This window comes from Papaver somniferum, chromosome 7, assembly GCF_003573695.1.
Source record: "Papaver somniferum cultivar HN1 chromosome 7, ASM357369v1, whole genome shotgun sequence".
Lineage (NCBI taxonomy): Eukaryota > Viridiplantae > Streptophyta > Magnoliopsida > Ranunculales > Papaveraceae > Papaver > Papaver somniferum.
In genome coordinates, this window is record NC_039364.1 from 83059624 (window position 1) to 83131712 (window position 72089).

The 72089-nt window shown below is 35.5% G+C and overlaps 1 pseudogene; it reads right to left on the minus strand.

Moving 5' to 3' along the window:
• Positions 1-10649: 10649 nt before the first annotated feature.
• Positions 10650-15862, minus strand: LOC113294839 (annotated as a pseudogene).
• Positions 15863-72089: the final 56227 nt, after the last annotated feature.

The window sequence follows — 72089 nt, forward strand, 5'->3', positions numbered from 1 at the left end:
CAACGGCTGAAGTAACTTAAGATAGTGGAATCTATCTTAGGATTCACGTGTGCTGGTCATATTGGTTATAGTCGTAGGGATACTGAGGAAACTAGGTAACTAGGGGTAGTTTACTTGGTCTCAACTATGCGAAGTTGGTAGTGGTCTTTGTATAACGACTTAATTCTAAGAATATTCAAAACCAGACTAGGTCTCCCCCCCCCTTTTATGCATTATATTTTGTTTAAGATATAATTAAAGTAATTGCACTTGTACGTTAATACCAAACACTTAGGTTGATCCCTATAGTTGTGTTCGGTTTCGAACCAATACTATATACCAAATGTAAACCTTGTGGTTTTCTATCTTCTTGACAGTCTCTGTTTATATTAGATCACGCAAGGTATCAGACTTATAGGTTGATATCGAATAGATTGTGGTATACTTGTGTATTTACCTAAAATCGTTGAGAGGCTAAAAGTGAGATTCTAGGGTTTCTGAAAGTGAGTTACGGGAGGTTGAGCACGAATAGTATTCGCTTAAACCACACACAGTGGCCGTTCAAAGGATGCTTCAGTTACAGGGATAGAGGCTTAGGGTCGGCCTTACGGAGGGAAGCAGATGAAGAGAGACATCAGGGAATTTTAGGGTTTGAAGTAGAATTACTCTGAGAGTTATGAGAAAGTTGTTGATAGCTTGGAGAAATAGAGGACCTATTTATATCTGAATTCTCTAATCAGGTCGGTGAAGATAGGGATTGCTTGCCTTGTGGATCACTTCTCCCGTCTCTCCAGGAATAGATAGAGATAAACTAGATTGGGTTTATCTCATTATTACACTGCCTTTACTCTCTTTTGCGGTGAGAAATAGACCGGGTACTTCTCACACGTGTCGTAGACCGCAAGACCAAAACACTTATTGTTATCCCCTCATTTGTGTGAAGCTGAGTCAGCCTTTATGATGATGTGTCGAGAAACAAAAATATTCTCTTTAGCCGAGTTGGCCAAGATAGAGAGATATTCTCTGATCTGCGAGAATGAATAGGATGAGTCAACGCAAAAAAGCATGGAATGCCTCAAAAATCGTGTGTAGAGTGTGAGAGGAGATGAAGTTGAGCTCTTAATCTCAATGGCTGGTCACATATGTCACATGGAAACCGTATTATTGCTTGTGGGTATGATGAGTTGAATAGTTTGGATGTGTCCCACTCTTTAAAGACTCTTGCATTGATTGTTTCCATATATGTTATCTAAGAATTGGATGTCTAGGTCACCTCATGTTGGTTATGCAGATGTGTGACGCACAGTTCTTCGTTAGTCCCCAGTGACTCGGGAAGCTTGGAAAATGAAGTAAGACCCTTGTAGCGTACGAAATTGAGTATTCAGTGATGAGGTATGTCTCTGCTAGGTGTCTTGACCGAGACTTCTGTTGCAAATTCTATGTTGAGATCTATCCTTCTTATGAAGATGCTCAACCGAACTTGAGAGTAATAGACACCTTTTGGGACTGAGGGAGATGTAAGTGGTCTTCATATCTCGTCCTCCTGTTATCAAGCCTGACTCTGACATATGGGGGCAGCTTGTTGAGCAGATTTTCGATAGAAGAGGCTTTGACTGCGGGAACTGCTAGGAGTGTCTGGATGAGTAGCTTATGCCTGATTGATGAAGAGTTACGGTATTGGATCCTTCCCTTATTTACTTCAGTGACAATATCTGGTTGTGATTGTAATTCGAGTAGTGGGCTCTTTATCTGAAAATCTGACCTCACGAGTATCAATACAGATTAATTTTCCGTTGATAGGTTCGGCTGCTAAGATATTCTCCTTTTCCATCTTGTGTGCACTGAGGTCCCATCGGAAAATGATACTGGATAATCAATGGTGCAGCTGAGATGGAGGCTCATCGAGACTTGGTCGTACAATTGCTAGGACGCATCTTTTTTCTGACGGGATGAGTGTTGAGATAGCATATCGACCGACAGCTTTGCATCTTCGGATAAGTATGAGCCATGGTCGAGCGTTGTCCTGGAAGCTAGTCTCATCTTATACTTTTTCGCATTCTGGTCATGATCCTCTGAAGCAGAACGAACGACAAGATGTATCTTGGATGGTGATTTATGATCCCATGTGGATCCACAATGCTATTGACTATATCACGAATTTTTTGGAGCCTTTCCAAGTTTTCATTTAGTTTATCCTGTAGATGACGAAAAGCCAAATCCGACGGAAACAGAACTAGGTCAATCGGATACAGAATGAAAGAGTTATAAGTAAAATAGTAAAGTGAGGTAAACTTCCCGAGTCCCCTGTGATCAGGTTGAGGGCCCTTGACCTTTTGGACTAAATATTCGTCAGTATTTCCAAGTCTAGAGCGTCATATGGTCCTTGAGAGCGGTAAGGTCGGCTGGATGGTTGCTCCTTTGCTCTGTCGCGTTCGTAACGAGCTTCATCTTCTCCGGTGAGGTTGATTGCAGACATACTGGATCCCGTCCGTGCTATTCTCAGCAGTTTTAGTACTCCTTCTTTAGGAAACCTGTACTCGATCTAGATTTGTTGGATCTATCCCTACTGGTAACTCTAAGGCGTTTTCAGATAAGTCTGGATATCCATCTGAGATTTTGTAAGATTCTGTTGAGTCCCTATGAGCTCTCCTTGGTCCTTACCCAACGTTTTCAAGGATTAGCAGTAGAGTTTCGTGAAAATAGGTTATTAAGGCGTTCTGTTATGCATGAATAGATTCAGGCGATCTAGAACGTCATTAACATATTCATTAAGGTCAAAAATTAGTCTGAGATGGAAAACTGCTGGTAGTGATATCTCTCTCGACTAAGTCTGTAATGGATTTACATAGACTGAATCAATGGAACAATTTGTGTTTGGATTAGTGGAAGCAACTTCCTTCATAAGAGACCATGATTGAGATCTGTAACTGAGTGAAAAACCTCCCACTATGGTCGCCAAAATGTAGTTACCTAAAATCGGTGAAAGGCTAAAAGTGAGATTCTAGGGTTTCCGAAAGTGAGTTACGGGAGGTTGAGCATGAACAGTCTTCACCTAAACCACGCACAATGGACGTTCAAAGGCTGTTTCAGTCATAAGGATGGAGGTTTAGGGTCGATCTTAGGGAGGGAAGGAGATGAAGAGAGAGAGAGAGAGATCATAGAATTCTAAGGTTTCAAGAAGAATTACTCTAAGAGTTATGAGAAAGTTGTTGATAGCTTGAAGAAATAGAGGACCTATTTATATCAGAATTCTCTAATCTCAGGTCGGTGAAGATATATAGGGATAGCTTGCCGTGTGGAGCACTTCTCCCGTCTCTTCAAGAATGGATAAAGATAAACTAGATTGGGTTTATCTCATTATTCTACCGCATTTACTCTCTTTTGCATTGAGAAATATTTCTCACACGTGTCGTAGACCGCCATACCAAAACCCTAATTGTTATCCCCCCATTTGTGTGAAGCTGAGTCATCCTTTGTGATGATGTGTCGAGAGACAGAAATATTCTCTTTAGCGGAGTTGTCTAAGATAGAGAGATATTTTCTGATTTGTGAGAATGAATAGGATGAGTCAACATGAAAAAACATGGAATGCCTCGGAAATCGTGTGTAGAGTGTGAGAGGAGCTGAGGTTGAGCTCTAACTCTCAATGGCCGGTCACATATGTCACATGAAAACCGTATTATTGCTTGTGGGTCTCTTTGTTGAGTATGCAGAGCTCAAGGGAGCTTATCCACATTTTTGGATAGACATGTACAGTTCAGGCCCAATTTACTAGCCGTGAGTGTGTTTGAGACGCTGAAAAATAGGCTTGAGCCCTAGGTGAGGCTTGTGCCTGAGTTTTATGCATGTATAAAACTCTTCAGATGAGATGGCTCAGTTCGGATGAGGCCATATGAGGTTTGGACGACGCAGCTGGGGATGTATGAGATTTGGACGACGCGTCTAGAGATGTCTGAAATTTGGCCGACGCTTCTGGAGCTGTATGAGATTTGGGTGATGCGTCTGGAGCCGTCTGAGAGTTTGATGACGCGATGGATCTTGTTTGAGACTTGGCCAACGCGATAAAATCACCGCGAAATCAGCCGGGACATGTTTTTGGAGAGAAAATAAGGCTTGCATGCATGATAATGTCTCTACGAGACTTCGACTCACTTGTCTTTGACCAACGTATCTTGCAAAGATGTGCTAGGAGTCAATTGTGTCCATATTTATTGGTCCGACATGACCATTGTATCTCAGAAGGATGTTTTAGGAGTCCGTCGAAAGGGCCCAGAGGCAGAATACCCAGCGTATCTCGCGGGGATGTCCTAGGAATTATTCTGAAGCCTCGGTAAGTCGAGTCGGAGCCTAGAGTAGACATGACTAGTGTATCTCGCGATGATGTACTAGGAATCAGTCCTTGATCTCAAATAGAGTGAGTCGTTCTTACAGGAGACATGTATGTCTCTGCTATGGCTCATAAGTCCGCCGAGGACGTTTTTACGCATCTACAGAGACTACATGACCAACAGTATCTCGCGGGGATGTATACTAGGAATCATGACATCACAATCAGCTGCGTCTCGTGAAGACATGCTGGAATTGTGGTTGTTCTGGTTCATAAGTTTGACGGGGACGTTCTACACTCTACAGAACCTACGTGACCAACAGTATCTCGTCGAGGATGTGCAGTAGGAATCACGACATCACGACCAGTAGTGTCTCGCGGGACGTATACTAGAAATCGTGGCTATGGGTTCCTTGAGGATCAAGGGTTTAATATCTTCCGTAAGAGTTGAGTTTTGTCTATGGTCTTGAAATGAAACTTTTGCCTCTTATCTAAATTTCACCATCTACAACTTGGTACCCTCGTCATTGTAATATTGATTAAATGGAAGAACTTTTATACTCAACTATTTCTATGATCAAGTTGGTTGATTTCTGAGATCGATAGAGCGGTTACTGAAACAGATTAGTCATTTAATTTTCCGGATCACGATCCAAAGGAGTTGAGTTTCTGATGTCTTCAGAGGAGGATGAAGCGACTTATTAAGATAGTGGAATCTATCTTGAGATTCACGTGCGCAGACCAGATTGGTTGTAGGCGCAGGGATACTGAAGGAACTGAATAACTTGGAGTTATATTACTTGATCTCAACTATACGAAGTTGTAGTAGTCTTTGTATATCGGCTTAATTCCGAGAGTATTCAAAACCGGACCAGGTCCTGCGGTTTTTCTGCCATGCAGTTTTTCTCGTTAACAAAATTATTGTGTTTGTGTGCTTTTACTATTTTCGCATTAAAATTATTTAATTATAAAAGCATTATTCCTATTTGTATGCTTGAAGTTCATTGGATTCGAAAGATTGGTGGTGTACTTGGTACCCTCATCTTTTCAAGTACGCAACCGCTGATGATTGTTTAACTGTATTTATCTTTTATGTTAAGAGAGTTAATGAAAATCCGAACTAGTCCAAAAAAGTCGGTCATAGTCTAGTGACTCAACTTAAAGAATTTGGTGTTGCTTCTGGACAACTTATAAGCCTAAGTAAGTCATGGGTCTTTTTTATCTCAAAAACATATCCAAACATTATCAAACGCGGACAAGGTGATCCTATTTCACCTTTCTTATTTCCGTTAGTGGGAATCTTTGACATTTATAATTTGAAAAGCTCAGGAACGAGGTATTTTATCTTGTTTTCAAGTCAAGTTTGATAGTCTGGATATCCGTCATCTGCAATTTGCAGATGATACTCTAATATTTCTTGATGATGATGTTGATCAAGTAAAAAATCTCAGACTAGGTCTTCCCTTTTTGAGATGCTAACTGGCCTTAAAAATTAATTTTGCTAAAAGTTAATTTTTTAGTGTTGGATTTGATGGTGACTTGTCTCTTCTTCTATTTTGGGTTATTATAGTCGTCCTACTACTTGATTGGGTATGCCTTTATGAGAAAAATATGGAGGTGTTTTCAAATGGGACAAGGTTAAAAATAGGTTTATTGCTAAGCTTTTCGTTTGGAAAAAGACTCTTCCTACCCGAGCTAGTAAATTTACTTTAATTGATAGTATCCTTGCTAGTCCCCTTATCTATTATATGTGAAAAGGAGAGGGTACTAAGTATACCACCAAATTTTTCGTTCGGCAACCTGTATGGAAAAAACCTAACACAAATAAAAGTAAACCAACTTAATGATCCTTGACAATATATATGTAGAGTTTATATCTCGATCTTTTCTCAATCAGAACTTATAGACTATGGAATCCATGAACCTGATTGTTAAGAAGAGTACTTGGAAGATCTCAAAAATCAATATCCAAGATACATCTACTAGTATCAAAATAATCCAATCAGAGTTCTGCCAAGTAATAAACTTGTTATCTATCTTTCAAGATACGAATTCTACAAGAAACGAGTCTCGTAATCGACTATAATTATATGGACATATCTAATAAGATTAAATACGTACTACTTGTGTAAATCCAATTATAAAATAAACAATATAATGCGGAAAGGGAAAAACAAAAGACACCCGAAGTTTTGTTAACGAGGAAACCGCAATAGCAGAAAAACCCCGGGAACTCGTCAAGATTTGAACACCAAACTGTATTAAGATGCTACAGACATTAACCTACTATCAGACTTCGGACCGGAATGTAGTTGAGACAGAATCCACCCTCCAAGTGATTCAGTTACAGTCGTGCTCCTTACGTATATTGAACCTCGCAAGTCTCTATGCAATTGATTCCAATTAGCTGATGTCCTTTACAACCTAAAAGTTGCCTCAATCTAAGTGAAGACTTTTGATACCAATCTTCCTCTAACAGACAAGCCTATTTGATTTTCCTTTAGATCAAAGATCAAAGCTTGGAAATCTGTTTGCAATAGACAAAGCTAGCAAACCTTACAAATGCGAAGCACTTACACTCACTTAGATGAGAAGCCTGGATTCTTTATCACCTTTCAAGAATAATCTTCAACTTATCAATTAAGAATATTTTTCAGATATCTATCTTGAAGAATCACAAAGTCTGAGACGTAGCGAAATTTATGATTTATATATATCTTATCTGAAAAAATTGCGAGATCCTAGATAATAGAATATCAAGATCTGGATACACGAACTACCAAGATAAAGATAGTCAGACCTGGCTTCACGAATCTCTAAAGCGAAGTCTTTTAGCCGTTGACCTAATTATGTTTCTCAAAGGAAGCCTAGGTTAATAGAGGACGACTCTAGCTATCAATTAGGATAAAAAGTTTCAGGGATTAATTTTCCCAGTTGAAAGAGCATCTCTGTTTATAGTTTTTCAAGACTGAGCGTTGCTTAGAATTCAACCTAAGATAACTTGAGAATCAAGAAAACACTTTCTCTATTTAGATGATACTATAATTAGGGTTTCAAGTGAGCATGCGAGAATTTGTCTTGAATCACATTAGAAGAATATACACAGTGGGTTACCGAACCGTGTATAATGACCGTTCTTTGGCAAATATGCCTTAAGAACTATAAGCAATTTGATGTTCATTTAAACACTTAAGAATTTAACCTTGATACATATACACATGTGTTTTAATGATCAATGATGTCTTATAGGTGTTTAACAGAGTCATAGTAATGCTACATATTTAAAAAATAAGTCTTTGAGCATCTGCTAAATTCTACTAGGACCGTTGGTGGAACGGTTCGTGAACTGTAAGGCAATAGTTCGCGAGTAAGAGTGCTACGGTTCGTGAACCGGGTTCCCCAACCCTTCTCGTCTCGAGAACCCAGATGGACTCGGTTCGTGAACCGGGTTCGCCAACTGCTCTCTTTTACACCGACTTGAAAGATTCAGATCACCACGGTTCGTGAACTGCCCCAACTTACGGTTTATGAACTAATTCGCCAAGCTCCCTTGTATTTCAGAAACTCAGATATATATCGTTTGCAAGTGATTCGCCAACCTACCCTGAGCCGAAATATCAGAAGTTTTGAATTTATCTCTTTTGATGTCTGAAATATTCCCAAATGATAAAATCATTTGTATGGACAATTTTCAATTGATCCACAAATTAATTCTTGAACAATAAATTGTTTCGAACTAATATTGTTAAGGACCGAACGTCTATGCTTGAATCATATTTCAAGATGTTTAGCTTGACTTGAATTTTCTTCTTTGCGATAAATATACTGTAGTCATACGACATAGTCTCATCCGTATATAATGGTGTATACTGAGTAAAATATGATGGTTCAGTCTTCACATACCCAAATAATGAAGTTCTCCAAATGTCTTTGTCGATCTACGGTCTTCGAATGTGATTTATGATACTCAACTACCAAATTCTAACCTAGTCCAAGACTTGACTTAGTAGACTAAAATCAATATATAATTTTTATCAACTAACATAGACAACAAGCTTGAGATAGAAAAACTAGTGGGTTCAACCGAGCATTGGTCTAACAATATGTTTCCATATGAAACACATATTTCAGTTGTAAAGAAACTTGAAAGAATTATGAGGTTTTCTCTGGAATGACACTAAAGGTAGATAAAAATTGCATCTGGTGAAATGGAATGGTTTTTGTAGGAGAAAAAGATTTGGTGAAGATAAAGGGGGCCACCCTCACGATCCCAGGTAGTGCTGTTCACTCTTGAGGATGTTTTACTCTCAAATGGTGCAGTGTTCACTTTCATCTGGAAGTTAAAATGCGCTCCTAAAATTGGTTTCTGTTTTGTGGCTTATTGCTCATGGTAGGCTTCGCACAAGGGATATTCAAAAAAGAGGAACAATTGTGGTGTCAGAAGGATGCTTGTTTTGTAGTGAATCTGAATCAACTTCCCATTTACTTTTGCATTGTGTCTTTGCCAGACAGGTTTTGGAGGAGCGTACTTGCAAGTTGAAGTGGTTTTTGCTATGCTTATTGATGTTGTTTCTGTTTTACAAGCCATGGGGCTAACTCAATTTAGTAAGGCTAGCACTGCAATTAGGAATTTGAATCCTGTTGCTATTATGTGGAGTCTATGGAAGGAAATAAATGCTAAAATGTTTTTTTGACAAGAGGAATAATGTTAAGGCTGTTACAAATGCAGTTATCCACTAGGTTTTTTCTTGGACTTTAACTTTTAAAGATTTTGATGTTGTTAGGTCTTCAAAAGCGACAAATAATGATTGGCGTGAGATATATTTCGATTCTCATTAAGTGCTGATAGTCAGTTATCAATACTTTCTTTTTGTTGTTCTCTTGGTGAGGGTGATATGATCTTGCTATACCTTCTATTTTGTAATCTATAAAAAAAAGTAGAAACTACCATTTAGTTTTAGAAATAATATAATAGAGTTAGTTTGGTCATGTTGACCTAGTCAACTGTCTGTTTGGTCCTTTTTAAAAATATATATTGATGTTTGGTCCTAGGGTGAACAATACCCACGCGAGATGATGTCATGGATGATGTAATTGTCTTTTGGTAGTGGCAGAAATATCCTTTTGGGACCATATATGTACTCAATTATTAAGAGAGAAGGGAATCATTTTTAGATTTGTTTTCTCTCTCCTCTCTTTTCAGATCTACTTTCTATGTTTCTTTTTCTTTTTGCTTATGAAGATGATGAAGAAGACGATGATGATGATGAAGACGACGGCGATGATGAAAATAATCCTTTTTCTTTCGTTTTTTTCTAGGTTTTTGATGATGAAGACGATGATGAACGATGGAGATTTTTTGTGTTGTTCTTCTCTGCTAGTGTTATTGTTGTTAAAGATGATGAAGATAATGAAGATTTAAAGAATGAACTCTATTTTTAGATCTTTTTATTAGGTGTTCATTCGAAAAAATGAACTCTGATTTTTGTTGTGTGTTCATGTTAAAGTATGAACTCTGTTTTAGATCTTGAATTATTAAGTGTTCATTCAAAAGAATGAATTCTGTTTTTTTATGGATTTTTTTTGTGTGTTCATGTTAAAGAATGAACTCTGTTTTATATCTTGAATATTAGGTGTTCATTTTAAAGAATGAACTCTGTTCTAGGTTTGAACTATTTTGTTTTGATAAGTGTTTATTTTGACGAATGAACTCTGATTTTTGTTCATAATAATGAACTTTGATTAGGTGTTCATTTGAAAGAATGAACTCTGGTTTTAGTTGATAACAATGAGCTTTGATTGGGTGTTCATTTGAAAGAATGAATTCTGTTTTCAGACTTGATTTAGTGGATTTGATTAGGTGTTCATTCGAAAAATGAACTCTGATTTTTGTTCATAATAACAAATATTTTGTTGTGTGTTCATTTTTAAGAATGAACTCGAATCTATAAAAAACATTACCAAATACCTGATAGCTCATCAAACATAATGTACTCCTACAAGAAAATAAGCAAGAAGTTCAAAGTTCATTATAGAGCATGAACTCAAATAATTACGGAAGTAGAAAAGTTACGGAAGTTAATGCTAAAATAATACGGATGGATATTTTTGTCCATTTTATATTTTCAAATAATTATGGACCACACAGGAATGCCTTTTCCTCCTAGACCAAGTAGTCTTGGGACCACCTAAAAATATAAAAATAAAAATAAAAATTTGCTATAAGCACCCTATCTAACACGAAGAAGAGAAACTTTCAATGAGAAACTAAGCAGTGATTTAAAAGTTGTATGTCCGAAAAATGGCAAAACAGAAGAAAAAAAATCTTTGGAGGTTAAAGGTACATGTGATAGAAAGGATATCTTTTTCTTTTCTTTTTTAATTATCCAACTGAAAATCTGAAAATCTGTGGCATTGAAAAGTATTACGTATAGAAAGTAAATCTCTACTATAATTTATGGGATGTGAATATACCAAAACCACGCGCCGGTGAAACTGTACTAATGCTCGGAGATCCAATATTTACTCTAACTCTGTTATCTTCTTGTTTGATTATTTACTGTCACTTTTTTCTTTATTTGATTACCAGTTACCACATTAACATGCACACACTTGAAAGTTTGCATAGAATTCTGAGGAAACTTGCGTATTTCACTTGAAGGGGTCGAGTTGTTTTCTAACTATCGACTTCTTTATTTGGTTCACCCAACCATCATTCTTGAACTTCTTCTCTAAGATCAGTTTTAGCAGTATAAGATCTTCCTGAATCATCATGGAATTGGCATCCATGAAGCTCTCGATACAATAATTGGCTTACTCATCTTTATGTTCGTCATAGTTGAAAGGGAGAGGTACGGTTGTAAATGCACGAAACTTGCCAACGTTATTGTGGTGTTCATTCTCGATCCTAAAATAGTCAACCAAAACCGTATCAGCATTAGGGACTACAAGTTAAGAAGTAACAATTAAGCTCAGTTGGCAATAACCGAGTCCGGACCGTGCAATAAGCAAAAAATAAAGTTAAAATCACAATAGTTAGCTGCTGATATTTAAAAACGCTGAAGACATATACCTGAAGAAATTCCATACACCACGACGAAATTTTTTTAAGCATGCAATAACATCAACCATAGCTTCTTTATGCAAGAATGAAACTTGAATGTTCAATAAGGTTTGTAGCCAAGCAAACCTCAGCAACACGTCCAATACCTACCATCGAAATGAAACAAAAAATGACACCTTTTCACATGATAAATATGAACATCCAAAATCTAAAGGATCTGTCTTAAGAATCAAATTTTATCTCCATAGACATTTTAATTACCATTACTCCAAAGTAAACACTTTTATGTGATATAACAAGCTTGTCTCTCAACCAAGGGTTCTTCGAGTTCCGTCGCAGGAGTCCCCAGTCAAAAACGAGATCCCAATATATAGCAACAGCAGCTGAAATGATTGCGCTGATCCAAGCCATTACCCACACAGTGCTGTTGTGTTGTGCTTACCGTAAGCAGTTTTCATGCTGACAGCTAGAACAATACTCAAGTATTTGAACCCGTTAATTCCTTGCATTCCATCTTTTTCTTCAAAGTATCGCCGAAAGCACTACCAGAAAGACAAAAAAAGACACTACCATTATTGGATTTTTTTTATCATGATTTTTTGATTGATCATTAGAACCCTGGAAAACCCCCAACCCCTTGAAGATACAAGGGTTTCTAAGGGAGGCTCAGATAGTCTCTAGTACTTAAAGTAGATTCTTTACATGATACAAATATTAGTTTAGCACCATAACTTGATGAGAAAAGTTAACAAACCTGTAATGCGCGTAACCAAAATGGGAATGCAGCTAAAGCAATATAGAAAGAGTTGTAAACTATGTCTGACTTGCAAGTGGTCTTCCTCATTCTGTAGTCTCCGGAAGAATAGTAACAAATGTAGAATGCAACACTTCTAAGAGCTTGGCCCTGGTTAGAAAAACAAGGGATAATCCTGGTTAAATGGTTGTTTCAAACAAATAATGACATAAATAAATATTCGCACTCGCTCTCAAACAAGATAGATGAACTACACGAGAAACGAACCTGACTACTCATCTGATCCGCCAACATAAAATCCGATAGAGTGACCTACTCAGCGGAAAAGAAATAGAAGATAATAAGGTAGGCACCAATTTTTTTTACTGAGCGACATATTTAATAGTAAAACATCTAATTGTGTTTTAGTTTTACTAAAGAAAAATATTTATATAATTACCTTGTAAAGTGGAGCGCTGATAGCGCGAAGTGCAGTTCGCAGTAGGAAAATTCGACTAGATCGGTATACAATGTTAAATGGACAAACTGTTATGAGAAGTATAGCCTGCACATCAGATAAGAAATTAATACTAGCTAGCTAAGAAAACGGCATCCTAACATAAATGCAATGGGTTGTAATATAATTTCTTACAGAAACTAGACCAAGAGGAAGTAGTTCCGTTATCGCTTTGTACTTCTAGGTCGTTCTATCCATTTCCATGTTTATATTAGCAAGTACACATGCAAGTGCAACTGTTGCAAGAACTGTACTCAATAAAAAGACTTCTCTGTATCCTAACTCTGTCCCTTGTTTGAAACCAAATATAAAAGGATAGTTGATTCGATAACGTTTCCAAAAGTATATGTTCGCTGCATACAGGAGCATATGTAGGACAAGAAATCCGAATAAACTGCATGGAAATTCAAACAATATATGAGTTGTTAAACTCGAAACTTTATTCCTTTAAGCTAGTTAGATATGATAACTTTGGCAGTTCGCAGTAAGTTACCTATACAGAATAAACATGGTCTCCATGTACCGACTGAAGCCGTCCTTTTTAACAACTTGTCTAATATTTATGACCAAAATAAGGCATACTATAAGAGATATTACGCAGCCAGAAAAAAACCCTGCAATAGAGAAAATTTAGCCAAGAAAAGAAGAAGATGTAACCAAGGAATTCCAATTTGATAGCAACTAGCTAGATTGTTGTTGTGAATCGCGTTTACCGGAGGAAAATGTTGTAACATGTCTTTCTTTCTTCTTTTTCGATCTCAAGATGTTCATGCCTTCACTACGATTGGACTTGGTAAAGTGTTTGATGAATGAGGCCTCCACTCTATCCATGAGCCTAGTTACCTGTAATTTAATTTCAGAAACAACTTGAGTTTATTACATTTCATTTACGATTTTGAGAATTTTATTTCTACTGCAGAAGAGAGAGTTTACATCGTCGGAGCTGCCGATGTAAGAGTTATCCACCATGTGCAAGTATATCTTTGATGCATGTCTTGAAGTTATCTGCGATGTAATGACTTAATCGATTACAAATGTTTCAATTTTATCATAGAAGAAAGACTCTTATTTGCTTTAACAATTAAGAAAGTTATTAGTATACCTTGTCGTATTTCTTCATGGTCTTGGAAAATGCTAAGAGATTCAGATAACTAAAACTTTTAAGAAGTTGAAGTTTGTGATAGAAATGAACAAATGCATACTTTAGTTGTTCTTCAGCTCTCTTTAAATTTTTCCTATTGAAACTCAGTTCTCCATTCTTTCCATTCTTTTTGAGAATGCCTTTGATAGTTGAACGAGGAGTCCCTGATGCTTTATTGATCTTAACATTATTCAGGATCTCCAAATGAGCTGGTATTATGATCTTCAATGGCTTCTCTTCGTTTTCTTCTTCATCTTCTTCTTTAAGATCATCAGTTAAGTAGCTTCCCTTGTTGCTCATATCATGTTCCCCTGCATAGCTTCCACGGGTACTTGATTCTTCCCCTGAATAACTTCCACGGGTACTTGATTCATTACTTTCTTCAATCGCTTCCATGTGCCGCCCCCTTGCTGCACATTAATTTGTTATGTCAGGCCAAAAGTATATGGCAATTCCTGTTACAAAACATCGAAAATAGTTCCGCATATATGCACGACCGGAGTTTAGCTAATGTAGTGTATATCAAACTTATACTACACAGTAATACCTTTCATGCTAAAGTTCTTAGGAATTAGATTTTAGAGTTAAGAAACTTGCCTATGTATACGATCTAACAAAAATTAATGGAGTCTCCTGTATTACGCAATGACGGAATGTCTAGTCCTTCTTGGCTGCATGCTAGCACTGGAGAACTCATATTTTCATCACGTTATCTTTAATTATAGGAAGGAAAAGAACAATACTTTAGATGGATATAGATGCGAGTTGGCCAGGGATGATAAGGACCAGTTGCTGTGACAATGAAACACAAGTATGGACCAGAACATCCTCTGCCTCCGTGGAGTTAGATAGGCCTTCCATTTCTTTTGAGTATCATAATGTCTTGGACTTGGTGTCCTTATCCTGATAATTGGGTAAAAGTTTTGTGTTGTTTGCTCAGGGCAGCTTGGATATAATCATGGAAAGAAAAGGAAGAATTTTGTGGATGTTTACCCCCTTGATTGAAATTAGTATTCGTGCTATTATTTGGCAAATTAATTAAGACTACACTACTACACTACTGACTATACAATGCCCTGACTCTCCCCAACATAACATAATTTTATTTTTAGCCTCTCAGATTGTTGTTTCTTGTTTTATGAGAACTCATAAAGCTGCCCTTTTTTGAGTGTTGGTAACTATGACCTGAGTTCGTAACTTGAAGAAAATAAATCTTGTAAGAATACAGTTAGCAATTACGGATACTCAAATGTTTTGACCAATCAATCGCTTGGTTGTTGTGGTCTGTACGGCAAAGTTCCGTCACTAGTCCTTGGAGCTAGTTATGAGATGCGAAATGAAAAGTAATTAAAGTGATCAATAATAATGGTAGCGCTAGAAATGAAGAACTACTTACCGGAAGTCTCGGTACTACTGGAGGTTGGTGAAGTGACAGAAAACGCAGAAGCAGATTTAGCAATATCTCTACAGAGTTGTTCAAACTTTCCTTGATCAGGATGCTCAACTTTAACTCTAAAAGCAACCAATGCATCCATTTGTTTAGTCAAAACAGCAGCTTCATTCATAACTTGATCAGCTTTATCTTTGTAAAACTTGTTAACTTTGTTGAACTCCTCATCAAGTCTCTTGAAGAATTCCACTTCATATGCTCCTCCTTCTTCACTTGACAATAGGAACTTCGTCTCATATATTTCATGATGATGAACATTATCTTGATTCATAGGTACTGATCCATGTTCTATGTCATGACCACGCATTGATTGAACCAATATGACCGGATCCTCCTCATGATGAAATACACCATGATGATTATGGTGATTATTATGATGAGGATGAGGATGATGATGATGATGGCCATTACTAGAACTAGTACTAGTACCGTTGATACTTTTAGAGGTGGTGATACTAGGAACGCTACGCGCAACCACTAGACCACTAAAGCTTCTATATAGAGTAGAAATACCACCACCACCATGATTATGATGATGTTGATGAGCATGGGAATGGTGTTGGGGGGTCTTGAATTTAAATCGTTTAACATCTTCAAGTATGATTTTGAGAGATGTGTAATCCATATAAGCTCCTTGCCATTCTGGCACCATTTTTTACCTCAACTCTTTCTCAAACTTCATCTTTCTCTCTATCAGTACCCACCCTGCTGCAGTAGACAGGTTATGGGTTGCTTTGATGAGTACAAACGGAAATGTAGAGATGATATTTTATGGTGTGCCACAACTCTTGGTTCTACAGGTAAACAGAGCAGGAACATTTGTGATATTTATAGCAGTGGATGGAAGTTAGCTTCTAGTGGACTCATAACTCGTTTCCGAGAAACAACAACTGATTGAAATCTTAAGGCTCTAAGCACTTACGTGTTTGGTCCCCACGCATTGCAGGTTCGCCTTTTTCTCATGTTTTTTTGTTATCATTATTTCCTTTCTAGTCATGTTTGGTGTCTCAATTCATAAGGCATATTTTGGTCCGATCATACCAAATTAGGATTGTAAGAAGTTCTTGCTTTTCGTATTAAAAACAAGTCCATTTCGTTGAAAATGAAAATTGACGCAACTAAAGTTGTCATCGTAGTCAGATTCAAAATGTGGAATAGTTTCTTGCTTATTAAAAACAAACATGCTAGTTTCTTCATTTTTGTTAATCAGTATACCAACCGATTAATGTTTCAAACATAATGTTTATGTCGAAACTCGTCTAGTTGTTTGAACATGATGTACTCGCGATGAACTAAAACCGATTTCTTTTTGTGGGTCGGGTTCTCCCCAAACCTTAGACGGAAGTTTATTTACAGTACTCCTTGCACTTCATAAACAAACATAAAAAATTAAGTAGCACTCCAGTTGAGATTACAACTTTGCTTTTTTCAGCTAGAACGGGTCTTGTGGTCAACAATAGCAAGAGTAGCATTTAAAATTTTGAAAAAATGCCTCGTTCTATTATAAGACATGTGTGAGCCCACATATGAGAAAAAAACAAATACACCCTTTAGAATTTAGGGTTCATGTTTCAAAATTCAAGATTTAGGGTTTAGGATTCATGGTTTGAGGTTCAGGTGGTGGAGGCGGCGGTTTTGGTAGTGGTTCTGGTAGCGATGGTGTCCTTACACATGTGACTTAAGTGGGTTGGATGGCAATGCCAATGTTAACGGAAAGGAACATTTTTCCAACAATTTTTAGTGTTGGCGCAGATTTCCAACATTGAACCCCGTATTGGGGCATCTTCCCAAGTTTGCCTGGATTTTACTACTTTTTTATGGAATAAGGACCACGATGGGCTTCAGAGTGGGTTGTCTTCCTGTCTTGTCAAATACCTTGACCTCCCACTGCTCTCAACCAGATTCTCTCATGCAGATTGTACCTCCTTCATTGATCATGTTTTTGCTAGAATTAAGTCGTGGAAAGCCAGAGCTCTCTCCTTTGTTGGGAGATGCCTCCTCATTAAGGTTGTTCTGAGTAGCATGCTTATTTTTGGGATTTCTTGTGTTGTAATTTCTAAAAAGACTTTTAACATTCCTAAGTCCAAATTTAGGAGGTTGGACAGGGATTGACCTCACCTACAAGCAACCCTCTGTTATAGGAATTCAGTTTGTCTTCCTCAAAGATAAGGGGGGCTTGGGGATTAGATGTATCCTGAGTCCTGACAACAAATACTGCCTCAAGTCTCAGGCATATCTGGGACATCGTGAGCAACAAGGACACTATATGGGTAAATGGGTTTGAAACAAACTTATAAAGAACAAAGACTTTCGGCTTCCCAAGACACCTGTCGACGCCTCTTGGTGCTGGAGGAGAATTCCATACCATAGAGATATGGCTTCTAAGTTCATTCTCCATCTAATAGGTAATGGTAGAACCACCAAGCTTTGGAAAGATAAGTGGCTTCCTTAAGGAAGCCTCCTAGATCTTTTTTATTCTCAAATGTATTACGATTCTGTCCATCATATCGATGCAATGGTCAACAACTGCTTGGAAAATGGACATTGTGATATATCTCATAACATATCCAATGTTCTTGGCGCCACCATTTTGTACATCACTAGTGTTAGGGCATATCCTCTTTTGGAAGACATAATTGTTTGGGCTGCTGGCAGTTCTGGTGAGTACACTCTTAAGGAAACTTAAAATGCTCCGGAGAAGCATATTCCGTATAAACAATGGCAGTCTCTATCTTGGTTCCCTCACTGCATTCCTAAGCATTGATTTATTGCAAGGGTTGCTTTCCACAGAGGCTTGAAGACGAGATTTATGCTGTTGACTTGGAATATGAGTGTAGATCCGGTGCATGTTCTCTACAATTGTATGTTGGAGGATGATTTTCATTTGTTTTTATTAGCACAACTTTTCTTCCTTTAGTTGGGATAAACTTCTGCATCTCATGGGTCTTATAAATGTCAATACAAGTGACTGGGATGCTCAGATAAGATGGTGTATGGGTCATATAAAGGAAGGCAATTATGTTGGTACTATGAGCTTGTGTTTCAAAGAATTATGGAGGAACCGAGACTCAAAATGACAGCCGGCACAATCTCAATTTTTGATAGTAATGAGAATAGGAATATCTCTTCGAATTGGAGAAGTCATGCTAATTTTATTATTGCAGGTCGGATTGCTGTCATCTGGTCTAGACTAAGCAGTGGAGAGATTTTGATGGGTCTTATAGAGAAGATGATGTTGGTTATGGTGCTATTGTAAGAGATAAAAATGACATTCCATTAGAAGAAGTTGCTGGTTCTTATGAACCTAAATATATTACACTTCATGAGTTGCAAAGGGGTGGAGGCTGGTCTTCAACTTGCTAATGTGCATGACTACCCCAAAGTTTCTCTTCGCACCAACTCCTGACTGTTGTGAACTACTTAACAAATCCTTCTAATAAGCCTCCTTGGCTCCGCAGTCATGTTTGGGAGTCTATAAAACGTCTTCATGCTAGTTTTCTAGCTTGCAAGGTGGAAAATATAGTGGCCACCCTGCAAGCCAACACCCGTCCAATTGGTGAGTTTGTACTGATAACTACTAATTCCTTCATGGAAGATATGAAGAAAATTATTATAGAAGACACAATGGGTAAAGTTTATTATATGTAATTTGGCCAGGGTGTGGGAGCTGGTGTCGTGTTGTAGCTCTCTTGTAGTTTATTTTTGTTTGTTTGTTTTCTTCACTTTTTTTTCCTGTTTTTCCTCTTTGTTGGTTGGGGTTTCCTTAAGCCCCTCCTTTTTGCAAAAAATAAATAAATGAACTTTGGGTTTTTATTTCCGACAGCTCTTAAATGCTTATCGAATGAGCACTTTCTTATGCCAAGTGAATTTTTCCAAGATATACTTTTTTATTTCAGATAGTGCTTAACTGCTTATCGAGGGAGCACTTTCTTATGCCAAGTGAATTTTTTCAAGTTGTACAGCCATAGATAGTTTAATAATTCTCACAATCTCCTGCTTATCCACCTTACTTGCATATGCCTTGTTTAATTAGTTTTATATAATAGTTGAAAAATAACCTATAACAAACAACATGCACTTCATCTAGGACAAGAATTTACTTTGGTGATAGGAGTTCTTCCTTCGCATTTACCGAGTCACCCACGAGCGGATAACCAAAACCAGAGACAAAAGTGCAACAATAATATCAATGGGTTGAACCCCTCCTTTCCCAGATTGAGTCTAAATTAACACGAACGGGGTATCAAGTGGACACCCAAGGCATGCAAGAGATGGATTTATCTACATGGACTCGATGACGACGACCATCACAATTTTAGAACAGCCTGTTGGGCTCACTACTGCACTCGTGGATGAAACATGGGCAATGTTAATGGCAACCAGAACGACGACGGATAAACGATGGACCAAAATTTGCTTCGAAACGAACTTGAAAAACCTAATCCGATTTATCATAAATGATACAAAATCAAGCAAAAACTAAGAAGTATATCAACTACTGCAATAGAAAACAACTGTAGAGAAGGCAACCAGGCGGCGAATAAACTGACAAACCATGTTGCGGATGGAAGTCAGATGAGAACATTCTCAACAACTATTTGAGACTATACGGTTTCAATTTTTAAAAAAAATATTATATTACTCAATGGGTACGTCATACCCTCATGTAGTTCCTACTTAGTTTTATAAAATCGTAATTGTGCTTTAGAAAAACAAAAAAAAGTTGGGAGCCTAGTTGCAGAGCTTGAGAGACAAGTCTACATAGATCTTTAGATCAAAGAGTTGGATCCATAGTCAACTTGATAAAAGTATCTCTAAATTAGCAGATTCAGCTGCCATCTAATTTAAGAAATTTCTGAAAAAAATAAATATATAACATAAGTATGTCATTCAACACCGAAGCTTTCTACCTAATAATACCACTTGACGCAACGGGAAAAGGACATTATATTGTCTCACCGGGATTTACTGTAAATTCATGCTACTTACTGGAAATAAAGAACAAGAGACAACAAATTAACAATTGGGAGAAAACAATACAATTTTGTTCCAAAATCAAGAGAGAACAAACAATCAGAGGAAAAATAATACAACCTTTCTTCCATAGTGACTCTGCTGTTATCAAGGTTGCAATAAAATACAACAATAAAAAAGATCAGAAGAGCAATTAGATCATCAACAAATCACTTCCTAATCGATCATTTCACACAACAACCAACATCACCGCATGCACGATGATCTCTTCAAGACAATTACACCAACACTGTTTTCGAAACAATGCGACATGTTTTATTCTCTGTAAATTTCGGACGTGCTCCAAGCCCCTACGGTTATACCAATAAGTTCTTAAAGTTTTTTTAGGATACTACTTATCTTCATTTAATTGTCATGCATGGTTCAGAATTTCTTCTGCAAACTCAACATTCATCTTCTTATGAACTATACAAATAATTCCGAAAAGTAACCCCTTCAAAACCACCAAAAATTTAGAACCATTGGTAAGTGCAATGTATTTTACAAAGTGATTTCCAAAATTCTAGTAAATCTTTTACGACCTCTCTTATTTTCATATAAGCCTACACCAAAGTGATTTTGTACTTCAAGGTCCATCCAAGTTAACATTACAGTTGCCAGAGAGATATTCCACTACATCAAAACTTCAGCAATCACCAACAAAAAAAAATCCCTAAAGTTAGATATCCCGAAAGATTATGATAGTTTAAAATGAGGTTTTTTCCAGAAAGCATTTACTAAATTTGGGACCCTATGCACCTTATCAAGTACATTATTTTGTGCATATCCAGTATTACTTACACCATCAACATTCATGAAACCCCACATGGCTATGATATGACTTAAGGAATCAGGCATGAAGACCCCCTTTTACTTGATGTGTTCATTGTATGTGTTGAAATCCTCTCCCCTAACTTAACCAAATAAGAGTACTTGTATAATATCTTGGGACTCCACATTTCAAGAAGATATCCTGAATCCTACATCTTTTGTATGTTTATGACCCGCTCTTCACCTGCAAGGCGTCAACACAAAGTTTTCTACAACTACAACAACACTTAGACTCATACGCTTTTTCATCTAGTCAACTCCACAATCATTCACCAAGTGAAACAACCCAAAAATTAGTTGATTATATACAACGAATTTTCAACATATTGATCGTTTCAATACCTCCACTCTATCTTGGGGTTCATTTCATGTATGGACAATCCTGGGTACATATGTTCACCCCCTTACTAGAGGGCTCGTGATGAAACAAAAAAGGTTGGAAAGAAAAGTGTTTATCTTCAGCGGTAATGTAAGTACTTATAAATTCTGATCTCACTTATACAACTAACCACTTAATTAATGCAGACACAACTCTTACATATCCATGTACTTTACAAGATCGACCATATCACGAAGAATTTCTTTCACGGACTTGATTCATCTGTAACGAAACTTGGTATCCTTGGTTGGGATAAGTTAACCAAGTAAAAAAAACAGGAAGCTAGGGATATGAATCATAATAGTTCACATTTATCCACGGACACAACCTTGCATTGCAAAACACCTCAAACATGAATCCATTTTATCTGATACACTTGACCATGGCCAACCCGCACTGTAAATAGTTAATCTTCTTTTTACCTATCATCAAACAACAATTCCTACATTGTATTGGCAATATACGACAACCCATATCACCGCGAAATAGATATTACAATACACACGTCTCAATAAAAGTTAATCCCAAATCTATCAGATAGTCGTTCGTGTTATTGATCCACTCTCCCATACTTGGAATCTAGCTCATTTGGTTGCATCCATAAATATAAACATACATATATATGCCTCAAGATGGACCACCCGACAATATCAAATATTCATGCTCTAGATCGGAAAAAGACATTACTGCTCTGGATAAATGCCTAACCCAAAGCAAAAACGAAATACACCAATACTCATTTCCACCCACCAATTATATATGAACATTGCCTTGACAATAACAATCTAAGAAACATCAAAAATATTACAGATCATCACCACCGTTGTAATGCTAGAGGTATGAGCTATGCTCATGGCATTATGAATGATAACAATTTAGCAATAGACTAAGTTTTTCTTTGAAGCAGACTCAACAATCCTAGTATACTTTATCACCACCAATATATAAACCGCCTTGGTACTTCACCGACATGGTCAAAGAAATCAACCAACTGATATGATCGACTCCATACTACATACTCCACCACAATTACACAGAAAACACAATCAAGCGACAAAATGACTAACAAACCATGTAGCATACGGAAGTCAAATGTGATCTTTTGCAGTAACAATTTAGAAATTTGTTGTTCCTTATTTTCATAACCAAATTATATTTGATGACTCTCTGGTAGAATCTACCTGTGCATATAACTTCGTTTTTCAGTAATATTTCTTTTGTGCTATAAAAAATTTCTTGAGTTAAGATGAGAGTTTAGAAATTAATTTAATGGAAAAAAAGTGCAGGGCTGGGAGCAAAAGAGGCATTTTCCTCGAAGATTGGACAAGCAAAAGTGTTCTAATGAAAGTGGTTCGCTTCTAGGAAATATTTATTTCATTTATGTCTTATAGGTGTAGTTATATAAACTTTGTTATTACCATCTAGCATACAATCAAGTTAGATTTGCAAAGAAGTTAAGGAGTGTCATATCTAATGAATTTAATATCAGCCGCACCGGTTGACATATCATATATCAACATTTGACCTACAAAATACGCGAATATCAGCAATACAAGAACATTCCTACTGTATCTGCCATTTTTGGATCGGTATATCGGTCGCTATATCAGATATGAAGATATTAATTTAATATTAATTCAAGAATGATTTTTTTCTATACAAACCCCATGTTTAATATTATTAGGTTACAAAGTTAGTAGCTTGACAAGTAAAATTTCCTTGTAATTTTTGAGATATTAAGTGTTTGTTTTCTTAGAACAATGAGGCGTACATGCATGTAAAATACAATAATAATATATAACACATATTATTGTTTATTGATTTTTTATTGAAAATACCATACTATATAACTATCAGTAAATTATTAGTTTTATAAGGTTAGTTGTGTATTCCCAATAAAAATTGATGTAATATTTATTATTTAGGTGTATCGCTCTTCGACGATATAAGTCTGTCACACGATATTAAAAACTTAGGTCATATTTTTCTTAGTGTTTGTTTGCCTCTATAGGACTTCAATACGTTTTATAATTATTTTTATGTAATTAAAATACTTAGCTGATTCAGAATGCATATGTGCCACACCCATGAAAAAGAGTTACGAACGTAACAATGAAACATCAAATGAAGAATTATTAAAAGAAAATTGAAGCAACTGAAATGGAAAAAAATAATTGGACAAAGCCACTTGTTCCTCAAATTTTTCTTAACACGATATTGCATGGTCAATATGACGGACAAGAAAATTACGCCTACGGTGCCCAGCCGTGCAGGCCGAAATTCCCTGATGCGTCATTCTTTACAGCAGTGACCTGGCCTCAAAACTTCGCTTCTCGCCAGGAAAATGCACGTCTATTTTCCGTTGCAAGCATGCTTCTCAAGCACGATGCCTTAAACTTATTTTACACACTGTTCCAACTCAAATTATTCCTAACCAAGAAGTTATTAAGAAAACAAAGACTTTTCTAAAATATCAAAAACGATTTTTCGAAGCTCTAAAAGATGAAATTTGGCTAAATTCTGACGACCATTTGGATCTATCGATGATTATATCTTGATCTTGGGTTCTTTGCAATAAAAATGGATACCTCTTGAGCTAAATTACGATACTCAGGTCCTTAACTGCCAAATAATCTAGTGCGCGTGCTATAACATGTACATCTATATCAGTGCATCATCCAGGATCATGTCGTAGTTGTATTTCATCATCCTTGTGATGCAAGTGGCTTATGGAAGCCCCCTAACTTGCATGTCTATTTATCCTCATTCTATGCAATGCCCAATTCGCAATTGTTGGATTCCTACGTCGAACGCCTTGATAGGAAGTATGAGCATCCAAGAAAATAAAATGCAACTTACCTCATCAAGTATGGAAACAATCATTTCATGTCTGTCTTTAACGAGTCAGATAATATGAGTTACCATAATGTTGCAATCACCTCACAATTAGATGATATGAGCGACAAGATGATGGACCACCAATGCTACAACTCATTGAGGCTACCTACATACCCTTCTCCGTGGCTTGAAGGGATCAACCACGACCGTAGTTCATCCTCTTCAGGACAAGTAACTAAAAACTCGTGTTGCAAGGACAAAACCAAGCATAGCCTAGTCTGCATAGGCCAAAGGATCTTTCGCAAGATATGCACAAGTTCGTACATAAGTGATGTTCCCTTGAAGAAATCCAACCAACCAAGTACGTTCCTCGAGTAAGCAACGCGTCATAATGATGCTTTCACATCATGTATGTTCGACCATATAAGATATAAGCTTATTGGCGCATTTCTCCTAAATGCACCTTCAACCAACTAGCTCTACCTATATATATCTTATTCACATTTTTAAAACTTCAAATTATGGACCATTTTGCTACTCACCAAGTACCACTTCCTCGAGAAAACTTCCTCGAAGAAACATCCATCACTTCCTCGAGGAAAACATGCACGAAGAAGCCTAACAACATAATCGTTCTGCAGCATCATTAATGCTTCCAATATTAATAATAAACTTCACAAAGCTTCAGATGAGGTTGCATCTTGTTCAACGATGCATCTTTGAGCATGTGCATCATGCGAAAAGTGAGGGTGTTACAATCACAATTCAAGAAAGTGATGTTAATTACTCAGTATTGCACTTTTTCCCATGATAGAACCGTCTGTTGCAAATTGTTTAAAGCACAAACACAATTAATTTTCCCACTCAATAAACTTACTAGCAGAGAAAAAAATAACGCAAGTAAACACATGATACGCAAACCAAATTAAGAAGAGGGATGGTGATGATAAAATAATGATAAATTATCTGTATTTTATAGACTGACGAAAGGCAAAGAAATGAATGCAAATCAATACGAATTAAGGCAAGAATTATGTTGTAAAATTAATAAACAGACAATTAAAAAACTGGCAGAAAATATATTGTCATTAACACACACATGATGATGCTGAAGAAAAAATTTGATAATTTTTTTAGCACTTCCCTCAGTCAATAAAATTACAAAAAGAATTGATTTTCAGTTTCTCCTATGTGAGACTAAAGGTTTCATTCACATAAGTGAAAATCAGTTAATGTCTCTTAATGACTCATAGGTCATAAGTTGAAACTGAACCAAGATCATTAAGACTTATCAAAATTCATTTTCTGGAACAAAAAGGTAACTAGTCACTCAAATGAAAAATCATATCTTGTCATTGTCGGGTAAATTGTCACCCTGAGATCAACGGAGCACATGATCACAAAAGGCTAACAGTGATATACATCAGAAGTCAAAGAAACACAGAAATCACAACACTAGATATACGTTGAGTTCATCTTTCAAGACTACATCCACGGACGGAAACCCATAATAACTTCATGTGTAATCAAAGATTGTTACATGCTCTTTATACAACCACAAGAGAAGAGCCAAACCGGAGAGTTAATAAGACACACCCGAGCGCCAATTTAGAAACCTTAGAAATCTAGTTTCTAAATAATATTTCTACTAACCATCCTCATATCTTGTAATCGAGGAGAAACACTAAGACAATTTAGAAACTTGGTTTAGGCAAAAGCCCTATACCCTAGTCACTAGAACACCAAAATCCTCTCTACAAATTTTCCTCTTACATTGATATAGGCCCTTAGGGCGGCACTCGAGCCTCCCTAACAAAGAGACTAAAACATAAACACAAGGTTTTACCACTGTTTTAGGTCGAATTACTACATACTTGCAATTCTAGCCTTATATATAGAGAATAAAAACTTGATCAATCACCAATTATTAGTCTCCTTCTAATAACACTAGCACTTTCTAATTAGATTAGGAAACTCATCTTAATGTGAAAACTGACTAAAAATTAGAAAAAAATTTCGTATAACCAATCCATATAAAAATTTAACAAATTAAGTAGGACGGAAAATTGTGATTTAGGGTTACCCGGAGCCTACAAAGAGTCGATATGATTAAGAAATATACTTAAATTTGGAAATAAATTAGAAAATCGGTATTTAAGTTAAGAAATATGGTTAGGTTAGGAAATCTATAATCAAATAAGGATCGACATATATATATATATATTCTCTTTTTTTTAATAAGAAAGAAAATTCATTCATGAGCTTTAGAAAAGGTTTACACTGAGTTCATCTCTAATTAGAGATTTTAACCATAGTGGAAACTCTAAGTTCCAGAATTCATCAGCTCTAAAGTTTCTAGCTCTCTTGGCTAAACTATTAGCTATTTCATTGGACTCTCTGTGCACAAAAGTGCATTTCCAACTTGTAAAACTTTCTAATAAACTCTTACAATCATTGATTACATAATTATTTCTCCAATTGACAGATCCTAAACTACCATTGATAGCATTTACTACATTCAGACAGTCTCCCTCTAAATGCAGTTTTTGAACTGCTTCAGCTTTTGCCCACCTAATAGCTGATAGTGCTGCCAAAGTCGCAGCCTGCTCCTCATCATTAGCTATTCCATGGATTGATTGTGCACCCCCACAGATACTTGCATCATTAAAATATATTAGTCCAATTCCTATATGCTTATTTTCTTTTTTAAAAGATGCATCAAAATTGAATTTATGAAACTCAAGGTATGGTAAACTCCATGGTGTTACTACTCTGTTGTGGCTTACAGTACTTCTACTTGCCCAAATTCTCACAGTGTTAGCATCCCAATCACTGATATATTTATTCACCTGATTAATCAGGTTATTCACCTGCACTTGAGCATTATTAAATACCACATTACATCTTAGATTCCAGATTTGCCATATAGCAAAACTGACAAACTGAACAAACTTTCTATGAGACTCTCCATTGTTACTATTGGAAGCAAACCAGCTAGCAATCCATTCATGCAAGTTCATATTACTCATATTACCTGCAATATTAGAATCCAAAGCAAACCACATTCTTTTTGTGGTGTCACATTCAACAAAGAGATGATTCAGAGTTTCAGACTCCATGTTACAGAGAGGACATTCACTAGGTATAGAGGCAACATGCCTGGATAACTTACTTCTAACAGAGACACAATCATGCATGCATTTCCAGAAAAAATGCTTAATTTTCTGTGGAAGATCAAGCTTCCACAAGGACTTCCAAGGAAAATTAACATTCTCACTTACATGAATATATCCAACATGATACATTTATAAGTTGACTTAACATTAAACTGCCCATTGTGTGTCGGTTTCCATCTGAGGATATCTTTACCAGTATAGGGTAATCTGATTTGGAAAATATCACTAAAAGTGTCCCTATCAAAAAGGATATTTAGAGTATGTTTATCCCACTGCATAGTTTCCTGATTAATTAGATGATTTACAGTTTTCATATGGCTAGAAGAAAAGTTTGCATTAAGACAACTATCTCTATTTGGTACCCACTTATCTTTCCAAATCTCAATAGAAGAACCATCTCCCACCTCCCAACAATAGTGTTTCCTAATCAATTATAGCCCCCTACAAATACCTTTCCAAATCCAAGACACAGAAACATTATTAGTAGCATGTAAAGGATTTGAACCAAAAAATACTTGTGACACAAAATCTGAACCCATAAAGCATCTGGTTCATTAAGCAATCTCCAGGCCAGTTTGGCCAGCAAAGCAGTATTAAGGTGTTCAGTTTTCCTTATATTGAGACCCCCCAGTTCAACGGGTTTAGCAACATTATCTCAATCAATAAAGTAACCTCCTTTAGTAGAGCCTTTCTTGTTCCACCAGAACCTCCTTTGAGTGCCATCTAGTTTATCGGTTAGGTTTTTGGGCATATGGAAAATTGAGAGATGGTGAGAAGCCAAGGTTCCTAAAGTAGATTTAATAAGGACTGTCTTCCCAGTTTGGTTCAAATATTACCCCTTCCAAGTAGCTAACCTATTATCACAAGCCTCTCCTAAATGCTTAAAAGTCTCCATTTTATTCCTTTGTAACAACAGGGGAACTCCTAAATATTTATCAGCAATCCCAAGAATCTTAATTTTAAGAATGGATAAAATATGAGATTTAGTCTTAGGATCAGTTTTAGGACTAAAGGCTAACCCTGATTTGTCAAAATTTATAGCTTGACCTGAGTACTTACTGAACTTGTCTAGAATGCTCTCTAAATGTTTAGCTCCTTTGACAGTAGCCCTAGAAAACACAAGGCATTCATCAGCAAAGAACAAATGACTAACAGAAGGTGCGGAAGTGGTAACTTTGATACCTTGAATATTATTTTTAGCCTCTGCATCAATGAGCATTTTTGAAAGAACATCCATACAAATGATAAACAAGTAAGGTGACAAGGGGTCTCCCTGTCTAAGACCCCTTGTAGGATAGTAAACCTCACCTGGTGCTCCATTTAGAAATATTGAAGTGGACACAGTAGAGATACAATGCTCTATTAAATTACACCAATGCTCATGAAAACCAAGTTTCTTCAAAATATCAATTAAGAACTGCCATTTTATTCTATCAAAAGCCTTAGACATGTCTAATTTGATTGCCATAAGACCAGACTTAGTTTTGTTTTTCCTCATAGTATCAACAATTTCATGTGCAATAACTATATTATCAGTTATCTGCCTATAAGAAAGAAAAGCAGCTTGATAAGGAGAAATGAACTTGTCCATAACAGTTTTAAGCCTACTAGCAAGAAGCTTAGAAATAATTTTGTAACTCACATTACTTAGACTTATAGGCCTAAATTCAAATGGGGTTCTAGGAGCATTATTCTTAGGTATTAAAGACATAAAGTTATGGTTCATTTGTTTAAGCATATGGCCAGAATGAAAAAAAGTCTTTACCATAACAACTGTGTCAGGACATACAATCTCCCACATTTGTTGATAGAACCCAAGTGGATACCCATCTGTTCCAGGGCTAGTCCAAGGCTGCATTTTCCAAACAATGCCCTTAATTTCCTCATCAGTAGGAGGTTTAATAAGGAATTCATTCTCAGTAGCAGTAGTGCAAGGAGTAAGAATATCTAAAAAAAACCTATCTCTAGGAGGATTAGAAGTTCTACTAATTTTACTGAAATGATCTCTAAGTTCAGCAACAACCATGTTTTTATCAGTTAACCACACAACAATACCACTTTGCAAGCAATCAATTTGGGTTATTCTCTTCCTATAATTAACTTTATCATGAAAATATTTAGTATTTTGATCATCAAAAGTTAACACATTTTCTTTAGCTCTTTGCATGTAATAGTCCTGCCTAACACCATACTAATGTTTTAGAGAGTCTTCAAGTCTTTTTTTCTCAGTAATACTAATATTATCATGCATATTAGAGGAGATATCTTCAAGATGTTTTTGAATATCATTAATATGAGTTTGAAAATTTCCAAAAGTATTCATATTCCAATTCCTAAGAGCTATTTTCAAATTATACAAACATTTAGCATGCTTATAAGCTTTAGAGCCCCTTTCCCCAGTGTTCCAATTACTAGAAATGACATCTCTACAAGTATTATCAGTAAGCCAACATCTATTAAACCTAAGTGGTCTTCTAGATGTGTTATCCTCTCTAGAAGTGACTAGGAGAATAGATGTATGATCACTGGCAACTTCCACCAGATGGTAGACTATAGATTTGGGGAAAAATTCTAGTCAATCAGAGTTAGCTAGAACTCTGTCTAATCTCTCAAGAATAAGGGCTTCTCCACTTCTATGGTTACTCCAAGTGAAAGGATTACCAATAAAGTTAAGATCAGTAAGGCCAAGGTTATCAAGATGGTATTTGACATTATCTAACTGACTTTGAGGAATGTTGTTGCCACCAAATTTTTCCTGTTGTCTAATTATAAAGTTCAAATCTCCTACAATAACCCAAGAACAAGTATATCTAGTATCTAAATTTTCTAAGTAATCCCACTGCCTGCCTTTCCCATCCTATATCATCCAAAGCACCATACATACAGTTAAGGAGTGTATGACCACTTCTAGAATCCATATTCACTAAAACAGAGATGAAATTAATATTCATGTCAACTACATCTATATTAATACCATCTTTCCAGAGCACAAAAAGACCACTAGAAGCACCAATTGAGTCTACATACAAGTAATTCATGTAATTATACCCATAAGTAAATTTAACCATCTTTACCTTCAAAGTCTTGGTTTCAGACAAGAAAATTATATCAGGATCATTAGCTCTAATCAGTTCACCAAGGTGCTGTCGAGTATTCTTGTTACCAAATCCTTGGACATTCCAAGCAAGGATTTTCATTTTCAGATAATTAGGTTTATTTGGGGATCTAACTTCTAGGTCAAAAAAGAATTGATACAGACAAAGATTGTAATCCACCCAGTAAAGTTGAAAACGATAAGTAAAGGCAGGAAAAACAGGAAAGTTACTGCTCAAATAACCTAAAATTGAGGTAGAATTAAGGGAGAAATTGACCTGTTTTGCAGCAGTCCTTCGTGTTTCAGTATGTGGTGGTTGATTGGTTCCTTCACTTCTCCCCTCATTATCCGCATCAGTCATTTTCAAATCTTCTCCAGAAAAAGTTGGATTGTGATTTTCATCATGATAAACTCTACCATACTGAATACTTTGGCTTCCAACACAGTTTGCTAGAGGATTATCTAGAATAACATAGTTATCTTCAATTCCAGAGTCGCGGGTTCTCTTAGTCTTTCTAGGATCCGAACCATCATCCAAATCTTGACCCGATCCACTAGAAGAACCCGACTGCTCCTCCATTGCTCCATTCTTCTCTTTACTTTTCTCAAAGGCTTCGACCATATGAGCGTGCTTAGCATAAAAATCTTCAAACTCTTTATCTGTTAATCCATAGATAAAAATCTTCCTGGCTATATCCTCACACTTCTCATCATCATGTTCAATAACATAGCAGTTAGGACATGTCGTTTTTGGCTGCATAATGATACTTGGCCCAGACCTTCGGCTTAGCTGCATTAAAAATCCACACACCTCTCTTCAATGGCTCTCTTAAGTCAACCAAAATCTTAGCCGTCACTACCCTACCCCTGATTGTAACACACTTCTTCCCATCGACTTCCACCAGTTGACCAATGTCTTGTACCATCTTCTCAATTATACCATCATCAGTATGTTCCAGTGCAAGGTTACGAAAGATCACCGAGAAGATCTGGTGAGTGAAAGTATAGTTTTCCAGAGGAACTGAGTTATCATACTCTTGTAGCACAATTAGCATAAAGTTGATCACCCACGGGATTCTCTTGAAAACTTCTTGTTTATCTTCCTCATTTCTAAACTTGAAAACAAAGAGATTACGACCCATAGTATTCATTTCCACTCTTTTATATTGTCTCCATATGATGTTGATTTCTTTCTTCACATCATCAGGCTCAATAGAATCTTTGTGAATAATCTTACCAATAAGACAGTTCTTCCACATGTTAGCTGCCTCATCTATCTCAGAAACGGAGATCAAACTACTTCTCACATCCCTAACCTGATTGAGGTTGATATTAGCATGCTGCACTCTTCTTTTTAATGCTGCCATTTGCAAGATGTTTGGGTGAGACATGTTTTTTAGATTTTTTCTTTCTTTCTTTTGTTTTATACAGAGAAATCTTCTTCATGGCCATCTTTATAGCTTCTCTTTTAGGGTTAGGGTTTAACCTTACTTCTTTCATGTTTCCAGAAATAACCTGTTGACCCAGCTCATACCCAGTAAACTTTAGAAGATTTTTCGGAATGAAATTGAACTCTAATTTGGAAGTTGACTTGGAAAGTTTTTTCAATTTTTCAAACTCCATAGATTGCGCTTTCTTCTTCGGAGCATTACCCATTTTACCCTCTAGAGTTCTGATTCTGCAACTGCAATTCTGTGAAGATTACACCTTATCCATCATAGATGAAAAATGATGTTGATAACTGATAGCAAACCCCACTGATTTGTGTATCATGATATTTGACGAATAAATCACACAGAACACAAAAAACACTACTGTTTTTTGAACTCCAACTATTCTTGAGAATTTTAACATATCCATGACAGATACAAGATTCACCACTAAAATAAAGGGAGATTGAAAATCTCCTTCACCACTGTTGCAAGAAACCACCACTGGATCACCACTGAAACACTATTTAAGAGCTGCAAAAACACGAAAGAATTTTTAGTTCCACATGATTATAAAGAAAAAACTAAAAGTATTTCTGAAAACAAAAAAGCAAAAAACCGAACTAGATTACTTATATATATATATATATTCTCTAATGTCAGCTAATTGGGTACTTGTGGTTCCATCTTGAGATGTAGGTGGCCGAATAAAAAGATTTTATAGTAACATTATTGGGGAGGATTTGTTGACAATGCTATTCTGACACGGTCTCACATTTTCTAGACTAATTTTTCTATGAGAGCAGATCCATTCACAGTTTTATTCCCACACTATCTCATAGTTTAGACGCCGTTTTTTTTAATAGAACCTAAACGGTAACGGATTTGAAACCAATATTTTGGGGATATATTCCTCTTACAAAACTTTGTATACCTATGAAAAAAATGAGCATTTCCAAGACGTATAACACCACCATCTACAACTTTGAAAATCAGTGTTGAAAAACATGGGATTTTCAACCTTGAGGATTGGTATTTCGAAATGCACTAATTTGGTAGGTAAATAGAGATTTGTAATAGGAATACGTCCCCAAATATTGTCTTCAAATCCGCTATCGTCTAATTAGGTTTTATTAAAAAAAAAACGGCACCCAAAATGTGAAATAATGTGAGAATAAAAATGTGAAGGGATCCACACTCTTTTTTTTTTAGACAACTATAAATTTGAACTTAATGTTTTTGGTGATATGTTCCTCTTATAAAGCTTTACATTCCTAACAAAAATTAGTTCATTCTGAAACTGTATTTATTTCTTTTAAAATCAACCGTGGAATATTAATAGTTGAAATTAATTGGTAGAGGATAAGATTTCATATCTCATAGTGCACTAATTCTTTGTAGATAATATATTGCTTTATAAATAGAAACCTATTATAGGGGCTCCAAGAAAAGAGTTTTGAGGGCTCCTATGGATTCATATATCCTACAATGAAGATAAGGGGACCTATTTCATAAGAAAAATACTAAAATATCCTTAACCTATTAAATATTGAAACCTAAAGCTAATTTCTTTTCATTCCTCTCCTTTAACTCTTCCATTTTCTTCTTCCCCATCACCTTCATTGCTTATTTCTTCGATTAATCGTCAATTCTCAAAATAAATCATCATCGATTAACACCACTTAACCCACCCGCAATGACTTCAATAAATTAAAAATAAAAAAAACTCATCTTATTTCATTGGTTTTAATGCATGAATAGGTAGAATCGATCGAATAGGTTTTTGAAAAAACAGTTTCATAACTGTCTACGGTTTGGAGTTCTTATTTTCCAAACCGTAGATTTAACTGAATTTGAATACGGTTTGGAAAATTTATACTTCCAAACCGTAGGTTTCACTGACTTTGCATACGGTTTGTTTTTCAAACCGTTGGTTATTTTAAGTGAAAAACAATTGAAATTTGAATTCCCCACCGTAGGTTCATAATTCCAAACGCTTATGGTTTGAAAAACTCATAATTCCAAACCGTAAGCTTAACTGAATTTGCATATGGTTTGGAAAATTCATACTCCCAAATCGTAGGTGAAAATGATTTGCATACGGTGTTATTTCCCAACCGTAAGTCATTTACGGTTTGGAGTTCTTAACTTCCAAACCGTATACTCTGGGTTCAAAAATTTTACGGTTTGAAAAATTCATACTTCCATACCGTAATTTCTACCTACGGTCTGGTCGATTAAATAATCTCAACCGTAGATTGACTTACAGTTGGTTCGACTGAAGTTTCCTCACCGTAGGTTAGCTTACTGTTCGAATTTCGGGGTTTTCAAAAAAAGAAAAGAAAAAGTGATGGGTTTTTTAATTTTTTCTTTTTATGATCGTCATCTTCATTGCGATAGAGAAGAAGAAGAGAGGAAGATGAATAATAGTTTTTTTTTTCTTTTTTTCTATGATCATCATCTGCATCATGATGAAATTATGATAATCATCTTCATCGTGATTTATGAATGAAAAGAAAAGAAAAAGATAATAGATTTAGTTTTTTTTTTGTATATGATCATCATCTTCAACATGATAAAATTATGATCATCATCTTCCTCATGATTTATGAATGAAAAGATAAGGAGAAGATAATAAATTTAATTTTATAATTCATGGAGGGTGTTTTAGCCATTACAAAAAATAGTTGGATATGGAGGTTTTGTTGATTGATTACTATTTCATAATCCGATTTTGTTAGCCCTCAGAACCCAATGTTCGATTTTGTTATTTTGTGAGCCCTCAGAACCCAATATTTGGAGCCCCTATAATAGATTTCTATAAATATAACACATAGTAAAAATATTAACTTCAAAACCAGTTGACAATGAGTGGAATGACCCTGAAGATTATAAACCGCCGGATCTTAAATAACCCAGATAATATGGGATTAATAATCACCTCAACAGTGAGCATGTCGACCGACTAAAAAAGGCTGGTGCTCCCAAAGAGAATACATAAAAGGGATTAGACGGCAAACTCTCCCTTGGTCTTACCCAAGGCAAAACAACGGTCAGAAACGATTTTAAAATGGTCAGGACCGGTCTGCTATAATAACACGTGGCGGTGGGTTCTTTGTATCCGAATGTGCTGCAGCTGTAGCTTCTTGCGCATTTACTCTCTTAAATGCAAGAGGGGAACGGAATTTTTGGTTTCAATAGGAGGGTTTGAAATCGGGTGAACGGTGCGATCCTCCTCCAGGTTGCTATATTTAGAAATGCTAACCAAAAAGAAAGTCGCCATTCTCACCAACCTCCTTGAAAAGCCAGATTGTTCTGCAACATCGTTCACATATAAAAGTTGTACTAGTACTTTCTTTTCCTCTTCTGACTTTCTATAGCCACTTTGTGTACATTTCAAGTTTGTGCCAATGTTTTTCTTTTCTAAACTTTTCTTAGACTGGCACTTCGTTTTCAATCAGCAATTAAGGTCATAGTTGTGTCGGTGAAGGAACTATTAAAGTCCCAGTTGTCGTGATGCATGAATAAATCACATAAAGACCCACATTTGGATGTAGGAGTGATTGACATGTACAGGTCTAGTGGTTACGTAATGTCGTCTTAATGCCACATTGATTAATTTGGTGTGCTACTGTGTTGTAAGCCTTTAATACATTGAGTATGATATTATTGAATAACTGGTCCTCGTTGAACCGATAACCTAGCTCTTCTTTCAATTGAATTTCTGGGATCATTTTCTTCCTTCTCTTTTTATCCTTTTCTGGCACGTTGCGCTTGCTCTTACGTAGTGCATGACATTAAGTCATGGACTGTGTTTGAGAGTTGGTCACGGAAGGAAACTAGCCGTGCAAATGGTCTTGCACCTGGAGCTATAGATATAGGTTGGTGTGAATGTTGTTCAGCTGTTCATACTTCAATGGGTATTTTACTTTCTGCAAAGTTTTACTTCTATGGATAGCAAAACGAACAACATTTCAAGTTTTTTTTTTTACCAACATCTTCAGAAGTTAACATTCTCTCCATCCTATACACTTGTCGTGCAAGGACAAAATTATGACAAGAAAAGCTGTAATATCAAATTGTGAAACCCAATGTGATGAACTTTCTCGGCTTTCGTCGCTCAGTTCTGGATAATGGTGTGAAACTAGGAAATCTTTTGTATTTCCTATCAAAAAGAAAACAAACTAGGAAATCCTAAATTTCAACCCATGCCTTAAAAAGTAAAATCTGTACGCATCACAGAAATGAAGTTTAACCCGCTTTCCGGACCAAGTCATAAGACTTCGATCAAGGCGAAGGACACAAAAACTGAGGAGTCAATTATGCTGACACTCCTTCTTATGGGTGTCCCTGGAATTAACTTTCTTTTTGGCTTTCCCATGAATATCAGACTGATTTGGTTGATTTTGACCGGGGCGTTAAGTTATTCTTTGATAGTCACCTAATAAGTAATTATCTAATAATTTTATAAGTGCTTTTGTATTACAGTAATTTTATAAGTGCTTTTATCGAGCGATAGTGCTACCTAATCAGCATGGAGGTGAACGAGTTCATAAGTTGGAAATTCATCAGCATGGAGGTGAGCGAGTACATGAGGGCGAGTTCACAAGTTCGAAACTCATCGGCATGGAGGGGAGCGAGTTCATAAGTATATGAAAATGTTTTAGCGGTCTGATAAAAATTCTCCCACATAGCATATTTTTATGGTACCTCCCAAACAGTTCTTTTTGCCCCTTATAAGAGAGATCAATTATTAAAGATCACAACTTTGGTTATCTTTCTTAAGAAAACTCAAAGAAAGGGAAAGGGAAAGAATTTTTTTTTTTTTTTGCTTGATAACAAGATTTTATTGGTTATTAACGGCATCAAAAAAGTACAAAAAGACAGCCCCAAAAAAGTGGGCTAAAAAATCAAAAAACAATAAACTGCCAAATTAGGCAGCCATTACAGGAAATAAGATCTAACTAGATCTATAATAAGGTTAGTGAGCATTTTCAATACTCAGTAAATATGAAGGCCTATGATTATAAATGAAAATCTCTCCTCTTGTCAAACTGACTCCTTTCTTTGCTAATGAAATCTATTAGAGAAATTCATTTTTCTTATGCTATGGATGAAGTTTCAGTCAAGGACACTTTTACAGATTTTTCTCCACCTTGTAATTGTTGGATATTTTCAATATTGTTTGCTGCAACGAAAGGGGGGTGCTCTATAGTTTTTTTTTTCTTTTCTGGTTTTGAAATTCAAAACCTAATTCGGTTCCATAATTTCCTACAATCGCGTTTCTTCCCATTAATGGATGATAATCTTTGAACGCGTCTATTGGAGATGAAAAGACATCTCCAAAAGGCATGAAATATATTGCGAAGGATTCTTCCCATTGAAACACATCTAAAATCTCTGTTTTCTATCTTCTCTAAGCATCATCAGACTCTAAATATTGTGTGTTCTTGGTTGGGTCAAGGGAGTACAACTCTAGAATCCAACAACGTTGTTAGGGCTTCATCGTATCTTTAAAGCATTATTTCATTGACCAATTGTACTCGCCAATTATTTGGGAAGGGTCGAAATATTTGCTGAAAAGAATCGAAAGGCTTTGAAGCTTAGTGATACGACATTCTTTTATGTTCTATGAATTTCATCCTCTGAGTACCCATTTTCCAATAGTTTTCAACAAATAAAATTTTCAATAATGGAGGGTGAAAGTTCAAACACAACTGCTCAATTCTTGAAAGTTATGAACCAGACTCTGAATCACTTAGAACGTTTTGATGGTGAGAACTTTACTCGTTGGCAAGAGACCGTGAAATTTTTTCTAATCACCATCAAGTTGTGGTATATCCTTGAAGATGGATTGGAGGAAATTCCTACCCCAAAAGCCAATGACACCAATGAATTGAAGGCCAGACGTAAGAAGCGTCAGGAAGATGATTTTATATGTCGTGGTCATATTTTGAATGCCTTGGAAACTAATGTTTACAATGCCCACCGAAGTATTGCGTTTGCAAAGGAATTATTGATACGCTTGACAACAAATACAAGATTTCTGAAGCAAGCAACAAGAAATTCCTGATTTGCAACTTCATAGACTTTAAAATGGTTGACAGGAAGTCAATTATTGCCCAGATCAGTGAAATTTTGCTCATAGTTAATCATCTTAAGGATGCTGGAATTGAACTTGCTTCTGTTTTGGTTTTGGGGTTATTATTTTACGTCTTCCCCCTTCTTGGAATGGTTAAAAAAAGAAACTTAAGCATGTTGAGACTGAGTATGACTTTGAAGGTTTACAACGTGATCTTCGTATGAAAGAGGACTCTCGTAAACGAGAAATTAAGGATAGTCAACAAACTGAAAACCATTCTAAGGTTAATATTATAGGAGATTCTAAGACACAAAATTCTTTGAAACATAAGAATGATACTCAGTTTAAGAAGCAACATCCCAACAACAAGAAGAAGGGTGACTGCTACTTCGGTAAGAAACCCGGCCATTATGCGTGTGATTGTCGACAACTAAAGAAACAAAGGAAAAATGAAGCGAATATAGTCGAAGACAAACTTGTAATAGTAGTGCAAGCCGCCAACGCTGTTGCTGATAATAGTAGTGGATGGTGGTACGATAGTGGTTCAACCATTCATATCCGTAAGGATAAAAATCTTTACAAGACATACGAACCGGTTATTGGAGAAGGAAACGAAGTTACTTCAACGAACAACCTTCGTAGCAAAGTTATTGGCAAAGGCATTGTTGAACTCTCGTTTACTTCGGAAAAGACTGTTACTCTTACTAATGTGTTACATGTCCCTGACATTGTGAAAAACCTTGTTTCTGGAGACCTTGTTATGAAGGACGGATTCAAGACGACCCATGAGTCTAGTAAGTTTATATTGTTCAAGAATGGTGTGTTTGTTGGACAAGGATATGCTTGTAACTGGATGATTAGGTTTAATTTAATAAATAATGGTTCTTCTTATATTGTTGACTCTTTTGATATATGTCATGGTAGATTAGGACATGTGAATTATGGTTCTCTTAGAAATATGAAAAGATTAGGATTAATTTCTGATTGCAACTTTGATAATGTTTCTAAATGTGGAATCTGTGTGCAAGAAAAAATACATAGAATATCTATAGTAAGAAACTCTACTTTGCTTGAATTAGTACATGGTGATGTTGGTGATCTTAAAAATCACATGACTCGTGGTGGAAACAAATACTTATGTCACTTTTATTGATGATTATACTAGGTATGCTTATACTTACTTGATGAAATCTAAGGATGATGTCTTTGACATGTTCAAAATATACAAAGTATACAATTATGACAGAAAATTAAGATTTTACGTTCTGATCGTGGTGGTGAGTATTTTCCTAATGAATTTAAATTCTTTTGTCAAGAGCATGGTTTAATTCATCAATTTACCACACCTTATACACCTCAACAAAATGGTATTGTTGAAAGGAAAAAATGGAACTTTAGTTGAGATGGTTAATGTTATGCTTATTAGTTCTAATTTGCTTAATTCTTTGTGGGGTGAAGCTATGTTATTTGCATGCTATATTTTGAATAGAGTTCCCCTGAAAAAGAAGAATGTTTCTCCTTATGAATTGTGGTTTAACAGAAAACCAAATTTGATAAGATTTAAAGTCTAGGGTTGTTTAGCATACGTTAGGAAGCCTGATCCTAAAAGACCTAAGTTAGGAAATAGGGCTTATAAATGTGCTTTTGTGGGTTACTCTCTTAACAGTACCACTTACAGATTTTTAATCCTTGACACTTTTGATTATAGAATTTGTGTATGTAGAATTTTTTGAGAACTTAAATAGGAATAGTTCCCAAATACAACCCACAGAAAACTCATTGTTACCTAGTCTAGAATATGTAGAGACTAATGACAATGATGAACATTCTGCTCCTACTCGAGACATGGAAGATACTTCTTAAACTATTGAAGATATCGAACCTAGAAGGAGTAAGAGAGCAACAAAGAAGAGAAGTTTTGGTTCAGATTTTATAACATATCTTATAGAAGGTAGTAAGAATGAAATTCTTAGTGTTACTAAATATGTTATACATGTTGATGATGAACCTAAAACTTATGCTAAGGCTATGAGTTCTAGATATGCTAGTTTCAGGAAAGAGTCTATCAATGATGAAAAGAATCCACTTTTGACTAACGACACTTGGATATATTGTGATTTACCTCCAGGCGTAAAGCCTATTGGATGTAAATGGATATTAAAGATAAAGTTGAATGACGATGGTTCCATTGATAAGTTCAAAGCCATATTAGTTGCTAAGGTTATAAGCAAAAACATGGAATTGATTACTTTGATACATATGCTCATGTTGCTCGCATCTCATCAATTCGTTGTTTAATTGCATTTGCATATATGTTCACAAGTTAATTATTCATCAAATGGATGTCAAAACTACTTTTCTAAATGGTGATTTAGAAGAAGATATATATATATATATATATAATACAACCCGAAGGTTTTATATTACCAGTCCAATAAAAGAAGGTTTGCAAGTTGGTTAAATCTCTTTATGGCTTGATGCAAGCTCCCATGCAATTGCATGTGAAGTTTGACAAAATATCTTTATCATATGGTTTTGTTGTTAATGATGCGGATAAATGTATCAATAGTAACCATGATAGTTCTGGATGTGTAATTATCTGCTTGTATGTTGATGATATGCTTATTTTTGGATCTGACATATCTCGTATATAAGAAACAAAAAAGATTCTTAGTTCTAACTTTGACATGAAGGATTTAGGAGAGGCTGATGTGATCTTAGGAATTAAAATCTTAAGAAAGGGAGATGAGTTGGTTTTAACCCAATATCATCTCAAGAAGTATGGTCATTTTTTATGACATCCTAGCCATCACTACTTTGGATCCTAATATAAAGTTAATGAAGAATATTGGTCGCCCTCATAAGACACTTGAGTATTATGTTGTTATTGGACGTCTTATGTATGTTATAAATTGCACAAGACCGTACATATCCCAAGTCGTGGGAGTGTTATGTCGTTTCTCAAGTAATCCAGGAGTTGAACACTAGAGAGCAGTTTCAAGAGTATTGGCTTACTTGAAGGGAACCATTGATTATGGTTTGCATTATCAAGGCTATCCCACTGTATTAGAAGGATACAGTGATACTAATTGTGAAAAGGCGAGGGTACCCAAATATACCTCAAGCTAAAACTTTTCCTACCTATAAGTCCTTTCTCCGAAAGTGATTGTCTATGGACTGAGTCAAGATAATGCAACTAATCGGTTCACACTTCGTGTGATCGTCTATGGATACGATATCGAGACAATACAACAACGAAGTATGTTTACTTGATAAAAAGGTTCGGACTTAACCAAACACAATAGGATTTCTTATCAAGTAAATATGAATTAGCGTTTGTGGAATTTACTTTAATTATAATAAAACAATTATAATGCGGAAATATAAAGTAAATGACACAACAATATTTTGTTAACGAGGAAACCGCAAATGCAGAAAAACCCCGGGACCTTGTCCAGAATTGAATACTCTCAGGATTAAGCCGCTACACAAAATTAAACCAACTTCGTATAGTTGAGACCAAGCAACTAAACCTATAGTTCACCTAGTTCTGTCTGTATTCCCACGCCTCCAACTTATGAATAAGTCACGTACTTGGAACAATTCCTTTGGTTCGTATTCCAAACAGTAAAGGAACAACAAATCTATATGGTATCAACTCTCTTCAACCAAGTGACGTGAGTTCGACAAAGGCTCTTCTGTTTATCTCAAATAAACTCCTTCATTAGGTTCTTATATTTATCTTATGTTCAACTACCAAAGGTAATTGTTAAGATTTTGCAATCAATACTTTTAATCACAAATAATTGTATTGATGCCGATCTACACAACTAATCATCCAATCTACCACAAGGATAAACCGATTATAGTTGGATCCTCTTATACCGAAACAAGTATTGTGCACACCAAAGATTATGAACCCCAAATCAGAAATATTCAATATATTCTTTGTCTTTAAATCTTCTCAGATCTTCAATAAATACCTGCACACAACAACTTGAATTTCTTGTGATCAATCACGCACATAACGGATGCTGTTAACAATGGATTATCACAAGATCGTCTTTAGAACTAAAAACAGTCTAAAGATCCATGTAGAAACTTCGATCTAGTTTGAGTGAATCTTATATCAGAAGAGAAGATTCTCAAGCATAAAAAAACTAGGTGCAATCAAAGTTCAACCACCGTTAGTCAATCAAATCAATCGAAAACACAAGATAAACCGCAATTATCTAGTTTCCCACCAACGGTACTAATAGAGCTTCTCAATCCCAAAGAAGACTTTAAACTAAGAGGACGTAAGAGACTTATCCTAATTAGGTTACTCTCCTCTCCGAATAGGCGGTTTCACCAGTAACAACACAACCGGGGAAGTTTGCTGTCACGAAGGATTAGTTCGCTAGAAATGCAAACTTCAAGTATTTATAGACAAGGAAGTTTGGACACCAAGGAATTTCCAAAACCGAAAATATTCTCAAGATATGCAATATATTCCAAATTCGGTTTCCATAATTCCTGGAAATGCCATTGTAGTTGCAGAAAATCCTACACTACACCCCTCATATGATTTCATTGTTGATTAGCTCATTTTTAGGTTTAAACTCTTAATTTTATTGATTAATTTTTGAATGTTCTTACAAGAAAGATAAAGAAGTCAAGAATGAACTCTGCTCTGAAATTTCTCTCTCCTATTTACTTGTTTCTTACTCAAAAAAGATCTCCCCCTCCTTTACAACTCGAATGACTATTTATAAGGAAATACATAGTGGATGACAGCTAATCTGTCCTTTATTTTCGGATATGGTTTGCGACATTCTCGCAACCTTACAAATGTTAACTTCGCAAGCTCTCTAATTTTCGCAAGACTATCACATCTTTCTCATGATCCTTGCTGACGTCGTTTCTGAAATTGTTCTGCGACGCTATTGTGCATTACCATTGATAATTTCGCTGAGACATAATTGTTGCGAGATTCTGATCCTACATCTTGCCTCTTCTCATATCTTCTCTGCAAAGTAGAGAATGATGTGAGAAATGCCGCAACTGCTTATCTTTTCATATTCCACATTTATCACACGTACTCTCTCTTCCATTTATTTCTTGACACTCTCCCCCATTCCTGGTGTGAATGCCAAATCAATTCTTTCTGTCAAGCTTTTCTCCAATCAAAATTGTGATGATCAATCAATCATAATTTCGCTAGGTCAAATTCTCGCAGGTCTCCCTATTCCTCTTTATAACCTAGACATTCCTTTATTTTATGAAATTCTCGCTCATCCGAGATTTTTGCGAGCCATCTTCCAACTAAGTGGGGACTGCATCCGTCTGATGCTAGAGTTCGCTAATCGTGGTGCTGGTAGAGGATCTCTTTACTCCACAGAACTTAAGGATCCAAAATTCGCAGACCTAGAGATAGTCGCTGAGAAATATACAGTGGCGAATTTCTTTGAAAACTACGAACTTATCTCCATGAAGAAGGAGAATACTCGCTGGGGTATTCGATTAAGAAGGAAAGATAACATTGATGAAGCCAAAATTATTATTCAAGATATTGACTGGCATTCTGGTAAAAATACAACTCCTCGTCAATCCAAAGATGACAAATGGTGTGTGTTTCATTTAATGCTAAAGGGTCCTTACATTGCTGGATCAAACGTTCTTCCTGCGAATCTCGCTGCATATCAACCTTGGGTTTTTTCCTGGCCCGAGAAGGATAAAGAGGTATACATATCCCCTTTAACTCATTTTAAACTTCTTTATTGATTTTTACTATTCTGTTCGCTAACTCTTGCGATATTCCGCAGATCCAAAAACTAAAAGATAGTTATAACAGGACTGGGAAATCTAGCACTCTGTTAGTTCTTCGCTCATAGACAGATGAGGTAAGAAATTTTCTTTTATGACTTTAAATAGTACTGTTACTTCCATGCTTCCATTTCTTATTTCTATCTGTGTGTGAAGATTATTGCTGAAGTAGAAGAATCTGCTGATGCTGCGAAGATTGGTGATAAAGGTAAAGGTTCTGTTCGCAAGGAAAAATCAACTGGTCCTCCTCCAAAGAAAAGAAAAGTTCGTTCTCCTTCTCCTTCAAATTTTCTTCCTAACGAAAGTTCTGAAAGTGATAAGGGTGATGAAGATAACGATGATCTTGCTGCAACTGAAGATTCTCCACCTGAATCTTCTATGGCTAAGCTTTCTGGCCTCTTTTCTGATTCTCTACAAGGGATGGGAGATAGCCAATTCGCAAATACCTGCAAAGCTCTCGCTACCCTTTGTGATGTTCCTTTATTGGATGGTGATAACTCTCTTCGCGAAGTTTCTAGATCAGTGACTCCCGACTTATTGCATTCTCTCAATAGTCTGGTATACTTTTATCTTTTTACTTTTTTATTGTTATAACTCAAAATCTCTTTCTATATTAATATTTTTTATTTCTTTTCACAGGCTGGAAAAGCTTATTTTGCTGTTGCCTCAGATCTGGAGAGAAGACGCGAAAATCTTGAAAAGAAAAATCTTCAATTTCACAAAAAGAATGAAGAATTGGAAGCTGAAGTTAAAAGTCTTCGCGAGAAAAATAGACAATTAGAAATTGATTCTTCCTCGTATAAGAATAAAATTTCTAGTCTTCAACAAGCTAATAATAAGCTTTATTGTATGTTACTTTTCTCTTTTCTCTTTATTCATTCATCCTGTTGTTTTATCTTATTTAAATAATTCTTTTTGCAGACATCTATGGTCTTTCTGATGAAGCCACCCTTCTTCGCTCATTTCCTAATGCCTTGGATAATGATACCCTTCTTGAACGTCTTAACAATTCCTTAAATAGCTTTTCAAATGATAGAATTTCATCTCTTTCTCTAAATGAACTTAGATCGAAATTTCCCCTCTTAGAAATTGATCATATATCCAGTTTAGGCTTAGCCAACAGATTTAAGCGTCTCCTTATTGATTCCAAAGAGAAAACCAATGAATTAAGAACCAAAATTAGCGGTCTCATAGATGATAAGGATCGTATCTCTGATCAAGGTGCCAAGGCTTTAGCAAAATTCCAAGAGGCTCTCCTTGAAGTTCAACTTGAGCGAGATGACGCTAATCGCAAGAATATTGAACTCTGCGAAAGGGAAAATCAAATTCGTTCTCGTCTTCTCATAAGTAGTGAGGATGAATTTTTCTAGGCTGCGAAAATTTTAAATGATGCTAGAAAAGATTTAGGCGTAAATATTAGTCTCCAAGTTGAACATACAGCCTTGATTAGAGACATGATTTCTGACAGAGAAGGTTGCTAATTGCTCTTCTTTACTAATCTTTTGCTTCTTATGAATTTTCATCAAGTTAATAATTGGTTGCCTTTTGTTCGCAGATTCTGAAAATAAATATCGTGAAAAGATTGAAGAACTTGAAGCTGAAAAGAAGGAACTCGCAAAGAATCTTTCTTCCTGCAACGACAAGTATTATAGATTGAAGAATCAAATCATAATCACTGTTGAGAATTTTAAGAATGACGCTATGCACTTTCGCAATCAAACCATCCAGATGGTTTGTGATGATCATAATATCCCTCATTCTGATTATCCTTGTCTTTTAGAAGAAATCCCACAGAATACTCCCAGTTTGATTATCTCTGATAGCGAAGCTGACGATGAAGAATCTGATAGTGATGGAAGTTCTGATGGTGATAAAGATTCTGACGCAGATGAAGAAGGAAACAAGTCTGGTGAAGATAATGAGGATTAACCAAGAAATAGTCTTTACTTCTTTCTTTGATTCTTTGTAATACTTGTACACTTATTTCTTCTTTCTGTATATTTGTGTTTCTTCATTTTACCTGCATAATGAAAACAATTCTTCTTTGCAATACAATTAATCAATATAATTATTAATTCTTGAATTTTTGAGTAAATCTCTCATATGGAGATAAATAACATTTTCTAATTTCATACATTCCCATACTTGCCTCTGTTATTTGAATCCAAATGAGAGATTTCATAAATTTTCTTATTGTATAATTTCGCAACCTTTTGCGAAGTGAATTTTGTTTCTTTTCAAAATCTCATTCCTGTGTGGTCTTATTTTGCCTTCCTAATTAAAGGTCTTATTATGCCACCTCTTGTCATTGCGACAAAATCGCAGGACGTCCTTGCATTTTCATGCAAAAACCCATTGATCTTGCCTTAACTTTTTCTTTTGTATTATGGCCTCTTCAGGAATGTTGCGACAATATGACAGGCCTAAATATTCTTGCGAAAATAAAGCCCCATGACATTGCCGTCTTGCGACGAAATCGCAGGACGTCTTCGCACTTTCATGCGAAAACCCATTGATCTCGTCTTATCTTTTTCTTTTGTATTATTGCCTCTTCAGGATTGTTGCACAAATATGACAAGCCTTAATATCCTTGCGAATAAAAAGCCTCATGACATTTGCGTCTTAAGACACTTATCAGCTCCCTAATGGAGGGTGCCGCCCTTATCTCCCCCTGGTTGCCCCTTCAAGGAGGCGTACTTCTACCATACAAGGTTAGCTCCTCCCATCCAGTCTTAACAACAACCAGTTGTTTTCGCAGCCTCTTATCCCTTTTACCTATAGGGCTTATGGTTACGAGACTGCACCCTAAGTGGGGTTTTCTTCAGGCCGAGTGCAGTATAAGCCAAGACTTGTCAAGAATGGCAAGGACGCTTCAAACGCCCCCGGCACCTTGACTCAACCGTGTACCTCGGCGCCTTGATCAGATTCTGCACTCCTTGGGAGAGTCCTTATTACCTTAGTCGCCCAACCTAAGTCATATGCTTAAGTTGAGAATCCAAGGTGCCTCTCCCGGATGGGCTTCATTGACCCCAAATCTCCATGACTCAGGTTCCGGTGGCGGTGTAGCCTTTCCCTGAATCATGCAATAGGTACCCCCTTATATGACGTACTTTAGGTCTTACATTTGCCTCTTGCGAAATTGTATTCGCGAACTAGGGTGTACGCCATAAAGGTTCGCCTCTTTCTCTTTTGTCATTCTTCTCTGATTATTTTCTGTAAAATTCATTATCTCTGCGAGAGTCTCGCAATCATTTATTGTATCTGAATTTCGCAATCTCAATTTTGTTGTTCAATCAAATGTATTTTTGAGAATTTTACTTATTGCGAGATTATCGCAACAACTTAATCATTCATACATTTCTTGTTTTTTACCTTTGCCATCCTCTGCTTCTTTATTATTTTTGCTACTGCTTCCTTGGTAGTGGTATGTTCATCCTTTTTATTCTGAGCTAGCATTAATTTCGCAACATCTCTTCTCCTTTCTTTTCGATTGTATCCACCATCAACCTCTCACTTCTTTGTACGTCTTTGATTTTGTGTCGCCAGTTTTCCTTCTTGTTTGCTCTTCCTTCGCAAGATTCTATCTCAGTTTCGTAACATCTCTTTCCTTCAACCCAATCTCCCTTTATGATTCCTACACCATTGGGGTGGGAGGAATTTGATGCATTGGTGGAAAGTTGAAGCTACACCTAGAATCCCATGTAGCCAAGGTCGACCAATTAATGCATTGTAGGGTGATTCTACATCAACGACACAGAATGAGATTTCAGAAGATATTCCCTTCAATGGAATTTGCATAGTAACCTCCCCTTTAGGCTTGTTAGCAGTACCATTAAAACCATATATCTTATATGTTGATGGTATAAGATCATCATCTCTTCCACCCATGGTTTTATAAGTATGATAAAATAAGATGTTCACAGAGCTTCCAGTATCGACTAGATTCTATTGATTGCCCATGAATCTTCAGCTTCATCATCCTCATCTTCTTTGGTTTTGGATTAATTTCTAATTTTATTACCAATGGATTGTCATGCACCTCTTCTCCTTCGGGAATTTCTTCTGCGGTAAAAGAAATGATCTGTTTCTGCCATTCCTCTATGCGAATTTTCGCAATATTCATAATTTCTCTTCCATTATTATCTCTTGCGAACACTCTACTAAAACATTATCATGAAAATCTTCAATTGTCTTATATGAATGTACGATAGAGTGACAGAATAGATTTTTTGCTTTTGCACCAACTTCTATGAAGAATGTTTCTTTCTTTTTCATCGTATTCACTTTGTGATGTTCTGGCGGTGGTGGTAATGGTTGAGATTGCGGATGCCCTACCAGAAAGTCGTTTAGTTTTCCTTGATCTATCATTCTCAAAATAATTCTCTTTACATTTCTGCAATCGTTTGTGGTATGTCCATGAAAATGATGATAAGAACAAAATTCATGACTTCTGTGTTTGGGGTGGTTCCGTTCCCATGTTCCATGGTGTTGGTATATTCTCCATCAAATTATAGCTTCCCATATCTTCTCCACACTTGCATTTAGAGGTGGCATCTTGATTTCTTCCCATATTACTTGTGACCTCCTTGTCCTCTATTAAAGTTTGGTCTTTGACCTCCATAAGTTTCTTGCGGTTGATCGAGTCTTTGAATCTTGTTATTTCCTCCACGACTGTAGAAATTTCTTTCTCTTTCATACTCTTCTTGATCTCGGCTCCCCATAGCTACCAATTTCTGCTGATTGTTACTTGTCACCTTTTCTTGTTGTACTTGCGAAGTATTCGCCACTGTGTTTATTAGCTTGGGTAATAAGCTTGCATTCGCTGTTTGTGAGCTGGTGTTCGCAACTGGATATGATTCCATTTCATTTTGTTTTCCTCTAAAGCAATGTATTCTTCTTGAAGTTCTCGCAATTCAGTCATTGTAATCGTATTCTTGACTCTGAAAATTTGGACATACAACAGGTTTGTTGCAAACATAGCATTGATAAATGATAATATGAGATATCTCTCATCTACACGGCCAGCCATTTCGCTACACATAGTTCTCCATCTTTTAGTCAAGTGTTTCAAACTTTCGCCAATCCTTTGTTTTAATCCAAACACATCTTCTATACCAGGTCGTGAGGAATTATTACTTATATATGCTCCCAAGAATGTGGTCTGCAAATGATTGAAGGAGGTTATTGTATCTTTGGTAAACCTTCAAACCATTTTAACGCTTCTCCTGTTAAGCTGGATGCGAAATATTTGCACAATACCGCATCATGATTTTCCCATTGTAACATGCACCTCACATAAGCTTTAATGTGTTGAATTGCACAAGTTGTTCCATCGAAAATGCTGGTTAATGCGGGCAAATTGCATTTCGGTGGTATTCCTCCTAATTGTACTTCCCTTGTAAATGGAGTTTTCGCAGCTTCTTCTATTGCTTCATCCAATTGTCTTCTACCTACTTCTCCTCTGTTATTTAGCATTCCTCTCATTTCTTCTAATTCTTTCAAGATTTTTATTTACACCTGAATCTTGCCCATTGGTCTCTTTAATTTTGCTTCTCTTCTTCTGCGTTCACGTCTATCTTCTCTTGCGAAATTTGTATCTCTTCTTCATCCTCATCTCGTCTTCTTCTGCGATTCTCTTCCTCATCCCTATCTTGAATTCGCAAATGATGATGTCGTTCATTTTCCCCTCCATAATTTTGTTCATTTCTTATCAATTCAATTCGCTGTCTTTCAGCCATTCTCTTACTCTATCATACTCCTCATTGAGATTATCATTATTCCGGTTTTGTATACGCCTTCTTTCTCGATTGTCATGATTGTTCTGGCGAATTGTCTCCTGAAGCTCTTGTTCTTCCATTTCCGCTCTCAATCTTTCACGTTCGCAGATTAAACGTGCTTGTTCAGCATTATGTCTTTCAATTTCTTCTTCAATTGTCTGTTGATTTCTTTGATTTTCTCTCACATGTAAAATTCTTCTTCCTTCCTCTTGATTTCCTTCGCCATCTTGGTTATTTTGTCTCTGATTTTGCCCGTTCTCTTGATTTCCTCCAATTTCCCATCATCAAAAGTTTCATTTTGTGGAATGTAACGATCATCAGTTCTTTCTCTATTTTCGCGATATTCTTCATTAGGATTTGATATTTCTTCTTGAATATTGTTTCCAGCATTGATTGTGGGTGAATTTTGCCTCATTTCTCTTCTAGTCGATCTGGAATATGATTTTGTAATACTTCTCGATCTTCTATTCTGCAATCTGATATTCTCCATCCTTAATTCGTGATTTTGCCTTGTTAAATTCGCACGTTCTCTGCCTCAGCTCTTCTTTCTTCATGTATTCTTCGTCTCAATGTTTCTAACGCTCCAATTTCCTCATTCCATGAATTATTCCTTCATCTGCTTCTTGATTTCTCTCTTCCTGTCTATAATTTCTATTTTGTTGCTCTTCTTCTATTTCTTCTGCTGAATTTGATCGCCAAGTGTGTACGCTCACCTGTCATAATCTGTATTCCTCTCTTGAACTAGTGTTTGTTGAATTGGCGATTGAATTAGATTTTCTCTATTATTTCTCATTCTAGTAGATTCTCCCATTTCACTTCTTTCTCTTCCAGCAATTCTCTTGCTTCTTCTAATAGTAGTCGGTTGTTCGGATGTATTTCTTCTTCTAACCATTTCTTCAATGCTAACAGTATTGCAAGAAATTATGAAAAATTCTTAATCAATCACTTTAAATTTTCACAAATCTCAATATCAATCTTTAATTTTCTCTAGAATAATCTTCAACTCGTCCTTGTAGCGCCATTATGTAGTTGCAGGAAATCCTACACTACAACCCTCATATGATTTCATTGTTCATTAGCTCATTTTTAGGTTTAAACTCTTAATTTTATTGATTAATTTTTGAATGTTCTTACAAGAAAGATAAAGAAGTCAAGAATGAACTCTGCTCTGAACTTTGTCTCTCCTATTTACTTGTTTCTTACACAAAAAAGATCTCCCATCCTTTACAACTCGAATGACTATTTATAAGGAAATACATAGTGGATGACAGCTAATGTGTCCTTTATTTTAGGATATGGTTTGCGACATTCTCGCAACCTTACAAATGTTAACTTCGCAAGCTCTCAAATTTTCGCAAGACTATCACATCTTTCTCATGATCCTTGCTGACGTCGTTTCTGAAATTGTTCTGCGACGCTATTGTGCAATACCATTGATAATTTTGCGGAGACATAATTGTTGCGAGATTCTGATCCTACATCTATGTCCAAAATAATGACCGAAAATATCTTTGGAAAATCTTCAACTAGTAAATGCACATTACTAATTCTCGTTTTCCTAAAATAAAATTAAAAACCTTAAATAAAAGATTCTTAACTTATTTATATTTCGATCCTGGGATTTTCTTCCTTTAGCTATTAAGGAATAACTTTGAACAATAAAAGATAAACATTACTGTACGTGTTCAAAGTATGTCGACATCCTTACTTTGTAAGTCCTCTTTCATACTTACAACCTTGAAATGGATTTGCCACACTTCCAAACAAGTTTAGAATTGGTTCATCTGACTTTCAAGAACTATGTGATTGATCAAGAGAACTCGATCACAAATCATGGGTTTAACGGTTCTACCAAAACAAGTTTAGGTTCTACCTCCATGTGAGTACTGTGCATAGTCACACTTTCCAAAATTTGGTTGACTAGGTAATAGGATCGGTTCCCCACATATATATGGTATCTAACTTATATGTGTTTCACATGTCCATAGGATCAATTCCCATTTGCCTAAAAACGTGTTGCACATGTCCATAGGATCGGTTCCCCTTTCTGCTAAAAACTTGATGCACCTCATACAAGGATCGATTCCCCTTTGTGATGTGTTGCACCTCTGACTAGGATCGGTTCCTCTTTACCCAGAGTCAGTCATACACAAATCAAAAACTCGATCATACCATCTCATGTGATTACTTAAGATCGCTTTCACTAATAAAAGTCATACCAATACATAAGTCAGGCCTTTGTGAATAGTTTTACCAAGCACACAAACAAGTCATGAGCGGTTATACTAAATCAAACATATTGGTTGTTCACAAGATATGCAATGAATAACAAATCCAATAACGCCTGGCGATTTCCTTTTCGATTCATAAACAAGTTTGAACTTACTTCCTTAAAACACATGTAAAATATTGTTTCCTAGGATGAAATCCTCACCTCATACCCATACATAATCACAATAGCATTTAAACGATTATGTCGATGTCTTATCTACAAAGTTTAATGGTTAAGCAATAAACCTCGTAATGTATTCCTTAATACTATGTCTATCTAGAGTGTTCATGCTTCGCAGTTTTGTTTTCAATATGCACGACATGAAAGATACGTTAGGGAATGAAACAGTTCAAGTCAAATATCACTAACCTCATGTAGAAGGATGATGTTTTCGTTGTAGCTTCTTACTTCTTCACTTCTTAAAGTTTTCGCAATACTTGTAATGTCTCATATCCTAATACTTTCAAGCTAACCTATACGAAGTTGACCTAGTATATAATCAAGCGACTCTTAAAATGAGTTTTGATTCACTAAAATATGACAACCAAACTTGACATACCAACGCTTGGTGGGTTCAACCGAGCAATGCTCTAATAATCTCCCCCTTTTGTGTCAATTTTAGTGACAAAAATCTTACAATCATATGGATAAACAAATTACAAGAATTCATTACACATACGCTTGATTCCCGAATTAAACAGCATAATAACATGTATACATTCAATCCTTAAATGCCGTTGTTGACATTATAATAACAAAGCTAATACTCCTCCTAAAGGTGATATAGGTAGATTTTATCAATCCGCACGTCCTTGTTATTCCCTTGGTAATGATATGTTACTCCTTCTTAGTCTATGCTTTCACTCTTTCGTTAGATAAACGTTTAAGCACCAATGTCATTTTCCTTTAGTGATACCAATCAATATAAAATCAATGCCAGTATCACTTGTTTACTCCATATATTTCTCCCCCTTTTTGTCACAAAATGACAAAGAAATGAAAAAATAAAGGACATACCGAAAATAATCTTACAAATCTCAAAATAGACTTGCAAACCTATAGAGTTAAGCACGAGGGTTCCACACACCACTTTTGATAACCAATATCAAAACCGAAACTACAAAGTAATTTGTTTTGATATGTTATCAAGGAAACAATTTCCCGAAGCGATATTCCCTAATAGTTTAGTAAACCAAAAATCAACTAAGCACCTTAGTTCCTTTGCTAATCCGATTGTACAAATACAGCCGCTTCGTTCGATAAGACCAAAATAAAGATAACTCTATTTTTCTCATCAGGCTCTAATTATCCATATAACTTAGACCTTTATCTTCCAAACAAGACAAATACTAGGTTAGTTAACTAGTATTTCTTGTTAAGGAATTCGATTAGACTTGAATAACCGAAACCTCCACTTTGATAAGTCTAACTAAGATAAACTTAGTTTCTCTTATCCGGAATCGAATTGGACTAAACAATCCATCCAGTAAACGTTTTTTTCATTAAGCCATAAACAATTCATACAAACCAAATAAATCAACTTGCATAATTATTCACCTCAACCGAAAGCAATTGAAACAACATAGACATTATAGCACCGCAATTGCACCGAAATTTTGTAATCCTAAACAATTGAGACCACATAATAAAGCAAGATAACAATAGTTTTTCTTAACCGGAACCAATTGAATCACACACACATCCATACACACATCATGGAATAAAACATCATTTGTACCGAAATTTGTTAAGCAAAAGCAATAAATATATGAAATAAAAATCAGGCTTTTGTTAAACAGGAAAACAATTAACTAACAAGATTGTTACCTCAAATTTCGCATCCACTTCTCCAATATGTTTGCATCTTCTTTCAGGGAGAATTGATATCAAAATATCATTATGTTGTCATCCTTATGCAAAACAAAAGAATAACAACAACCAACCTTTACCAGAGAAAGGTTGAAAACCGGTTTTTAACTATTGCAAGCAAAAGTTGAAAACCACCGAAACACATATGCTTTTATGCTAAACCAAAACCGATTCAACATATTGTGACTTTTTCACATATTGTTTCTATCAGAACCCCTCATGATCCTTTGATAAAACCTACCAACATGGGCTAGAACTTAACCCTGATAAATCAAAAAGTCTCCCAAACCATAAGGGTTCACAACATTATGAGATCGAATATCAAGGTAATAAAACCGAAATGAAACATCCCATAAACATCCATAGCAATAATAAAGCATTAAAGCACAGGCTATGTAAATCAAAAACCATCACAATAAAAATTATAAATCAAATAATTTTATTCATAATAGACTCAATAAAAATAATCAAAAACTACTGTCTATTTTTCCTTTTCTTGAAGACTAATCAGACTTCATTTGTTTGCTCATCAGATTCTTCCTCAGAGTCTTCTTCCTGTTCACCTTTTAGGAACTCATTATTTATCTTTAGGATTCCTTTAAGGGTTTCCGGATCATTTCTATAGGCAAATGCCAACTGTTTTTGAATACAGTCCAATTGTCTCCCAAGACGTAAAATGTGGAACATGAGATCTCGATTACTATAGGTTTGATCGTATGAGATACTTGATCTATTTTGAGTTCCATTCATCCGATTGATGATTCCCTGAGAGACAGTTTTAGTATTTTTCTCATCTCCAAATTTGTTCCTTATTGCACTTTCACACAACTTGGTGATGAGACAGGAATATCCAAGATTTCTATGGAAACCTGTGACATTGAGAGATTCAATGATTTTAATCATTTGATTGATAATAATTCCACAAATATCAATTCGTTTTTTCCCTTCAAGAAGGTAGTATACCAGTTCAGCAAATTCTCTATTCCATAGAGAAGAATCTCTTGTACAAGCAAACATGGTTGTTATAGCAAGTTTACCGAAAACCCTAAGATAAAAGGTACATCTTTGGTTAGCATTTTTCCATTCAACAGTTTTACCAGCGATGAGTTTTGAAATGTTATCGTGCTCAATTTCAAAACCAGTAATCATATGACCCTTCTCATTGTAGTTGATGATTTCTGATATCATCTTTCTGTTGACATGAAGAAAAGTACTTCCAACCAAGGTGTTAAAAGTAAGTGTTTCATGATTAATATTGTGAATATTACCATAAAAAATTCTTACTATGTCAGGTGAGTATTTTTCAAATCCGAACATATTTCCCCAGATTCGGTCTTGAACAAACTTCGCATAATTGGTTTCTGAAACATCTGGATCGAATATCTTCTCTTCAGTGAAGCTTACTTCCTTCAAAGCTTGATATCTTTCATAGCATGTGTTATCTACAAAATTTGTAAGGGCATGCTTCCCTTTGATCAAGTGAGGATACTTGATTTTCTCAACTTCCCCGGGAGGAATAAAAGGATTCAAGACATACTTGTCTAATCCAGAGATTTCTTCTCTTGTTTTCCTCTTTCTCATACTTGCGAAAATATGAAAAATCCTAGTTACGGTTTTGATCAATCTTCCCCAATATATATGAACACATAGCAAGAGATTATATTTTATAGGAAGACTTGATATCAAAAACCGTAAATAACTAGTTTGAGGGAAAACTCTCAAAATCGGAAACCGTGACTTGTGGGGAAACAATTCCGATTTTGTATCTAGGTCTTTCTTTTGGAAAACCGGTTTTCATGGACTGGATCTTTATTTCAGATTGATTCCATGTTTTTGTCCAAAAGTCTGTTTACTCTTTTATTACCAAAAGTTGATAATATTACTTGAAGTATATTCAAGAATTTACTAGAGTATACAAAAATAGATTTGAACAAGATATGATATTTGTTAAAAATATCATCGGAATCATAAACCCAGTAATATTTCAAAAGATAACTTGCTTCATTAAAACAATTGTGAGGTGTATGAAGCAAACCATTGTTAATAGAATTATTAACTGAAAACTTATTCCTTGTAGGATCACATATTTTCCAAAACCTCATCCTATAGAAAGCGAAACATTGACAGTCCTTGATCTGAAAATGTACATGTGTATACTTTGGAAGGCCATCCAAAATATATTTAAGATTCCTGATTTTTCCAGAACATAATAGCCGATTTTCATAAAAAATTTGAGCAGAATCTTATGCATTTTCAAGATACGATAGGTATCATAGGCCATTGCATCATTGTTACTCACAATAATGATATACAATCCTATGATAGCCAAAGGATTTTGTAAGTCACTCAAGACATACATAAGCATAATTCCTAACAGGTTTAGGAATAAGAGTATTACATACTTCATACGTGTTTTCCACCACGATCTTTTAAAGTAGTCAAATCCTGCCATTACGTTAACTGAATCACTTATTAGATTCATTCTTATAGGTTGGATCGCACCAAACATAGATTGTTAGATCTTTTCGTGTTTGCCTGCTCTGATACCAATTGAAAACGCGAGGGTATTCAAATATACCTCAAGCTAAAACTTTTCCTACGTATAAGTCCTTTCTCCGAAAGTGATAGTCTATGGACTGAGTCGAGACAATGCAACTAATCGGTTCACACTTCGTGTGATCGTCTATGGATACGATATCGAGACAATACAACAACGAAGTATGTTTACTTGATAAAAAGGTTCAGACTTAACCAAACACAATAAGATTGCTTATCAAGTAAATATGAATTAACGTTTGTGTAATTTACTTTAATTATAATAAAACAATTATAATGCGGAAATATAAAGTAAATGACACATCAAGATTTTGTTAACGAGGAAACCGCAAATACAGAAAAACCCCGGGACCTTGTCCAAAATTGAATACTCTCGGGATTAAGCTGCTACACAAAATTAAACCAACTTCGTATAGTTGAGACCAAACAACTAAACCTATAGTTCACCTAGTTCCGTTTGTATTCCCACGCCTCCAACTTATGAATAAGTCACTTACTTGGAACAATTCCTTTGGTTCGTATTCCAAATAGTAAAGGAACAACAAATCTGTTTGGTATCAACTCTCTTCAACCAAGTGATGTGAGTTCGACAAAGGCTCTTCTGTTTATCTCAAATAAACTCCTTCGTCAGGTTCTTAGATTTATCTTACGTTCAACTACCAAAGGTAATTGTTAAGATTTTGTAATGAATACTTTTAATCACAAAGAATTGTATTGATGTCGATTTACATAACTAATTAATCCAATCTACCACAAGGATAAACCAATTATAGTTGGATCCTCTTATACCGAAACAAGTATTATGCACACCAAATATTATGAACCCCAAATCAGAAATCTTTAATATCTTCTTTGTCTTCAAATCTTCTTAGATCTTCAATAGATACCTTCACACAACAACTTGAATCTCTTGTGATCAATCACGCACAGAACAAAGTCTGCTAACAATGGACGGGAATTGAGACAGTTGAATTTTACTAAAATAGTCTCATTAGCTCCTGAGGTATTATAAATACTATATAGAATAAAGACTAATAGACAAGCCCGTGATATGATAGAGTAGGATCTTGGGAATGGATTAAATTAATTTCGTAGATTATGTATCACGTATATCCCTTAACTTTATAATTAATAAAAAAAATGAGCATGTTGATTATATTAAAACTCGTAGGCACCAATAATTATAGTTCATCATGGGTAGGGACACAATTGCTGACATAATAACTTCTATACGAAATGCTGACATGGATAAAAAAGAAACGGTTCGAATAGCATATACTAATATTACCGAAAACATTGTGAAAATACTTCTACGAGAAGTTATCACAAGATCGTCTTTAGAACTAAAAACAATCTAAAGATCCCTGTCGAAACTTCGATCTAGTTTGAGTGAATCTTATATCAGAAGAGAAGATTCTCAAGCATAAACAAACTAGGTGCAATCAAAGTTCAACCACCATTAGTCAATCAACTCAATTGAAAACACAAGATAAACCGCAATTATCTAGTTTCCCACCAACGGTACTAATAGAGCTCTCAATCCCAAAGAAGACTTTAAACTGGGCGGCCGTAAGAGATTTCGCCTAATTAGGTTACTCTCCTCTCCGAATAGGCGGCTTCACCAATAACAACACAACCGAGGAAGTTTGTTGTCACGAAGGATTAGTTTGCTAGAAATGCAAACTTCAACTATTTATAGACAAGGAAGTTTGGACACCAAGGAATTTCCAAAACCGAAAATATTCTCAAGATATGTATTATATTCCAAATTCGGTTTCCATAATTCTTGGAAATGCTCTGTCCAAAATAATGACCGAAAATCTCTTTGAAAATCTTCAACTAGTAAATGCACATTACTAATTCTCGTTTTCCTAAAATAAAATTAAAAACCTTAAATAAAATATTCTTAACTTATTTATATTTCGATCCTGGGATTTTCTTCCTTTAGCTATTAAGGAATAACTTTGAACAATAAAAGATAAACATTACTGTACGTGTTCAAAGTATGTAGACATCCTTACTTTGTAAGTCCTCTTTCATACTTACAACCTTGAAACCGATTTTCCACACTTCCAAACAAGTTTAGAATTGGTTCATCTGACTTTCAAGAACTATGTGATTGATCAAGAACACTCAATCACAAATCATGGGTTTAACGGATCTACCAAAAAAAGTTTCGGTTCTACCTCCATGTGAGTATTGTGCATAGTCACACTAGCTTTCCAAAATTCTGTTGACTAGGTATTAGGATCGGTTCCCCACATATATATGGTATCTAACTTATATGTGTTGCACATGTACATAGAATCGGTTCCCCTTTGCCTAAAAACGTGTTGCACATGTCCATAGGATCGGTTCCCCTTTCTGCTAAAAACTTGATACACCTCATACAAGGATTTATTCCCCTTTGTGATGTGTTGCACCTCTTACTAGGATCAGTTCCCCTTTACCCAGAGTCGGTCATACACAAATCACAAATTCGATCATACCATCTCAGGTGATTACTTAAGTTCGGTTTCACTAATAAAATTCATAGCAATACATAAGTCAGGCCTTTGTGAATAGTTTTACCAAGAACACAAACAAGTCATGAGCGGTTATACTAAATCACACATATTGGTTGTCCACATGATCTGCAATGAATAACAATACCAATAACGCCTGGCGATTTTCTTATCGATTCATAAACAAGTTTATGAACTTACTTCCTTAAAACACATGTAAAACATTGTATCCTAGGATGAAATCCTCACCTCATACCCATACATATTAACAATAGCATTTAAAATATTATGTCGATGTCTTATCTACAAAGTTTAATGGTTAAGTAATAAACCTCGTCTTGTATTCCTTAATACTATGTCTATCTAGAGTGTTCATGCTTCGCAGTTTTGTTTTCAATATGCACGACTTGAAAGATACGTTAGGGAATGAAACAGTTCAAGTCAAATATCAGTAACCTCAAGTGGAAGGATGATGTTTTCGTTGTAGCTTTTTACTTCTTCACTTATTCAAGTCTTCGCAATACTTGTAATGTCTCATGTCCTAATACTTTCAAGCTAACCTATACGAAGTAGACTCTAGTACATAATCAAGCGACTCTTAAAATGAATGTTGATTCACTAAAATATGAAAACCAAACTTGACATACCAACGCTTGGTGTGTTCAACCGAGCAAGGCTCTAACAATCTCCCCCTTTGTGAATTTTAGTGACAAAACTCTTACAATCATACGGATAAACAATTTACAAGAATTCATTACACATACGCTTGATTCCCGAATTCAACAGCATAACAACCTGTATACATTCAATCCTTAAATATCGATGTTGACATTATAATAACAAAGCTAATAATCCCCCTAAAGGTAAGATAGGTAGATTTTATCAATCCACATGTCTTTGTTATTCCCTTGGTAATGATGTGTTACTCCCCCTTAGTCTATGCTTTCACTCTTTCGTTAGATAAACATTTAAGCACCAATGTCCTTTTCCTTTAGTGATACCAATCAATATAAAATCAATGCCAGTATCACTTGTTTACACCATATATTTCTCCCCCTTTTTGTCACAAAATGACAAAGAAACGAAAAAATAAAGGACAAACCGAAAAGAATCTTACAAATCTCAAAATAGACTTGCAAACCTATAGAGTTAAGCACGAGGGTTCCATACACCATTTTTGATAACCAATATCAAAACCGAAACTACAAAGTAATTTGTTGATATGTTATCAAAGAAACAATTTCCCGAAGCAATTTTCCCTAATAGTTTAGCAAACCAAAAATCAATTAAGCACCTTAGTTCCTTTGCTAAACCGATTGTACAAATACAACCGCTTCGTTCAATAAGACCAAAATAAAAATAACTCTATTTTCTCATCAGGCTCTAATTATCCATATAACTTAGACCTTTATCTTTTGAACAAGACAAATACTAGGTTAGTTAAATAGTATTTCTTGTTAAGGCATTCGATTAGACATGAATAACCGAAACCTCCACTTTGATAAGTCTAACTAAGATAAACTTAGTTTCTCTTATCCGGAATCGAATTGGACTAAAAAATCCATCCCGTAAACTTTTTTCTTTCGCTAAGCCATAAAAAATTCATACAAACCAAATAAATCAACTTGCATAATTATTCACCTCAACCGGAAGCAATTGAAACAACATAGACATTATAGCACCGCAATTGCACCGAAATTTTGTAAGCCTAAACAATTGATACCACACAATAAAGCAAGATAACAATAGTTTTTCTTAATCGGAACCAATTTAATCACACACACATCCATACACACATCATGGAATAAAACATCAATTGTACCGAAATTTTGTTAAGCAAAAGCAATAAATATATGAAATAAAAATCAGACTTTTCTTAAACAGGAAAACAATTAACTAACAAGATTGTTACCTCAAATTTCGCATTCACTTCTCCAATATGTTTGCATATTCTTCCAAGGAGAATTGGTATCGAAATATCATTATGTTGTCATCCTTATGCAAAACCAAAAGAATAACAACAACCAATCTTTACCAGAGAAAGGTTGAAAACCGGTTTTTAACTATTGCAAGCAAAAGTTGAAAACCACCGAAACACATATGCTTTTATGCTAAACCAAAACCAATTCAACATATTGTGACTTTTTCACATATTGTTTCCATCAGAACCCCTCATGATCCTTTGATAAAGCCTACCAACATGGGCTAGAACTTAATGCTGCTAAATCAAAAAGTCACCAAAACCATAAGGGTTCACAACATTATGAGATTGAATATCAAGGTAATAAATCCGAAATCAAACATCCCATAAACATCCATAGAAATAATAAAGCATTCAAGCACATGCTATGTAAATCAAAAACCATCACAAGAAAAATTATAAATCAAATAATTTTATTCATAATAGACTCAATACAAATAATCAAAAACTACTGTCTATTTTTCCTTTTCTTGAAGACTAATCAGACTTCATTTATTTGCTCATCAGATTCTTCCTCTCCTATTCTCCTTTTAGGAACTCATTATTGATCTTTAGCAATAGTAGAAACCCATCCTATGTTCTGAAAAATATAAACAAGGTTCAACGTAGTACCAACAAGTTATGGATGTGGTTATGGTGCACTGATTATAAACTTCCCATTTCAAATTAGTGAAGTGGTTCTGCAAGAAAGAGGATGGATGAAAATCCTTAATGAGTCTATAGTTGTTTACAGGTATATTGCAGAAGCACCTTAGAGACTTACCTATATGAGTATGGAAATCGGGATGTTTTCTAAGAGAAAAAAACCGTTCTCTGAGAAGACTTATGAATCCAGGATAAGCACAGGGCCATTAACGTGCTGGGCTACAGAACACACAATCTCTGAAATCAGTATGTGTGTAGATTCTGGTTTTATCGTATGGGGTATTTGGTTCAAGACTGGTTTCACCACTGAACCCCGATAAGGCTTTGAATATCTTACACTAAGTGAAGGTTTAAATCCAAAAAATACCTATCATTTATGTATTGATTTGTACGATGATGTTTATTTCCCAACTGAGCGTGAACTACATTTGCTTGATCCCACTCGGGTACATAAGCAGTCACTTTTGTGATGCAAGCACTCTGGTTTAAAAGTTTTTAACTTTGTTTTTTGTGTTTTTCCAATTTTGAAAATAGGGGGAGAATGTTGGACATTTTCAATATTGTTTGCCGCTACGAAAAAAGGGTACGGGGGGCTGTTATCCTTTGCGAGACAGCGTCTCGTAGAATATTTTTTCTTCTGGTTTTGAAGTTCAAAACCTAATTAGGTTTCCAGAATTTCCTACAGTCGCGTATCTTCCCATTAATGAATGATAACCTTTGAAAGCGTCTGTCGGAGATGAAAAGACATCTCTAAAAGGCATGAAACCCTCTATATATTGTGATTGATTCTTCCAATTGAAACACATCTGAAATCTATGTTTCCTATCTTCTCTAAGCATCATCAGACTCGAAATACTGTGTGTTTTTGGTTTGGTCAATGGAGTATAACTCTTGAATCCAACAACGTTGTTTGGGATTCATCGTATCCTGAAAGCATTTTTTCATTGACCAATTGTACTCGCCAATTATTTGGGAAGGGTCGAAATATTTGCTGAAAAGAATCGAAAGGCTTTGAAGCTTAGTGATACAACATTCTTTTTTGTTCTCTGAATTTCATCCTTTGAGTACCCATTTTCCAATAACAATGGCAAACCAAGGTACTTGAAATAAGATAAAAGCTTCGATCACTGATTTTGAGTCTGACCTAAAAAGTAAATGCACAAATCCATTTATGATGGCCCATTATCCTGCACATAACACATCCATAACTTTTGTGTAATAGTTTGTAGCTACACCCAAACCTCCAGCAACAACTAAAATACATTTTTCTCATTTGTTTCTGCCAATGAACCCATAACCAGCATTACCAGGATTTCTCCTTGAAGATCCATCACAATAGAGAAGAATTTGATTTCTTTTAGGCAGGTTGAAATATATTTCTTATACTCTGGTTAGTTTACCCTCCTGCATTGTAATCCAATTTTTGTTAGGACTTGCAAGTCATATGATGAATTTCTTATAGGATCATTCATTCTCACATCACAGTCTGCAGTGAACTTCAAGATTCTCGTCTTGATGGTGTTTGCATTGAACTTCTCAATCTCATACACACATTTATTCCTTACAAACCAAAGTTCTTTTAAAGTAATAAAAGAAACACATCTCCACTACTATTTCACTGCTGGACTCTTGTTTTTTGACGCACTAAAGACTTCATCAAAAATATTTTGGGTTGATTAAGCGGAACCATTTTCAGATGATCTTATTGTAATTACAGTTCCGTAAAAATGTGATCTAAGGATTTTTCAGAATTCTTACAAAAAACACATCTTGACACCAGATTTAAGTTTCATTTTTTCATGTTCTCATCGGTGGAGAAAATACCTCTACTAGTTTCCACACATTGCTTGAGATGCTAGGGTGTACAAAAGAGTTTCATACCTGTTTGTCCATTTTTGTTTTGGAAACTTCTTTGTAATACATTCCACTGCTGAAGCTACAGTAAAAAACTCCAATAATTTGTGCCACACCACACTCTTCTATCACCGTCATTATTCATCATTGGGAGTTCGTTTACTTCTATCACTTCAAGTAATTCACTTGGAATCACCCATTCTCAAGATAACAGGATATCAACAACTTTCATATCTGGGAATTGAATCATAAATTCATTTTCTGGATACAAGTCTATATAAGAGTTCTATCTTTTACCCAAATATATTTCCAAACTAAAATATTTGAATTATCCCCACCAACCATCTAGTATGCTCATGAACTTCCTCTGCAATCCATTTCAAACCTGGCCAAACAAAAAAAAATTTATAGTAGTAAGTGCACTCTCCCTTTTTGTTCTAGAATTTTCCTGAAAGTATCTAGATATTTCATCAGTGTTATTCTGAATTTTCCAGTATAATATCATTATAATGCTTTATTTATTATCTCCAACCTTCTTAGACAAGGACTACCTTTTACAATTGGTGAGCAAACCAAATCCCATTTCAGAGTAATAATATTTCTTGCAAAAGGATCTCAAGACCAAATAAAATTCCTTATGATTTTTTCACACTCCTTTAGCACCTTTTTAGGCCACTTGTACACACCCATGTTATAAATAGAAATGCTACATAGCACAAACTTCACGTCTTTCTTGAAGTGACAACAATTTTCCTTTCCACCAAGCCATGTTTTCCTGCATCCTATCAACACAATTCCATACATGGTATGTAGAATCCAAATATCGCACAGCGGTAAGAGTTTGCGATATTATAGATAGAGCCTGCGAAGTTATAGAGAGAGTTTGCGAGAAGGTAGCGAAGCTTGCGAGAATGTAGTTTGGGTGCGAGATAATATGAGCTGTACTCCACTATATATGAATTGTCATCCACTAGGTAGCATCCTATATAAAGAGAAAGGTAGGAGAGAGAGCAGAACTGGTATTATTATCTTCTTATTCTTCCCCAAAAACCAGAGAGAGAGCTCCAAATACTCATTAATGGAGTCTCAATGTAATTCATATGTAATTCAATGATCATAGTGAAACCTAAACCCGTGGATGTAGATCAAATTGATCGAACCACGTAAATCTTGTGTCTTATTTTCTATTTTCATTATCTTTATCTTTATTTTAACATCAAATAAGTTTAGATCTAGAAATCATAGTCATGATAATACAAGGGATGTGTTGTAGGATTTACTGCAACTACATAATGGCGCTAGAAACAGGGAACGAGTAAAGGATTTATCCTTCCTGTAACTTGTTGATTCAAGAAATTTTCATGAAGATTAGCTACTGTTCATATTTTTCTAGATCTACAAAATTTAGGTTCAAAAATGGAAATTTTATGGAAGAAATCACACTTTCAGGGAGTAAACATCATCAACAATTCAAAGACATGAAAAGAGTGAGAGAAAAAATTAGTTGTTGTGGTGAAATTTAAGGAGAAAATGGAAGTTTCAGTGGAAGATTTTCATGTTCAGAAGAAGAAGGCAAATGTGAAAGAAGTTAAGGAAGGACGAAGAAAAGATAAGAGGCAGATGCTGCAATTTCTATCACAAACAGAAATTCGCACAGATGGTTTGAGCTGGAGCGAGTAAGCGATAGGTCACGGGTTCGAATTTCGCAGAGACACATATTTTTCATTTTCTTCTCATTTGCATGGGAGAATAAAAGAATAAGAGAAAAACATTGTGTGTTTATTTCGCAAAGAGATTCTTGAACAGTTGGTCAAGAGAACAATATGTATGTTCGTGGTCGCAAGTTCGAACTTCCCTGCGAGCATAGTTTTCTTCTTTTTACAGATAGCGAAAAAATGAATAATTTCGCAATATTGTTTCATTAGTTCGCAAACAAGAGGTAGCACAGTTGGTCAAGCTTCGCTAGAGTGAGTTGTAATACTCGAGTTCTAATCCCTCATCAAGCTTAATTTTTCGCACATTTTTGAAATCCTAAAGGCGAAGAAATGGAATAAAGTACAGCATTGTGTGTTTCTTTCGCAAGCAACAAGTAGCGCAGATGGTCAGAGAAGGAGTATGCAAACTAGAGGACATGGGTTCGATTCTCCCTGTGACCAAATAATTTTTGCTTCGCAAATATTCATTTCGCAGAGTTGATATTTGATTACTTCGCACAGTCTTTGATTATTTCGCAAGAGAGGGTTAGCATAGTTTCTCAGGAGGCATGAATTCAAGCAGCAGGTCGCGGGATCAATTCTTACTTCTCGCATGTTTATTTTTATTATGCGAAATTTATACAGAATTGCCTCTTACACAGTTGGAAGATTACTTCGCAAGAACTTTGATTATTTCGCAAAAGAGGCTTAGCACAGTTGGTATGGTGCGAGAAAATCCAAGAAGCAGATCAAGGGTTCAAGTCTCACTTCTCACACTTCTTTTTGCTGCGCGAAATTCATACATTTCAAGGCATTTATTCACTTCTTTGACAACAACAGCGATTCACATGAAAGATAAGTACCACTTCCTTGAAAATTTTACTTTATACTAAGAACGAATAAAAAGATTTTTGATTTGATTTACAAAAAAGCGATTAAATCGCACGATTACAAAGATTTCAAGATTTCAAAGATTACTAAGATTTCAAGATTACAAAGACTTCAAAATTACAAAGATTGCGAGATTTCAAAATTACAGAAAACTGAGAAAATTTAATTTATATGTTTCTCTAGAATATTTCTTTTACAGAGAATAAAAATATTTTTGATTTGATTTACAAAATGCGAAACAATCGCAGAATTATAAAGATTTCACAATTACAAAAATTTCAGATTTATAATGTATTAGAACTTCTCTTGAATATTTACTTTGCTTCAAATGATATGATATTATGAGAATGAAAGAATGAATGAAAGAATAAAAGAACAAAGAAACGCGAAAATTTCGCAAGAGACAATCTAAGATCCATAAAAATATAAGATTAGAATGGGGCGAACCTTTATGGCATACACCCTAGTTCGCGAATAAAATTTCGCAAGAGGAAAATGTAAGACCTAAAGTACGTCATAGAAGGGGGTACCTGTAGCATGACTCAGGGAAAAGGTTACACCGCCCCTGGAACCTGAGTCATGGAGATTTGGGGTCAATAAAGCCCATCCGGGAGAGGCACCTTGGATTCTCATCCTAAGCATATGACTTAGGTTGGGCGACTAAGGTAATAAGGACTCTCCCAAGGAGTGCAGAATCTGATCAAGGCGCCGAGGTACACGGTTGAGTCAAGAGTGCAAGGGGCTTTTGAAGCGTCCTTACCATTCTTGACAAGTCTTGGCTTATACTGCACTCGGCCCGAAGAAAACCCCACTTAGGGTGCAGTCTCGTAACCATAAGCCCTATAGGTAAAAAGGATAAGAGGTTGCGAAAACAACTGGTTGTTGTTAAGATCGGATGGGAGGAGCTAACCTTGTATGGTAGAAGTACGCCTCCTTGAAGGGGAAACCAGGGGGGAGATAAGGGCGACACCCTCCATTAGGGAGTTGATAAGTGTCTTAAGACGCAAATGTCATGAGGCTTTTTACTCGCAAGGGTATTAAGGCTTGTCATATTTGTGCAACAATCCTGAAGAGGCAATAATACTAGAGAAAAAGATAAGACGAGATCAATGGGTCATTACATGAAAGTGTGAAGACGTCCTGCGATTTCATCGCAAGACGGCAATGTCATGGGGCTTTATTTTCGCAAGAATATTTAGGCCTGTCATATTTTCGCAACAATCCTGAAGAAGCAATAATACAAAAGAAAAAGTTAAGGAAAGATCAATGGGTTTTTGCATGAAAGTGCAAAGACGTCCTGCGATTTTTTCGCAATGACAAGAGGTGGCAAAATAAGACCTTTAACTAGGAAGGCAAAATAAGACCACATAAGAAAATGAGTAAGCAAGTAAGCTTGCGAGAATGATTATATGTAAGCAAACAAGCTTGCGAATATGCACATGGAAATGAAACTGAAGAAGTGAAAATGCCGCAGACTTGATATTATGATCATACTGTTATGAGATACTAATAGTACATGAAAAAGGATATATGAAACACACGTAAGAACTTGTGAGGAACAATAACTACACGAAGAGGAATGCATACACTAAAGAAAAAGCCAGAGAAATGGAGAATGGAGGCAATTTAAAGCTACATCAATTTTAGTGTGCTAAATGAGCTAAGTAACGCAAACATTAGTTACACATTGCAATAGATAAGCATTCTCATCATACAAACATCATACTCGCATCATAAAAGCATTGCATAAGCATTCCATAGCATAAACATCGCATACACATTTCATAGCATAATCATCACATAAGCATTATATTCGCACAAGTACTTTACAAAACTGTATGGAATAATATTGCAGAACTTCGCAATAATATCGCAGAATTTCGCAGAATTATTCAGAATTTCGCAGAATTATTCAGAATTTCGCAGGATTATTCAGAATTTCGCAGGATTATTCATAATTTCGCAGGATTATTCAGAATTTCGCAGAATTATTCAGAATTTCGCAGGATTATTCAGAATTTCGCAGAATGTGTCCGAATTTCGCAGGATTATTCAGAATTTCGCAGAATGTGTCAGAATTTCGTAGGATTATTCAGAGTTTCGTAGGATTATTCAGAATGTGTCAGAATTTCGCAGAATGTGTCAGAATTTTGCAGAATGTGATTATTTCGCAGAATGTGATTATTCCGAACGATATGATCATTTCGCTCAATTATTTCGCACAATTATAAGCAACTTGAAGAGATTATACTATCGCATGAGCACAAAACATAAGACAGAGGAAAGATGAGAATGAATAAACAATTTGCACATTCAACATTTTCTCAAAGATTCTACCATCATAGATAAAGAACAGAGGCAACTATGGATTACCAAGAAAACATTTTATGTTCTTTATCTTCTCGGCAAGAATCACCAAAAATGGAGTAATAATTTCGCATGAATAGAGGCAATACTTATTATTCTCATTCAAGGACGGATACTTCTTACATTTCGAGAATTGAATATTTCTTATACTTCATCAAGGATACTTCATGATTCTTATACTTCTTCAAGGATACTTCATACTTCGCATACTTCAAAAGATGATACTTCTTATTTACTTCGCAACATTCCGGAACTTCACAAAAGAATAGAGGCAAGTACATATTTTTCAAATCCAGTATTCTTTCGCTCGTTCCTTCATCAACAAAGATCAAAGACTACTCCAACAACACGTATCTCTCTCCAACGACTACAACAAAGTGGATGTTTCCTTAAAGATCGCTCTTCAAGCAATATTCAAGGAAAAATAGGCAAGATGTAGGATCCAAATATCGCACAACGGTAAGAGTTTGCGATATTATAGATAGAGCCTGCGAAGTTATAGAGAGAGTTTGCGAGAAGGTAGCTAAGCTTGCGAGAATGTAGTTTGGGTGAGAGATAATATGAGTTGTACTCCACTACATATGAACTGTCATCCACTAGGTAGCATCCTATATAAAAAGAAAGGTAGGAGAGAGAGCAGAACTGGTATTATTATCTTCTTATTCTTCCCCAAAAACCAGAGAGAGAGCTCCAAATACTCATTAATGGAGTCTCAATGTAATTCATATGTAATTCAATGATCATAGTGAAACCTAACCCCGTGGATGTAGATCAAATTGATCGAACCACGTAAATATTGTGTCTTATTTTCTATTTTCATTATCTTTATCTTTATTTTCATATCAAATAAGTTTAGATCTAGAAATCATAGTCATGATAATACAAGGGGTGTGTTGTAGGATTTCCTGCAACTACATGGTAAGTCTTGTTACATACAGGATTTAAAATGACACCCAAATATTTAACAAGGAAGGAGGATAAAGGAATGTTACATTCTTCAACAATTTGAATGTTTCTTATCTCACTTGTTCCTAAAAAGAAACATTTTCTTTTCTCAAGGCTGATAACTTGTCCTAAAGAAGATTGTTAATCCTTTAGAATGTTTAAAAGTTTTCTGACATTCCTCTTGTCTTCATTACAGAATAAAAAGATGTCATCCAAAAAAAATATGTGAGAAGGATGTACACCATTCCTTGTAACCATTGGAATCAACTTTTTCTCTTGTATCCTTTTTGATAGGATTTTTCTCAAAATATCTTCAACTATTACAAAAACAAGAGGAGACAAAGGATAACCTTGTCTCAATCGTTTTCCCACTTGGAAATAACCCACATGACCAAAGATTTTTGCAGATTGAAGTAATACATGTAGTCATTGAATTCCTTTTTATGAAAAACTAAAACTCATCATGACTTGAAATGTAAACTCCCATCTCAAGGAATCATATGCTTGTGCGATGTCCAGTTTTAAGACAATGTTACCACCTCTTCTTGAAATCTCAAGTTCATTCACCAACTCAGAAGCAAGAACAATTTTCTCTAGGATATTTCTTTCTTTTATAAAAGCAACTTGTTGAGGATAAAAAAAAAATTCTGGATTATACTCCATAATCTTGTAGTTATGATTTTTGTAAACATCTTAAAACTAAAATTCATCAATCCAATTGGTCTGAATTAGTTTGCTCTTTTAGCATTCTTCACTATAGACAGTAACAACAAGAAATTTGACTTTAATCCATTTGGATTAAATCCTATACTTCCAACAGAATTTAACTGCTTATGTAAAATCCTTACCAATGATTTACCATGCTACCTTATAAAACCAACCAGAAAAACCATCTAGTCCAGGGACACTATCTGGGTCCAAATCAAAAACTGCTCTTCTCACTTCTTCATCAGATAGGGAAGCATCCAAGACTTCATTTTCTTCTTCACTCACTACTTTGGAATGTCCTTAAAGATATCTGGAGTAAAACTGACTTCAGAAATTGAAACTTCTCCTCAAAGTGATTCACCAAAAGATCAAAAATCTCATATTGCTTTGTAACAGTACCCCCTTCAGAATTTTCCAGTTCCACCATGGCATTTTGAGCTTGTCTAACTTTAAGTCTAACATGAAAAATCTTGAGTTTGAAGCACATTCCTTAAACCACTTTACCCTTGATTTTTTTTTGCTCCACTAGAACTTCTTGAACTCCTCTTGTTGTCACTAAGTTATTCAGAAGTGAATTATCCATATGATTTTTATCATAAAGTAATGAAGCTTGCATCACTATTTGTTCTCCTTGCTTTAGTTTCTTTGTTACATCACCAAAAATATTCAGTTCTAAAGTTGAATAGCCTTTTCGAGTCTTTCTAATTTACTCATAAAGATAAAACCAGGATTACCTGACATTATTGCTTCATCCAAGATTTCTTTATAATTTGCAAAAAACTGGGACAACTCATCCATACTTTCAAATCTCTAAAGAAACATTCTTAGACTTTTAAACATCTGCAATTTGCCTCATACAACACTGTATGATCTGAAACACATCTTACTTCAAGTTTATATCCCCAACTTGGATAAAGATCCAGCCATTCATCATTAAAGACAACCTTGTCAAGATTACAAATAATTCTTTTTTTAACAACTTGTTGTTACACCATAAAATCTCTAGCCAGTTTTTGGAGCATGAATTAAACCACAACTGTTCAAACAATCTGTAAACTCCATTATTGAGATCCTCAAAGGATTTAGACCACAAACTTTCTCATCCAAGCTTATTATTGTGTTAAAATCTCCGATTACAAGCCAGAATTTATTCAAACTGCTTAATTCAACCAACTCCAACCACAATTTTATTTTATTTCCAGTCAAAGCAGCAACATGTACTTTAGTAATTAGAGTACCACCAACATCCACTTTTATTGCTTAACTTATATTTGATACAATTATTGAGGGATTTTTTCAAGCACTCCATAAAATCCAAATGTTTACTTTATTCTCTTTACTAGAATTGTGAACTAAACTATAATCGTACCAGGTATTCTTAATTTCTTACAAAATGAGAAGAAGCCCAAACTTTAGATTCAGCTAAAATAACTAAAGAAGGACAAAAAGAATTTACTAAACTTTTAAGTTTTTCTTCGGTCTTAGTTCTCCTCGGGCCTTTGACATTTAAGAAAAACTTTCATTTAGAAGGATTGGGACTTCTCTTCCCTGGATTGTTCTGGACGAAGGAAAAAAATCACCATGTTAACATTTTAAATGAAAATTCAACATTGGAGAGATGTTACATTAAGACCTTATCACGGAAAACCCAAAGGAACGAAACCTTAATGAAGAAAAAAGAGTACAACGTTTAACGATTTATGGATGCTAACTTAAATATATGAGTATTACAGGAAATAAACATCAAAATAATAACTTTATTTTATTTCATATAAAAGAGTTTGATGCTAGCATAATTCTTAAACTGAGGATTTAAGAAAAAAAATATTTACCTTGTTAAAGCATGGACTATAGTGTTTTGAAGGACTTTCCAAGACATCTATAAAACAAATATCATCAACTAATTAATGCGGATTTTGGTCTTTACCAAATTTTGAAAAACACGTACACAACAAATAATTATTAAACCCGACATAATCGATCGAGTCAGGCAGTTGCCTAAATATAATTTGAATACTCCATGGATTACATATTCGAATATGTACTGCGACGATATCTATTGTGTGAATGTAATACGATTTCTTTAAAGACTACCACACCAAATACATCATGTGTTGAAAAAAACATTATTGAAACAATCCTAGGATTTGCACAAAAATAAAAACCTC